The sequence below is a fragment of the Benincasa hispida genome, chromosome 12, assembly GCF_027475165.1.
Source record: "Benincasa hispida cultivar pf3 chromosome 12, pf3_genome.v1.1, whole genome shotgun sequence".
Taxonomy (NCBI): Eukaryota; Viridiplantae; Streptophyta; class Magnoliopsida; order Cucurbitales; family Cucurbitaceae; genus Benincasa; species Benincasa hispida.
The window spans coordinates 59,136,201-59,208,289 of NC_143489.1; the positions used below are offsets into that span (position 1 = coordinate 59,136,201).

General features: G+C 31.9%; 3 protein-coding genes and 2 pseudogenes across 3 annotated transcripts; 3 read left to right on the plus strand and 2 right to left on the minus strand.

Moving 5' to 3' along the window:
• Positions 1-3,896: 3,896 nt before the first annotated feature.
• On the plus strand, positions 3,897-4,890 carry LOC150032099 (uncharacterized; annotated as a pseudogene).
• Positions 4,891-5,936: 1,046 nt separating this feature from the next.
• On the minus strand, positions 5,937-6,566 carry LOC150032100 (uncharacterized; annotated as a pseudogene).
• A 2,237-nt stretch (positions 6,567-8,803) lies between these two features.
• On the plus strand, positions 8,804-12,177 carry LOC120092960 (protein LIKE EARLY STARVATION, chloroplastic). Its single transcript, XM_039051228.2, has 4 exons — positions 8,804-9,575; positions 10,029-10,693; positions 11,234-11,424; positions 11,604-12,177. Exons 1-4 carry the CDS (start codon positions 9,059-9,061, stop codon positions 11,980-11,982), a joined length of 1,752 nt encoding a protein of 583 aa, XP_038907156.2. The 5' UTR covers positions 8,804-9,058; the 3' UTR covers positions 11,983-12,177.
• A 4,404-nt stretch (positions 12,178-16,581) lies between these two features.
• LOC120092962 (calmodulin-1-like) lies at positions 16,582-18,215 on the plus strand. Its single transcript, XM_039051230.2, has 4 exons — positions 16,582-16,759; positions 16,843-17,000; positions 17,100-17,177; positions 17,709-18,215. Exons 1-4 carry the CDS (start codon positions 16,678-16,680, stop codon positions 17,883-17,885), a joined length of 495 nt encoding a protein of 164 aa, XP_038907158.2. The 5' UTR covers positions 16,582-16,677; the 3' UTR covers positions 17,886-18,215.
• A 475-nt stretch (positions 18,216-18,690) lies between these two features.
• Positions 18,691-25,773, minus strand: LOC120092961 (ATP sulfurylase 1, chloroplastic-like). The gene is made up of 5 exons (XM_039051229.2): positions 25,092-25,773; positions 19,846-20,251; positions 19,488-19,748; positions 19,308-19,394; positions 18,691-19,100 (listed from the first exon to the last, which is right to left on the minus strand). Exons 1-5 carry the CDS (start codon positions 25,589-25,591, stop codon positions 18,957-18,959), a joined length of 1,398 nt encoding a protein of 465 aa, XP_038907157.1. The 5' UTR covers positions 25,592-25,773; the 3' UTR covers positions 18,691-18,956.
• Between the last annotated feature and the right edge of the window lie 46,316 nt (positions 25,774-72,089).

The following is a 72,089-nucleotide window of genomic DNA, read 5'->3' on the forward strand; positions in this document are numbered from 1 at the left end:
GCTTCCAAATTATGCTCTTCATTATACTGATTTTTTTTGCTTTGAATTACTACTGTCTCTGTCAAATATATGTTATGTTGAATTATGCTCTTCATTATACTGAATTATTTTCTTTGAATTACTACTATCTGTGCCAAATATATATTATGTTGAATTATGCTCTTCCTTATACTTAATTATTTTGTTTTCAATTACTATTGTCTTTGTCAAATATATGTTATGTTGAATTATGCTCTTCATTATATCGAAGAATAATGGATTTTGATTAGAATGAAGAAGACTAGATTTAAATTTTGATAAAGAAGAATGGATTTCGATTAGGTTATATGATTAGGTTCTATCAAAGATATGTTATGTTCTTCATTGCTATTACTGTCTCTGTAAAAAATTTGTTTATTTCAATTTCTGTTTGTCCATTGCTTGTCCAATTTGTAACTTTTGACCTCCGTTTGACCACTGTTTATTGTATATTGATTGACAACAGTTGTTAGGTATTGTTTACTGCATTCATCATTAGCATATCCCCTATTTTTAGGATGATTTATTGTATATTGACGGATAGTAGTTGTTAGGTACTGTTTATGGTATTCATCATTGCCATATCCCTTTTTTTGGATGGTCTATTCTATATTTACTGACAGTGTTTGTTAGTTACTGTTTATTGTATTCATACAACTATATATGTGTCTCACTTCACTTCAACTTAGGCCAAACTTATTCCATCTACTTGCTTAATGCAATTGGTATGTTATTTCTCTTGTCTCCAACATTTTCTTATTCAGTGTTATTTCTCTTCTTTGCATCTTTTTAGTTTCTATTGTTGGTTTACTGCATTCATCTTGTTGGTTTCTCATTTTGTTGGTACTATTTACTGCATTCATCTTGTTGGTTATCTGAAATTCAAGTTTCAGTGAATGAATTTCATAACTCTGAGGCTGGACCCTATTCCATTTTTTGTTTTTTTGTACTTTATAATTATGCTCTCACTTGCCTTCAAGTATAAGGACAAACAAATTCCATCTACCTCATAACGCAAATGATATATCTTCTCCCACTTTATCCAATATATTTTTTTTTATTGCAGTTGTTGCTTAGTGTACTAATGTTGTTTATTGTAATTTGTTTTAGGGTTGGTCTTATAGGGATCATCTGGATTAAACACTATTTACCAACTTTCTCTTACTAAGGTGTTTACATGCATTTAAATACTTTTATTAATTGTTTCTTATTTGTTTACATGCACTTAAACACTGTTTAGCTAATGTTGTTTATTGTAATTTGTTTTTTTGCTATATTTAGATGATTGACTGTAATAATATCACGACCTAATATTTGTTGCTAGATTTGGATGATTGAATATATGTTGTTAGATTTGGATGATTGAATATATGTTACTTTTGTTAATTGTTTCTTATCTATTTTTTATTTTTATTTATTTATTTATTTTTTTGTGTCCGTTCTTTTGCAACTTTAAATTAAAAGCAAATTTTCATGACAATTAGTTAAAAAATAAAAAATTTGGGAAATTTTTGCAATATTTATTTCTAAAGCTTCTTATAATTATATTAGTAAAAAAAAAATGAATTAATATTTTGATTCATGTTATTAATAAATTGGAAACTGGAACAAGAATTAAAATGCTTGATTTTGTCGTTTCTCAAATTTCTACATGGTATTTAAAACAATCTATTATTTTCTGAATTGGTATGTATTATTATTATGAAACAAGAAAAAGTAGCAAAAACAACCATTAGAATAAGGGAGCAAAGCAGAGAAGATGAGAAAGGTGAGAATAGATTATTTTCTCAATTGGTATGTATTTCAAGAGTTTCAAATAACTACAGTGTTTTTCAACAATTTTTATCAAAGTTATTTTCTTAATTTATAAAAATGAGTTTTATCAATGTGTTGCGAAGGAGTGAGACAAATACAAACAAACAATTTCGATGGAAATTTTTGTTATTTATTTTAACATCCACAAACAACAGCTAACATTCACTCCCTTTTTTCTTTTCATAGAAAAAAAGTTATAAATGGTAAAAAATCAAAGTATCTTTATATATAGCATGATGCTCATCCATCATTTACCTTTTATGGAATGTTGTTTTTTATGTCATTGGTTGTGTAAAGACATCTATGGTATTAGGAAATAAAAACTTTTTGGAATTTGACTAAGTTTATTTTTGGAATTTGACTAAGTTTACTTAACAAAATAATATATTTTTAAAAAAAGTAATAAAAAAGTGTTGTTTTTTAAGTAATATAAAAAAAAAATAATGTTAACATGATTAAGAAATATTTTTGGAATTTGACTCAGTTTATTTTTAGTTTTGTAATTATTTTATGATCTAATTTTTTTTTTCAGGACCAGTTCCAAATTTATTAGTACATAATTGACCCAACAGAATTAGTACGATACTAACAGCATTTACAGCTTCACAACGTCAGTTATTTTCAACACTAGAGTTATTACTGAATGGCCATAGGAGGATAGAAAACACATCACACGAGAGTAGACATCGTATTAGCCAATTAGCATACTTTCGACTCATTCATGAGCCCGATTTATGTTGTCTTCAAATTACAAGAATGAATAGAAGATGTTTTTCCATTTTATGTCATTTACTTAAGACCACTGGCGAATTAGTTGGAACTGAAGTTATAGATGTGGAGAAGATGGTTGCCATGTTCTTACATATTTTAGCCCATAACATTAAGAACCAGATGGTTCAAAGAGAGTTTGTATGGGGTGAGACTGTTTCTAGGCATTTCAACACTGTTTTATTAGCAGTGTTACGATTATACGACGTGTTGTTAAGAAAACCTTTGTCGATCACAAACTCATGTACAAATCTGCGATAGAAATGGTTTGAGGTACAGTTCAAATACACCAACATTAGTTCGACGTGATTTATTTCTTAGGAGAACGTATGTGCATGAATATTTCTTATTTTGTTCGAATGCAGAATTGTCTGTGTGCATTAAATGACACGTACATCAAGGTAAATGTCAGTGCAACTAATCGCCCAAGGTATAGGACGAGGAATGGTGAAATTGCAACAAATGTACTCGGTGTGTGTGATACAAATTGCGACTTTATGTTCGTCTTATTAGGGTGTGAAGGATCCACAACTAATTCTCGAGTTCTCAAAGATGCAATATCACGACCTAATGGACTGAAGGTTCCAAAGGGTAACTAGCTACACATACCATATCTCCCTACTCATTGTATTTGTAATATAAGAATTGAAATGATTGGATGTTCAACAAGGTATTATTATCTATGTGATGCCATATACCCAAATGCGGAGGGTTTTTTGGCTCCATATAGAGACGAAAGATATCATCTTTCGGAGTGGCGTGGAAGAGGTAATGCACCAATAACTCCACAAGAATTTTTTAACATAAAGCATTCTTATGCACGGAATGTCATCAAAAGAACGTTCGGGTTATTGAAGGGTAGATGGACAATCTTGCAAGGAAAATCATACTACCCAGTGCAAATCCAATGTCGAACCATCATGGCGTGTTGCCTTCCGCACAATCTTATCAATAGGGAGATGACTAATAATGAACTGACTGAGGATTTGGATGAGGTGGATTCAAGCTTTGCTACAACTGAGGGGGATGAGATAAATTATATTGAGAGTTTAAATGAATGGACCCAATAGAGGGATGAACTGGCGCAACATATGTTTACTGAATGGGAGTTGCGTAACGTGTAGTGTCTTTATACTTTTTGTTTATTGTTGTGAAATGATTTTATTTGGAACTCTCTCATTATGTTTACTATATTTTGTGCTTAACTTTACTCATGAACTCTCTCATTAGCTTTGCTACAACTACTTGTCATTTATTGTTTAATTATATTAAAATATGTACGTGTATATACTAGAATGTCAAGTTCCTCAAGAGCTCCGAAGCACATTTGGACTAAAAAGGAAGAAGCGAAGCTGGTTGAGGGCTTGGTGGCGTTGGTCGCATCTAGTGGATGGAGATCAGACAATGGGACATTTTGACCTGGCTACTTGGCACAACTACAACGTTTGATGGCTAAGAAGTTGCCCGACTATAATATCCAAGGATCACCAACTATAGATTGTCGAGTCAAATCCCTGGAAAAAAACTTACTAAGCGATCGCAGAAATGAGAGGACCAGCTTGTAGTGGATTTGGCCGGAATGAGGAATTCCAATGCATCACTGTAGAGCACGAGTTATTTGATGGATGGGTGAAGGTACATTTTTTTCTAAATTGATTTACAAATATTGGTAACAAAATCATAACATCCACTTCACCCTTCATGCAGAGTCATCCTGCATTAAAGGAGCTTCTACACAAGTTGTTCCCATACTATGATGATCTGGCCTATATCTTTGGCAAGGATCGGGCTATGGGAGGACGGTCAGAGACCTTTATGGATGTCGGGTCTAACGTGCCAAACCATATGAATGATGAAGTTTCTATTCATAAATCACAGGATCCAAACATCCCCACGATGTCTAGTCAGGGAATGGACATGTCATAGGATGACATGCATGGAACACATACCGGTCGAAGCACTGAAGGAGGAAATGCTTCGAGAGGAAGTAAGAGGAAGTGAAGTGGGAATCAATATGAAATGGCAAAGATTGTTAGGAATGTGATGGAGTTCGCAAAGGACCAATTGAAGGCGATTGCAGAATATCCAAAAGAGAAGCGTGCAACTAAAGTCAAACTACGTGCAGAAGTCATAAACCAACTTCAAGATATTCCCGAATTACATAACCGACAGAGGATGAAACTTATGCAAATCATATTCCGCAGTGTGCAAGATACTGAGAGCTTCTTATCCATTCCCACAACCCTGAAGTTGGACCATTGCAACCTCCTCCTTGAAGAGAATGTTTGATCAACCCGTGTTTTGGACTGTTTTTCAATAATGAACAATGATTAGTTTGTTTCAATTATGCATTTAAGTTTGTAGTAGATTTGGTACCTTAAAAAAAAGGTAATATTTTAACCATGCAATCATGAGTTAGTTATTTTGTCTTAGAGATGCTTGTACCTAAAAAAAAAAGTTTTATATATGAAATACATGAATTGCATCCGAAAGTAATGCATTTTTTTCTTTTTTAGCCATGTTAACCAAGGCATCTCTCAAAATGACAAAAAAGTCATGGTTAGCTTTTAATATAAATTACAATCAAATTAATTTTGTATAAATTAGTGGAACATATAGTCTTAATTATATTTTCAAAATATGATATTTCATATGCATAATTATTAGTATTATAAAATATGGTAGTAGAAAAAGTTACACATGGTGTAAAATAATCTACATTCAAATTATAGACTGTTATAATTCAGACTATAATAACCTGCACTCCAAACATAGATTCTTATAAGACAAAATATAATACTCTGCACCCCAAATACAGACTATTATAAACCAGACTATAATAGTCTGCATCCCAAACGTAGACTATAAAAACAAGCAGTGTTATAACCCAGAGACTATAATAATCTACTCTACGCTCCAAATGCCCCCTTAAAGTCAAAATAAACACTTGATGTACCACAAACTGTGCCAATCTTCTCTTCAGGAGATTCAAAGAAGTCTGTCACATCCAAATTTGTCATATGGGATAGGTCAAATATGTCATTATCTTGGTATACAAAATTTGCTTCCACGTTTTTCTCTTTTTCTTTCAGGGAGGCTTGATAGAAGTTAACTAAGTGTTTTGACGTACGACATGTACGTGATCAATGGCCGATCATTCCACATCGGAAGCATTTATTTTCAACATTATTTGAACTTTTATCTCGTGGAACTTTTCCTTTTTTATCATCATTTTGTGTGGTTCTTTTGAAATTTAAGTGATTAGAATGACCACTACGAAAATAATAATTATTTATTTCTCTACCACGGTCTCGACCTCGACTGCGACCACGACCTCAACCACGATCATTATTAAAATTCACAGCATTCACTTCAGGGAATTGTGTTGTTCTGGTTGGTCGAGATTCATGATTTTTCATCAATAACTCGTTATTTTGTTTAGCCACGAGAAGAAACCAAATTAATTCAGAATACTGTTTAAAACCCTTCTCTCGATATTGCTGCTGCAGGAGCATATTTGAGACATGAAATTTAGAAAATATTTTCTCTAACATATAAACATCAGTAATTTTCTATCCGCATAACAACAATTTTGAATTGATTTTAAATAATGCAGAGTTGTAATCACTTACTGATTTGAAATCTTGTAGCCTCAAGTGCATCCACTAATAACAAGCTTTAGAAAGAATAACTATTTTTTTATGATCATACATTTCTTTCAAAATTTTCCATAAGATACGGAGATTTTTTATTGTAAGATACTCAATTTTCAATCCCTCGTGGGTATGATGTCAAAAGAAAATCATAGTTTTTGCTTTGTCCAAACCGGATGTTCTACTTCATTCTTTAATAGTCTCCCCAAGATTCATGGCATCTAGGTGGATTTCGACATCAAGTACCCATGATAAATAATTATTGCCGTTAATATCAAGGGCGACAAATTCTAATTTTGTGCGATTTGTCATGGCAACACTATCATAAAATATTGTACTTACGTTAGAAATTTAATAAATATTGAATATTCAAAATAACATTAAATTTATTAATTATAACGAAGAGGGAAAGAATGACATAACTTTAGGACCTACCTTTAGCAGGAAAAATGACAGGAGCTCGTGCTGATAACATGTTGTGAAATGGAGGAGCACAATGGGAACACAGATATGAAGAAAATATAATATAATAATATATTTATATAATAATAATAAACAAACAAAATAACTAAAAACATAAAATAACTAAAATTATAAAATTGGATAATATGTAAATCGAAGTGGAATTCTCACAAATGTATATGTCTCTACAAAATCTACAAATGACCACTTATTTATAGGGGATTTTGGAAGTAGGAAGTGACACACTTGGACACTATGCATAGGTGGTTGAATGATATACCAACACATGTGATAATGAGAACATTACACTTGGCATTGGACACTAAGCATTAATGGACATCTATTATTTTTATATAATATTTATAATATATTAAAATTTGTTGCTATATTTGCAATTAAAAAAATTGTTAAATTTAAAAATATTCTTTATGTTTTTTCCATCCATAACAATTTTCCTTTTAAAAACAGTGGATAATCTTTTAAAAACTTTTTTACAAAAGAAAATTCATTTAGCTATTTTTCAAAACCATCCTTCAAATTTAGCTCTTGTTGTCCCTATAAAATATGTTTGGAAGGTTTAATACTCAAAGGTGGAAGAACAAATTATTCTATCATACATTTAATTCAAACGTCTATGCCCAACCTAAATATGTTTATTATTAATTCAAAAAATAATAAAAAATTATTCTATTGTACATTCTTATCTTTAAAAAATTATGTTTTCTAACTTTATATTGGTAGCCAAAAAGAAATTCTCACTTATTACGTTAATAATAGTTAGATATAGCTCCAAACATCTCCACACCTTTTTACTACCTCAAAATTTAGTTTTATCAACAAGTTTATGGCCTGAAGGTGGACCTATGCCCAACCTTGACTTGATCTTGATTGGGTCGATACGACCCAACTCATCTATTTGTTAGATTGAATATGAATCACTTTTTTTTAGGATAAGTCTGACTTGTTTGACCCATATTTAGATTGATATATTGAATAAACTCAATACACTTGTCATTGGGTCAACCTAAATATGCATGTATATATTTAATTTGTTATACACTATATTTTTATTTGTTTAAAAGTGATTTTTTAAAGAAAATATTATTTTCTTAAAACTTATTTTTATAAGTTAAATATCATATGTTTCAGTTAATTCAAATTTTAAAAAATGAGAATGTTAGGTTTAGAATTTGATTAAAAATTGAAATATTTAGTTAAACATTACGAAAATCATGGTGAAAGAATAAGAAGAAAATGAACACAATTTTTAAAAACTAAAATATAAAACAAAAGTGTACCATGAAAGCACCAAATTTGCATTTAATTAAAAGAAGTTACCGATAGTTTAATTGTAAAAACTAGAAAGGACGTTTAATTGTCATATTTTTAGTGATAACAAATTCACAAATATTATAGACTTTTTTTCCCTAACATGTGGAGTAGGTAAATCGAACCAACTTCAAGATTTGATGACACATATCCTATATTAATTCAACTTTCCTTATTTTGACTATAGATATTATAGATTATCTAAATAATATATGAAGAAACCAAACATAGGATAAAAAATGGCTAAGATAAAAAAACATCTACTAACCAAAATAAATACTATCATAAATTAAACAAAAAAATTCTCTCATTCATTAAGAAAAAGGTTGTAAGCTCATGAGACAATACCAAAATACCGACTCTTAAAACATTAACTTTCATTTGGTAATCATTTTATTTTTTGTTTTTATTTTTATTTTTGAAAATTAAGTCTATGGACACTATTCCTACCTTTAAATTTCTTCATGTATTATTTACTTTTCACCACTGATTTAAAAAATCAAGCCAAATTTTGAGAATTAAAAAAGTAGCTTTTAAAAAGTTGTTTTGATTTTTAAAATTTGACTAAAAATTTAATAATTATAATTAAGAAAAATGTAAATTATGATAAAAAATGTAAAAATAAAATAATTATTCAACCTGACGTAAATGATCCAGAGAGCAAAAAAAGCGAAAAATAACTTAGTAGTATTTTCTAATACAAGAATAATAATAAAACTCAAATAAGTAGGCAAAAACACAAAATAAGAAGAACCCTCAAGAATGACAGTACGCAACGTGTCACCGTCCAAAAAATGACCACTAAAGAAACATTTATTTGAAAGAAAGGTGACCGACGGGTAACGGCATCACATCCTTTCTTCCAATTCAAGAAACTCTCTTCCATTTCCCGAGGGACGAGGAGTGTACACTGGAGAAAAAAAATGGCGTCCACAAGATTAAATCATCACCTGAAATTGAATCATTGAGCTTATCCCATTTCCAATTTCATCACTGCAGTTCCGGTTTCAACGATGGCGTTCCGATTAGGAGCTTGTTCACGCGCCACCGTCGCCTCTCGTTTTCCCCAACTCAATCACAACAACTTTCTCATTCTCCCTCTCGAACGAGAAATTGAGATTCGGCGGGTGAGAGGCACGAGGAGACTGAGAATTAGGGTTTCGGATGGAGGCGAATCGTATCTCGGGATGTGGAAGAACGCGGTGGAGCGTCAGCGGAAAGCCATTGAGTTTCAGAAAGTTGTGGAAAATACTGTTGGAAATGACGATCGCAATGGCGGTGATCGAAGTGCTGGTCAGTTGGAGAAGAAGAGCGAGGAGTTCAGTAAGATTCTTCAGGTCCCGAACGAGGAGAGGGATCGGATTCAGCGGATGCAGGTCATTCATCGAGCTGCTGCCGCCATTGCCGCTGCTCGTGCACTTGTTGGTGAGACTGGAATGGTAGCTGTGGGAGACTCGAGTTCGCGTGATTCGAATATTTCTCCGAATTTGAATAGTAGTAATGACGGTGGACTGCTCGATCGTGAAGAAGGTATGATCAGCATTATTGAATCTTGAAGAATCGATTTTCTTTGTTGACTGGAAAAGCCTTAAAGTTTTATTAGTATGAGAAGTTATAAATTATTGGCTCTTTCTTTACTGTATTTGACTCTCTTTCAAGGTTGATCTTTGAATATTACTAGTAGTTAACATATTTCCGTTTGGCTTGCTACCTAATGAATGTAATTTCATTTTTGACTAGGCATATCTTCTCTGAGTTTCAAGTTCAAAAAATTGATTAATAAATATAGATATGTATCAATATCCTAATAATTTAAATCGCAGTGTTGACTAACATGATTAGAAAAGAATAAGAAAAGAATAAAGACCTAGTGTTAGTGTGGTTCAGTTTGACAGCCGATTTTTATGTAGTTTTTCTGGTTCTCTTACTAACTCTTTCTTTTTCTATATTTGTTAATTTCTTTATTGTTTATGATTCATCTAGAATTATCTGAATTTCAAACTGAGAACACCTTGCTACCTGAGTCTGAAACTTCACAAACTGGGACCCCTGGTCCAGATTTCTGGTCTTGGACACCCCCTCCAGATAATGATGGGAATGGTAATGCTTCCAATGAGCTGCGACAAATTGGGAAATCACAGGCATATCCAATGTTATCCAATTTTGTTGAGGAGAAAGAGCCACCGATTGGCTTTCTCTCAATTCCGTTTCAGAGTGAAATATCTGAAAACGTCAAATCTCTTCTACCACCCTTTCAGTCATTGGTGGGTATTGAAAAATTAGAATCATCAGAAACCAGAACAGAGACACATTCCTTGGAAGAAGATGAAAATGTTGGGATAGAGTTTTCGGTATTTGCAGCAGAAGCATCACAGGCCCTTAATAGTACAGATAAGGAATCAACAAAAGGAATAGATCCAGATGGGTCACGATGGTGGAAGGAGACGGGAGTTGAGCGGAGACCTGATGGTGTGATTTGCAAGTGGACAATAACGAGGGGAGTTAGTGCAGACCTAGCCACTGAGTGGCAGAACAAATATTGGGAAGCTGCTGATGAGTTTGGCTATAAGGAACTTGGTTCAGAGAAATCTGGTCGTGATGCCTACGGAAATGTTTGGCGTGAATATTGGAGAGAATCTATGCGGCAGGTCAGTTTGGATTGTGCTGATATGCTTGCTTCTATCACATTATCCTTGTAAAATATTTGCTTTATGCAAGCAGTTAAAGTCTCAATAGTTTGTTTTGCCATCTGCAAAAAGATCGATTTTGATTGCAATATCCTGTTAAAATTATTTGTTTTATGCACTCACTTAATGTTCTTAATGGACAGCTCACATCCATCTACTAAGTTGATACCTTTGAAATTCAAGTTATACTTATACCACCTATTGGAGATTGCGAGAAGATGGAAATGCCTCTGAGTGTGTAATGTACAATGTGTCAGTTGATATCTAACAGATTCTATTGTGTCGTACTCTCTGATATTTTTAAAGGATTTACTTATGTTTACATGTCTGGAAATGATGTGAGATCCATCTATATAGTGAATTCTGGAAATTACTTTATTTCTTCCTCTAATTCATTCTCTCAACTCCCCGCAGCTAACCCTTGGTTCCTAATATCAATCATTACAGCAAAAAATCTTTTTTATGACCTTAACTGAAGTTACTGAACTAACTGTCTTTCAGGAACAAGGTCTTGTTCATCTGGAAAAAACTGCAGACAAGTGGGGGATAAATGGAAGTGGCACGGAGTGGCAAGAGAAATGGTGGGAATACTATAATACCTCTGGCCAAGCTGAAAAGAATGCTCATAAATGGTGTAAAATTGATCCGAACACATACGTTGATCCCGGTCATGCTCATATCTGGCATGAAAGGTATCAATTTCTTTCAAATGTCAGAGATGTTAATCAACTATTATTCTTGTTGTTCTCTTGACTTGGTCTTATATGATGCATTCTCAATCCGCTGATTCCCTTTTTCAAGATTTTGTACATTTAATTTGATGACAAGTTTCTCAAGAAATTGTCCATTTCGATCTACTTTCCTCTTGCAGATGGGGTGAAAAGTATGATGGACAAGGTGGCAGCATTAAGTACACAGATAAATGGGCTGAACGATGTGAAGGTGATGGATGGACGAAGTGGGGCGACAAATGGGATGAAAACTTTGATCCGAATGGTCATGGTGTCAAACAGGGGGAAACTTGGTGGGAAGGTAAACATGGAGAACGGTGGAACCGTACATGGGGCGAGGGCCACAATGGTTCGGGCTGGGTTCACAAGTATGGAAAGAGCAGCAGTGGGGAGCATTGGGACACACATGCTCAGCAGGAAACCTGGTATGAGAGATTCCCACACTTTGGCTTTTATCACTGCTTCAACAATTCAGTCCAGCTCCGGGAAGTTCAGCCACCATCTGAGACGGCTTTGTAAGTCTTCTCTTTCTTACTGCCAAGTGATTATAAAAGCTTGTAGTGTAGGCCATTTTGAAGAAAATAGAATGCTTGATCAGGATTGATACCGTTTTCCTGGCATTGTACATGTAATAAAGAAAACTGCACAACATATTCCTAGTCCACGGTGATATTAGGAAACCTTTTAAGTCAATAAATTAGCTTGCTTTCTTTATTTTCTGAGATGATTTTAGATAGCTGCTAATATTGAAAAGATAAATATCCCAAACCCTGCATTACTTCCCTCCACCACCGCCAAAAGAAGCAAGAAAGAGACAACTGCACTTTCTTCTTCTGTCTTGGAACAATGCTATTAATGGCCGTGGGAGTCATCACAACTGCAGTTGGAACCTATAGTTATATTAAAATAAAAGTTTATTTAGACTAGACGCTCTGTATGACTTAGACTGTTCAGGTTGTGGTTGTGATTACTTGTGCTGGAGCATTGACTACTTGTTCAAATGTGAGCTCACATCAAAGCTCAACCTTGAAACTTTCTTCCCAAGTTTCCTGACCCTTATTTTCTGAATATTAGACTTTGGACCTGGTTAGTTTACCATTTTATGTCTAAATGGACCATTTCCCCCCTTCTGTTCCGAGTACTATGAAAGTACATTTTGGAAATATAAATTTGGTTAATCAAGAATGTGAAAGGTACAAACCCATGTGTGGATTTAGTGCTCTGTAAGGATCATAGGTATATAAAGGACTTAGAGAGAATGAGTTCAAGTCATGTTGGTCATCGACCCAAAATTCAAAATTTCATATACAACCAGTTTTCGTCAAACGGTTGTCTCTTTGTCTCTTGAAGATAGTCGAGACGTGCGAAGTTGGCCAAACAAAAACCGGCTTTAATTGAACTTCATTGATATGAATTACCGGCTTTAAGAAACAAACAGCAAATTGATTGGGGATCTTATAAGCAAGGGCAACAACGGGAGATGGATTTAAAGTCAAATATTACCATCTTAGGTACTTTACATTCCAAAAGGAAAGATCCATAGTGAAGCACCTACCAACCATTTTCTCTTTTGGGTTGTAGAATAGTGATTGCACGATAAGAATATACAAATCTCTTGTATAATTTTTATATCATTTTTGAACTCTAGTATATATGTTTTCTAGTAATAATTGATTTCAAAGTTCGATCGATTTTCATTGTCTCGATGTGTTCCAAACACATGGCATCTCCATGTTCTAATTCATTGAAATGCACATCCCCAACTTGAAAAATGGTATTATTTAACCCTTATGTTCCACCACAACATGAAAGACACTTGAAATTTTAATGTAAAAGGTCGAGACACCAACTCTCTAGCCCTTCATGCTCCACCAACAAAGCACACACAATTTTGGAAGGAATAATTTCTGGATTTGGGCTATCTAACTCAATCATCTCGATTATTGGACATCGGGTGGTTTTATAAGCTGTACCTAATTAAAAATTGTCAATTTAAAGAATATTTTTTCAAGTGTGAAGGAAGGGAGAGTATGAAACTTAGGCTACACCTAAGTATTGATTCATATTTGTCTTCTCTATTTTTTTTTCTTTGCTTGATAAAGAAAACAAAATAAAAACCAACCATCCACCCAAAATTTTGAATTCGACGTTAAAGTATGAATTAAATGAACTTTTATGAATTGAGGTTTTTTTTTTTCTTTAGTTGTTTGAACAAAAAAAAAAAGCAAAAAAATACAATCGGCCAAGATTGTCAAATCAAACATGTACGATGAGAAATTAGAACGTAGGAACCGCGTAGCAGTTAAGTACATTTTGTCTTGTCTACTATTTTCAAAAGTGTTGGCCCCATCAATTTTTATGTTATGATTTGTGTTTTCTTTTTGAAATAAAATTTCTATGTCATGATTATGACCTATGATTATCAAACTTTGATTGCCTTTGCGAACAAGTGTCTTATTTATTATTATTTTTTTAAAAATTCTCCAAACAAGGACGGTAATTCGAATAACAAACTTTTTTTTATCATCAACTCATATTACTTATTTGGACGTTCATTAGATTTTTATTCATGAATTTTGCATGACATTTTATCTCGAGTACTATTTTGGTCCATATACTTTAGATTTAATTCGATTTTAGTATATACACTTTCAAATATATTTTTAATAAATCTTAAATTTAATCATAAGAAGCTAATTTTATCAAAATTAATCACTATTAATAGTAATTTTCACGCAATAAAAGATTATATACGAATGAGATAACTAAAACAAAATGAATTTTAAAATACAACCCCTCAACTTTGTAACGTTTTACATATATGTATGTTGATTTTTCTAAAATATAAAAAAATTGTATGTGTATTTAATGTTATATTATTTTGTTTCATAAAAAAACCAATGGCTAGATTCGGGAAAATTGCACTTTTCCATTTTAATTTTGAACTTAATCTAATATACTAATAGTTATAATATGTATACCTACGTATAAATCAATTACATACCAAATAAAATTACATTTTACTTAAGTTTCTAATTTCTAATTTTTTTTAAAAAAATCTATAATATTTTAGTTTTCGTACGTTAGAAATAGGTAAGAAAATTTAATTCTTTTTTAATCTTCTCTCATATAAATAAAATGTAGATTTTTTTTTAATCTGTATAAAACTTTTTTTTATGAAAACTGACTAAATGATTTTTAAGCGAATAATTCTATAAAAAATTATAATAATTTTGCAATTAGTGTTACTTAATCTAGATATCATGTATCAATGCATATCATATATCGATGCATTTAAAATTACATTTATGTGAAGGTCTCTTGTTAAAAATTTAGCCTCTCAATTTTGAAAATTGTTACTAATAAATTCTTAAACTTTCAATTTTGATTCTAATTCCTAAGAATGTCTAATAAATCTATATATTATGATTTTATATCTAATAGATCTTATAAATAATTCTTTTTGAGCTCTTACAATTTTAATCAAGAAACTCACAAATTCTTTTTGAATTCTGTTGAAAATGATTGAGAAGAAAGACGCTAGAATCTCAAAGATGAAGATTTTTCATGGAACTCCACAAAAGTTAGAAGCTAATTAAAAATGATTTCTTTAAGTATATTCTTAATATCATGAAAGTATCAGCGTGGAATTTGGGGCATGAATCTTTCTTTTATTCTAAACTTTAACTTCTATGAAATTGCTCAAGCGTTGACCTAACTTAAATTCAATGGAATTGGGTATTACAATTTTTTTTTTTTTATAACTTCATTCTTAATATTCAAAATAAAATTTGTTTCAAAAGAGAAATTGCCACCATAATCCCCACAAATATGGGTACGAGTCTCATTTTCATTGAATATATGCTCAATAAAATATATTTTTTAATAAAAAAAGTCTATTCTATTAAGAACAACATATGCCTACATGAAACTCCTACTTACTTTCCAATGTAATACATTATTTCATTGGTTAAACAAATTTAATATGAAGTGTTTTTTTTTTTTTAATAATTTAATCCGATGTGAGTTTGAGATTTGAATATTTGATTTTTTTTTATGTGATGTAACGTCTTTAGTTAGTTGGACTAATATTAAATGGGTACAATCTACTTCTTTATTAAATTAGATAGAAATAACAGAAGAAAAAAGTAAGTAGGAATTTACATGTAATAATGTAAAGAATGAGTAATTATAAAAAATAACACAAAAAAGCTTTCATTCTTTTACAAATAATATCATTTTGACCTATTGTTTTAATGACTCGTCTCGGTGTGTCTCGACCAAGAGCAACCAAAATAAAAACTTCTTCTTTAATAGTATATTTGAATAGTCAAGCTTTTTGGAACCTCGACCTAGACGCTGATGGGATTGAATAAAATGGGGAGAAAAAAGAGGTAAAAGTTTTGGTCAATTGTTCTTGTATTCTCTATGTTCAAGTTATCTTGGAGAAGGGATGACTTACTCTCTTCTATTTTCTTTTTTCTCTAATTTGGTTTCTATTCATTTATGCTAGATTTTCTTATTTTAAATTTTGAAAAAAAGTTTACACATTTACCTTTTGGCCAAAAGGAAAAAAAAAGTCTCAATGACTTTCGAATTCACCGAGAAAATCAAAACAATAAACTCTTAAAAACTTCAACTCCACAAATTTGATCTTGGTCTTCATCCTGGTTGGTCATTGTCCTAATTAGAATTTTCACGAAGCATAAAATTGATGGTTCGATTGTGTCATATTTAAAAATTTTGTTTTAGTCTTGGTATCGATCCAGGGCCATATAATATCAAAATATACTATAAAAATAATTGACTAATCAGAATGCTATACGTGAAAGATGAAAACTTTTTGGTACTATTTCTGACTATCAACCCAAAAGAAGAATCCATCCTATTAAATTCCTCTCAAGTGAAAAGATTCTAATGACACTCACTTTGGTCGGTCACAAACCTTTACTTGACTCTTGGACATTATAACATTTTTATATTTAAGTCTTTGGAAAAATAGTTTTAATAACTTGGGGTCGAAGTTTCCCAAAAAAAAAAAAAAATAAAATAAAAAAAAATAAATAAAGGAGAGAGGCCTGTGGTTGTTGTGGCTTGGCTTCTATATATATGCTCACGGAGTCCCACAAAGACCTCTCCCCGCTCTCTCTCTCTCTCTCCTTCTCTCTCTCTCTAGCTCTCTGTTTTTTCTTTGAAGGTGTTGTGTTAGTTTCCATGGAGATGGGGGAAGGTCTGACTAAAGAACAAATGGATCAGCTTATAGAAGCTTTTCTTTTCTTTGACAAAAACAGAGATGGTGGGTCATTTTCTTTCCTTTTCTGGTTGAATTCTATTTGAAAAGTTCGATTTATGTCTTTATTTTTGGATTTGAATAAGCAGGTTGCATCACCCTTGATGAACTAAGAACCGAGATCAGAAACTTGGGTCAAAATCCAACAGAGGAAGAACTCAAGCAAATGATCAGTGAAGTAGATGCAGATGGGAATGGAAAAATTGATTTTTGGGAATTCCAAAAATTGATGTCCAAAATCATGGAGGTTTCTCATTTCATTTCATTTCTTTTCATCCCCCATGATTTTGAGTCTTTTTATTCTTCTAACATTTGAGATGCCATTTTCTGTCTGTCCTGATTTTAGGAAGAAACAGAGGAGAAACTCAAAGAGGCCTTCAAGGTGTTTGATAAAAACCAAGATGGATATATATCAGCAAATGAGGTATAAAAGTACAAAGATCTGATTCTTTAATAAACAAAGGCAAAAATCTTTTCAAATTTTTGAGCAAACCCATTAAAGAATGTCATCCTAACGAGCACAGATACAACACCACGTTAACATGGTGACATGTCATTTTTTTTAAAAGAAAATTTAGGACACAGACATACCAAAGACACGTTTATTAAAACATACATTTTTAAATGGAAGGAAATTCAAAGTTAATGAATTTATTTATTTCTACGCTTAAAAAATTAATTCGATATATTTCGCTCTCAAATTTTATTATTTTTGTCATATATATGTTGACTTAGTATAGGTAAGAAGTGTATGATGCATGTCTACCGAATGTTGTTCTTCTTTGGACTTAATACAACTAGTGTCTAACATATTTATTATACTAACAAGTGTCTGATACGTGTTCATTAAATGTCAGAGTGTCCAAGCGTCAGACATGGAAACATTAGCCAAACTAAAATGTTTGTGCTTCTTAGATGTCATCTATATCATGATTTATTTCTTGTTATTTTGCAGTTGAGCCATGTCTGTTTGATGCTTAATTTGGGGGAGAAGTTAACAGATGAGGAAGTTCTGCAGATGATCAGAGACGCTGATTTGGATGGAGATGGCCAGGTCGACTACCATGAGTTTGTGAATATGATGATGACTCAGGATGTGTCACAAATCCTACCAAAAAGAGGCTTTTTTTAATGATATGATTATACAACCAAAAAGAAACAAAACTAGATTGAGTGAATGACAAGAAAGATAACCCTTGTTTGATTTGTTCATATCTCCATTATTTTATTGTATTATCAGTGTTTGACTTCATGTCAAGTTGGAAGTCTAGAGGAAATTATGGTTTAAATACAAAGAAATGATATTGATGTATCCTATATTTTAATATGGTCTGGAAGCAAAGGAAAACAAAATAGCTTTAGTATGATGTGCAACAAGGACGATGTGAAATTTGAGATATTTTAAGAAATTTCTCTGATGTCAATGCAAATGTCGATGACGATGCCGATTTCAATGTGTATACCTTTTCAACTTGAGCTCAAAAGCCGCAGTCTGTGGTTGGTGTCTGATCATTCTTCCAAACAAAACAAGAAAGGTTGTCCGAATCTGTCAACTTCATTTCATTTTCTTGGTAGTTGGTAGTTACCAGTTTTCTTTGTAAAGACAAATACAAGTTTCATTTACAGACAAAGTTGCTTTCTTTCACATAAACTATCTTCATCCTGTTCAGAATATGATGCTAATTTCTGAACAATAGCAGTATTCCGCTTGAGTCTTGTTATGACGAGGCAATGTCGAAGTTCGATTTGATTCTTCGGTTTTTCCTTCTATATGAACATGAAAGCCAACGCCTAAAGATTTCTGCATTTCTGAGTTATATATACATACAACACTGAGTTCAATTACAGAATTTTTGGAGAGACCCGTTTTCCCTTATGAACCTGTTAATCCTGTTCACAAAAGAGAGTTCTACTCCACCAGAAAGAAAATTTCTGACTTTACCAAGCTAATGATTCACTTCATTAAGTAAAAATTATAGTCCCACAGTTATATTACATAAAAATGAAAATCCACTAACCAACTTCAAGAAAAGCATCACACATTTATATGTTACAACTTTTCCATATGCACACATGTTACAGGGGTAAGCCACTTCCTTAAATGACTTTATTCAGCTCAAGACACTTGACAGAATGTCAATTTTATATTACAAACAAGAGATAAAGTGTTTTGGTTGAAATCCATTTCTATGATGTATAAGATTTAAGCTGCTACAGCTTCAGGTTTGGGGATCCTCCCATTGTCTGCTGGAACCAAACTTTCGTAGTATTCGACCAATACGTTCCAGCCACCGGGACACATAAATCCATCTGGAGGGTTCTCCTTATTCCTTGCAAGATTTCGCATCTAACAAATAACAAGAAAAGACACCATCTCAGAATGTTTCAGTTTTTTCTTCAATGAAGGCTAGATTTCTAGTGAGGAGGAAAAAAATCTTTATTCTCCCTTTCTTTGTTTTATAGTTTTAGAGACAAAAGACAGTTATTTCCTGCTGGAAAAGATATGAAATGGCATCGATTCTCTCGAATTGCGGAGGTTGGTATGAGAAAGTACCTTGGTGCCTGATATGAAAAGAAAATCCTGAGGTCTTGAGGGATCAAAAAAGGCCATTTTACCTTGAGTTTTGTCATATGCAGCAACCTGCATTATAGTTGGAAGTTGGAACCAATAAGAAAGGAAAAGTAGAAATATGAAGTAATTGTGACAGAAAAGTTGGAAGTTCATATCAGTAACCTTGAAAGGAAGGATGTTTAAGCGCTCTAAACCAGGTGCCAGGCTCAATACTTTCTTCCCATGGTCAGCATCATATAGATCCCTTTTCTCAGTTGGATGGCCCATGCCTGCAGGATCTCGACCAACAATGTAAAAGTTAGCCCCTGCATTAATCCTTGCCTTTGCGTGCCACTGCACCTCGGTTGGACCGGCATAGTGCATCGGCGAAGGGAAAATGGAGATGACGGTTGTCTTGGGATCAAGAACGCCACCCTCAAGAACCTAATGAAGTGAATTTCAAGAGTTGAGTTAGTTGCATTGTGGTTAATATTTGAGGAAAATGGAAATATGATATAAAGTGGGTGGCTTAGCTAGGAACCTTTTGATGTTGTTTGATCCTCCAGTGAAGAGGAACATCATCAGCCTTGGTGTAGCCACCCAGTGGATTAAGCAAGAGGATGGGGTTGTTGTAGCCCATATTAAGAAGGCGACGACGAGTATCGGTCATGAGCAGAGCATGACCGTTATGCACTGGATTGCGTAGCTGGAAAGCAAACACTGCGTCGGCATTGCGGCTGGTGAACTCGTTGCGAAGTTGTGCAGGTGATAATCGAAAACGATCAAGGCCATCGTGGTACTTGATTGGTTCTATGACCTCTAGATCACCTCCTATCAGCCAGTTTCCAGCATTCTTAATAGCCTCATCAACATAAGGCAGCCCTGAAGCTGTTGTTCCCCATGTTCTTGCAATCCTTTCTTCCTTGGGGTGCTTGTAAATCTCAATACTGATTCAATCCAACAAAAACCATCAGACAAACTACTTCTCCTATGGATTTCTATTACAACATCTATGTAATTTAATTATAAGAACAAGGGTCGAAAGTTGGTTCGATTTTGTTTGTTTTGGGATCAATCAAGAATCAAATCAAACCAACCGATTTTATAAAGAAAAGATTCAAACCGATGTCTAATAAAGAACTTTTGAACATATTTCAATTGATTATGACGTTACTATAATCTAAACTAGGTGTTTTGAACTTACACCAATATATTGTATCCTTTTCAAAAAAAGGAAAAAAGGAATTCCACCAATATATGAGGTTGAAGTCAAGGGAAGAAAAAAGGCTGTAGTATACATATTATTACAATTCTACATACTTTTATGTTCGTACTTAATTTCTAATATACTTACATGATAATTATTAGATTTTTATACATTTTAAATTATAAATTTTATTCTGTTAATCATTAAAAAATAGGAGAAAAGATTAATGATACCTGTTTGAGAAACATTAATTAAAAAAACAACTTGAAATTAATTTTGAAATGGTGGGAGAAAAAGATGATAAATATGAGGGAAAGTAATATTCTATTCTCAAAGTTTTAACTATGGTTCTATTCTATTTCAAGATTTTACGATTTTACTCCTAAAGTTAGAGTTTAGTTTTCATTTGATCTCTGTATTTCAAAATGTTGCATTTCTATCATTGAGTATAGAATTTAATTCTCAATTGATCCCTAACTTTCTAGATTTTACACTTTAACTTTTGAATTTTTACTTATACTCTCTTTTGGTCATTGGTGTAACTTTTAATTAATTAGTCCAAAATAATTAGGGTTGTTTTTAAATATAGAAAAATTAACGGAAATATTTACAAAATATGACAAAATTTTAGAACTATTAATGATAGACACTGATCTATAAGTGATATTGATAGACACGGATAGAAGTCTATCAATGTCTATCAGCGTCTATCATTGATAATTAAACATTTTTACTATATCTTGTAAATATTTTCAATAGTTTTATCATTTGAAATAATTTTCCAAATAATTATGATGTGAATTTTTTAATAATTTTATTAGGGATGAAAAATTAATGAAAATTATTTATGTTATTTAAAAATAGTTAATAAAAAATTAACTCAAATGCTAATATTAGGTATTAATAAAAATTCAAGAGTAAAAGTGTAAAGTCTTGAAATTTATAGACCAAATAAAAACTAAATTCAAAATTCAAGGATAAAATGTTATATTTTGAAACTAAAAGTTTAAATAAAAATTAAACTCAAAATGATTTAAAACCTAACAACTAAATAAAAATCATACTCAAAATTTAGGGAACATAAATTTATTTTACTTTTTTCCTTTTTTGAGCATACCTAAATTCTTTCTTAAAGCTCATTTGTTTCATTGATATTGTCATGAGATTTTAGACTGACATTTAATATATGTGTTTGTATTATAGGATTTCATTTTTTAATATCCACGATATTATTATCCTGAGAATTTTAAAACCTATATTACAATGGGTTTTTAGTACCCTCCATACTTGTGGAATTTTTATACCTGAGAGATGAATAAAGTATGATTAATTAATAAATTAATATCAATTAATTATAAATATTAATTTTAATTAATTATTAAATATAAATATATTATTTAAACTTAATAAGTTTCAAATAGTACATTTATCATTTATCATTAATATTTTATGTATCTTAACTATTCAATATAAATTTTATCATTAATTATTTATATTCTACTTAATTAATATTTATTAATTAAATAAAATAATTTAAATAATATTTAATTAAAAAGATTAAGATGTTTTAAGTGATTAAATAATTAATCATATAACAATATATTAAATAATTAAATTTAATTATGACTATTTACATTTGATTAGATAATTATTTAGTTTTAGTTTCTATCTACAAAATTTACCATTCATTTAACTTACATACATTAATCATTGGAAAATTCTTATAAATGGAAAAGATATGAAACTATTTACACATAGCAATAGTTTATTATATATGTAAATAGTTTAGCTCATTTTCTAAATTCAAACACAGATATTAATTATCTTAGATATATAAATTTCAGATATTTATTCATGTCATGACACAATATCTGCAATCCGAACCGCCTCTATTTTTTTAATTTTTTTTTTATTAAAAGCTTTATATTGCCTTAGCTATGAAAGATGAACAAACAATACACGTGTCAGCTGCACTTCTATTCCTATGGCTATGGATCCATTTTATGAGAGTCACATCAGTTCATTCGAAATTTACCACCGATCAAGGTTTGAAATATCGATGTCGATAAAAATATTAAGATCATGCCTTTATGAAAATATCGATAAAAATTTTGAGAAACTTTATGGAAATTGATGAGAAAACTTTATAATTAGATAAGAAAACTTTAATTGTGATTGAATTAGATTATAACGGATCATTTTTAATCATCATTTCTATAAAGTATGCCAATACTTGGGTGTATATAGTAAAATAGTTGTGCAAATATCTCGCGTATATTGTAAAATACTCGTGCAAATGTCGATGCGAGAGTAGAAATTTTAAAAAGACATTGAAAAATAATTACAAAATAATATCAGATATTGAAAATTAATTACAAAATTAAACAACATATATAAAATAATTATAAATTGTTTGTTATAAAATGGGATACAAACAAAAAAAATCATAACAATAAACTAACATAACATAACATAGTAAGGATAGAAAAATCATAACATTAAACATAAGAGAGATGTAAAAAGCATAACAATAAACAAAACACAACGTAATGGAAAGAAATAAGAAAAAGAAAAGTGTAGATAGAGATTGAGAGAAAATGAGAAAAATATTAGAGAACTCACTTCAATTCAAGATTGAGGTGAAATGTATGAAAGTTAAATGAAAAAGATTTGAATGAAAATATGTAATTTCTTGAAAATAAAAAAAATTTATGATAAAAGAGAAAAAACTTTCACTGAACTAGCATAGTCAATTGTTAAAAAAAAATTTCGAAAAATTTCGATGAAAATATTGAAATATCGATAAAAATTTAGAAATTTCAAGAAACTAGGAGAAAATTGAAATTTCCTCGTACTGAAATTTCGAGTCTGTTAAAATTTCAATTTTCAGATTTCGATCGCAATTTTAAACTATACTCTAGACGAACATATATACAAATATAAGAAAATATACCACAGCCCTAAATTTATATATAATATAAAAAGATTTAAATATAATATAAAATAGGGTACAATACCTTTTTTTTGTCCATTGTTTTAGAGGAAGTTTTCATTTAGTTTTTAAGTTTTAAAATGTTACACTCTTATCCATGAGTTTTGAGTTTAATTTCTATTTTATCCCTAAATTTCAAAATGTTATATTTTTATTTATGGATTTTAAGTTTTGTTTCAATTTGGTTTTTGTGGCTTCAAGATTTATACTTCTAACCTTTTTTTTCCAATTAAATACTCATTTTAGTCCTTTGTGTTAATGTCTCATAGTTAATTTAGAAGAATTAAATTAAATTTCACCAATTTTTCACCACAAATAAAATTAATTTAAAAGTCCACATCATAATTATTTAAAATTAATTAACTAAAAGTTAACGTCAAATACCAAAGTGACCATTAATAACAACTTGAAGATAAAAGTGTGAAATACCGAAATCTAAAGACCAAATGAAAACTAAACTCAAAATTCAATGGTAAAAGTATAACATTTTGAAGCATATGAGCTAAATAAAAATTAAACTCAACACCCATGAAAAATTAAACACAACACATGAGTAAAAGTATGATATTTTGAAACTTATCCTTTGTTTGAATTCAAGAAAGTTTAAGAAATAATTTTAAATTATGAGATTTGAAATCCGAGAAATGAATTTAAATTGATTACTTTGTTTGGAACGAGAAAAGTTTAAAATGAATTATTAAAATTAAGGGTTTGGAGGGTAACTGAATGAGACAAGAAAGTTAAGAATTTACTAATTCAAGTTTTTAACTATGATATTTTAATTGAAAGTTAGAATCTGACATAGTTAATTAATACCTCGTTTAATAATCATTTGAATTTTTATTTTTGTTTTTGAAAATTAAGCTTATATACACTTCTTCTAACTTCAAATTTGTTCATCTACTTTTTACTAATGATTTAAAAAAAGTAGCTTTTAACTATATATATATATATTTTAGAAATTGGCTATGAACTCAACTATTGTATTTAACAAAAATACAAATTATTGTAAGAAATGAGGAAAAAATTTGCTTAATTTTCAAAAAGAGAAAAAAAATGAAATGATTACCAAATGAGGTATAAGTAATTTACTTTCCGTTCTTATAAAATCTTGTAAAATCATAGCATTCTAATAATGAATTTTTTTTAAAAAAAAGTAAAAACGAGATTTGAAATCATTTTGGATTTTAAAACCGTTATGTTTCCTACCCTAACAAACAACATAATTCATTTGCAATCCCTAAAATTCATGAGGAGATCCCAAACAAGTAAACCATCAAATGTGAAAATTAGATTTAAAATTTAAGGACTAAAACATCTAACTTTTTTTTCCAATAAAAATTGGAATTTCTTCCCTTAATGATTCTAGTTCTAACAACGGCCGACTAAAACATATATGATTAAAACTAAAAGTAGAGATTCGAATCCCTACCTACTCTGAAAATGACATAATAATTTGAAAGTTCTTTTTTCAAAACTTAAATTCAAAGTTAATATTCATTAAAAATAAAAAACCCAAAAAATTTAAAAATAAATATCAAAGGAAAAGAAAAGGAAAAACAGAGTTGAACAAAAAGCATAATCTTACTTTTTGAGAATTGCAACTGGGCGATCATCAGAGCCAAAGAGCGCAACCTTAGAGGAGGCGGCGATTCGATTCTTGAGGTCATCATCAATGGCCAAAACGATCGGCACCGACATGTTAACAACCAATCCATTCACACGGAGCGAATTGAAATGAAGCGTTTGGAGGAACTCGGATTCTCTCATGAATCCGGTGAGAGGGCTAGCCCAGCCCTCACTCAGAACGTGAACCCATTGCAGATCGATTCGCGAGAGCTTGATTCGAGGCAGACTCAGAGCCTCCCGATTCTTCGAAGCCCTCATGGATTCCTCCACAATAAGCTCCACAAGTTTTCCCCCGTCCGGGTCGATCAACCCGCCGGAGACCCGGATCCGATGGTGGCGGCTGGTTTTTATGAGAGGAATTGGGAGTTTAATCGGTGGGGTGAAGGTTTTGGTGAAGGTTATTGGAGATTGGGAGATGGGATTTGAAGGTTTGATGAAGGCGGCAGCCATAGACGCCATTGGAGGTGATGACCCGAGGTCAGGGCCGGGCTCTGTTTCGGTTCCGGTCTTCTGTGTTTCTTCTTCAGCAAAGGGGGTTTTAATAATTAATGGTACGGATAAATTGGTTTATTATGTGCCAAAACCAAAATGGGTATTTTTTTTTAATTATTATTTGGAATTATTAATTAAAAAAATATATGAAATTGGTTCTTAACTTGTTTGGTGATTGACATGTATTAAATCTTTCTATTATATATTTATTGTAATAATATATTTTTTTTAATTTTCCTTTATTATGCTTTACCTCCCTCCCACAAACTAATATTTGGAATTTATATATATATATATATATATATGTGAAGATCATATGTCTGTGTTTGGTTGTAGAGTTATTTGGTCTGAATTCATATGTTTGTGTTTTGGGTGTAGAGTTGAGTTTTTAATTCAGAAATTCTACCCATCTTTATTTGAATAAAATATAGATTGCAATTTTTTCTTTTAATTGTTGATTTTTTTTTCTTTCTTTTTTGGACAATGAACAACAATGAACTCATTACATATCTTGTAGAAATATGGTTAAATGAAATGAGAAACCAAAGAGAAATCAAAACTTTTGATTCCTAATTTTTCTAATTTCATTATCATCTTCTTATTTTTTTTCTTCTTCTTGATGTTGCACTATATCTTCTTTCTATTGTTGCTCTATATTTTTATATATGTAATGATTTTTTAATTAAATCTCTCCCCCAGCATCTTAGCAGCCAATAAAATGCCACCACATTTCTTCATGAATTTCACTTTCAATTCCTCTAAATTTGGAGGATCATCAGAGAATAAATCTCTATTTTTCACTAATTCTTGCTATAAGTTTTTTTTTTTATATGTTACATACTTTTCAACTATGTATTTACTTTTTCTCTAAATGTTCTTTAACACTCATTTGAAATGAAAATATATTTTTACAATTTTTACGTATAAATATTACACTTAATATAGACAGAATAATGTTTTTGTAGTCGGAGGTGGTTGTCGGAGCCTACGAAGGTGCTTGTTGGAGTTGGTCATCGGAGTTTGTTGTCGGAGCCTGAAATTGGTCATTGGAATTGGTTGTCAGAGGAATTGGTTGTCAGAGTTGGTTGCACGAAGGTTATCGAAGCTCGGAGTTGGTCGCACGAAGGTTATCGAAGCTCGGAGTTGGTCACTGGAGTTATCATCGGAGGTGGTTGTTGGAGCCCGAATTTCATCGTCGGAGTTGTCGTCAGAGGTGGTTGTTGGAGCCTGGAGTTGGTTATCGAAGTTATCATCAGAGGTGGTTGTTGGAGCCTAAAGTTAGTTTGCGGAGTGTGTCAGTGGCCGATGGGTGAAACCATTAAAAATATTGGAAGAAAGGAGAGTTGGGGTGAGTTGATAAAATATACCAACTCAACTTCACCAATAATGAGTTGATATATTATACCAACTCAACTCAACTAATGTCGGTGAGCCAAACATTCCCTTAAATTGTTAAATTTACTAAATGATGATTCAATATTTTGATTTTTTTTTTTGGGTCTTTAATTTGAAAGTCGTGTTTATTTGGTTTTTGAAGTTTCAAAAGTAATATGTTTATATTTTCTCATAACGGTTTTTATTTACAAATTTGTTTAGTTGTTATATATTAAAAATCTTTATATTAATGCAAATTATGATAAAGGATGACTATTAAATACTTTGAACTAATAATTTAAAAATATTTTCATTGATCAAAGGTGGCTATCGATGTTAGTTGTAAGAGTTGGCTAGTGGAAGGTAGTGATAATCGACGATAACTATGGTGGAGTTGAGGTAGAGGAGTAGTAAGGCTATTTTGATAATTTTATGTACTATATAAATTAGGAGAGATTAACCCTTAAACAATCAAAACCATTTTTCTAAAAATTAAAAGAAGTATAAATACTAAAAGATATGAATTGCAAAAATTCAAGCTCTTTTAGCTAAACTCGAAAGAAGTACAAATACTAAAATTTAATCATTATAATATTTATCGTGCAACTATTAACCAAGTTTTATATAGTCTCTCAAAACTCTAAATGCATGACACATCATCAATGGAAAGACAACTTAACATGGGCAAAAAGACTAAAATTGAAAACAATAAAATTATTTTCAAAATATTAAGACCACATTTGGTAACCATTTTGCTCTTTATTTTTGTTTTTGAAAATTAAGCATATGAACATTACTTCCATCTCTAAATTTATTTCTTTGTTATTTACTTTTTATCAATGGTTTAAAAAACAAACTAAATTTTGAGAACCAAAAAAAGTAAATTTCAAAAAGTTATTTTTATTTTTAGAATTTGGCTAAGAGTTCAACCATTGTACTTAAAAAAATGCAAATCATTGTAAAAAAATGTGGATGAAATAAGCTTAATTTTTAAAAAATAAAAATAAAAAACAAAATGATTACCAAATGAAGCCTAAATAAACCAGTTCATATCATTTAATCTCCTAGTTTTAAAATTGATTTCTAATTTTTTTTTTCTCTTGAAGTTTGAAATCATTGACTTATAATTAGTTCGAGGTAAAAAAAAAAAAGAAAAAAAGAAAAGAAAACGTAGTTTCAACTCAAGGACCGATGAAAAATCAAAATCTAACCTCAATATGTCACTTTTGAAATGATCAGGACAAAATATAAACTAAATTTAAATAGCAAGTATGAGATTGTTAGTTTTAGAAACCTAATAACCAAATAAGAAATAAGTTTAGATCTTAAGAACTAAAAATTGTAATTTACTAGTTAGAAGTTTAGGAATCAAAATAATATATACAAATAATGACTAAACGACTAAAATAGACCTTTCTAAAGGTCAAAGAACACAACATCCAAAATGGGACTTCTCATATTACTTTGTTTGATTTAAAAAATATAAGATATATATTTTTTAAAATTTAAAAATTACTTAACAAATATTGACATATATTTATTTTAGTAGGATAAATATGAATATGAGAGTTTGAATCTCTAATCTCAAGAGAAAGAATATACTCAAATTAAGAGTTATGCTTATTTTAGGGAAAAAAAAATCTAAGATGTATGTGTACTTTTTCTTTTCATATTTTGATGATCAAATATAGGTCGGATTTTCTAATTACTATAGTTTTCTTAAAGTAAATTTCCTCAAGTAATTCATAAATACTATCATAACATAATATTATTTTTTTAAAAACACAATAATACTTCGATTTCTATTATTTTCACCCTCGAATTTTTAATTTCTTCAAACCTATTTGATGATTTGAAGTTTATTTCATTTGTTAATAAAAACTTGTGATTTTTCTTTTTTGTGCGATTAAAAGCAAGATTTAGGTTTTAAACATACTATAACATAATTTCCACTAATAACATAGTTTTCAATATTTCAAAAAAAAAAAAAAAAAAAAAAACTTCTAAATGTAATGATGGAAATTTAATTATTTTTAATTAATGTGTGTTGGGTAAATGTGGCTATCCTACAAATCTTTAAAATCAATTTATAATCTTTTTTTAAAAGATTGTAAATTTGAAGTGGATTCTCAAAGTATGGAAAAATATTGTCAAAAAAGAAAATCAATAGGGAACTCAAGTTGAAAATATTAATTAATTGAATTTAGTGGAGTTTATTTATTTATTTTTTAAGAATAGTTTAGTGGGGTGTTTGATTAAGGCTAATGGATGTGGACTTTGTTACCATTTATTTTACATAGCTTTTTATCAATGCTAATCTTAACTTTTGGGCAGAGATAATAAGAGCAAAAATGTTCATAAAAGAATGCATTATTGCCTTTTGAAAGGACATTGCATTACACATCTCTTTAGCTTTTCAAAATTATATGTAATTTCTTTTTATTGATAAAATAATGAAGAAAACTTTATCTATCTAACCCTGATCTGATTAACTATAAACCTTTTTTTTATTTAATATATTTCTATTATTTTTTAAAAAAGTAATTTAAAAATAGTCCTATTTTGAAAATTAACGAAAATATAGCTCAACTAACGTATAGTATTATCAACTACGATATTGGTGATTTGAAACCTCCCGCCCCTTATTGTATTAAAAAAACAAAAGAACAATTACAATGAATTTTCTACTTTTTCAACTTTTATCTTTAGCTTTTGAGTTTTATCGATGAACATTAAACAATTTGAAAAAATATATAAATCTCATTCTATATTTTATAAATTTAATTAAAAATCGAACATATCAAAGTCATCAAATATTAATCCACTTCTCAACGCTCTCCTAATAGAATAATATTTATTAAATTTTAAGTTTTTTTTTTTTTTCTAATAAAGAATAATTGAAATTATTAGATTCAATTAAAAAATTCTAATTAATTAAAATATTTGTACTATACAATTCACAAAATAATATGAGTAATTGGGTAATTGTTTTAAATGGTAAAGCTGTTAAAAATATTTTTAAATATAACAAAATGTCACCATCTATCAGTGATAGACTGTGATAGATCACGATAGACATCTATCACTGACATTGATAAATGTTTATCGCGATCCCTGATAGATAATTACATTTTGTTATATTTATAAATAAGTTAGCTCAACATCGTCTATTTGAAAGCAGTTTGAAAATAGATTAAAAGCATTTTAAGTGTTAATAAAAAAAAGGTAATTAATGAGTAATTTCTCCATCATTTCTTTGGTTCATTTTCAAAGAAAAAGAAATTAAAAACCCTTAGGGAAAAAAGTCTAATCTCCAAGAAGATAATAAAATCTCATATTTCATGAGATATTTTCATCCAAAGATAATAGTTGTCTAAATTTTAAGAAGTAGACATTTGAAACAAACGTGAGTACTTTTTTTACATCTTAAAACCCTTGGAACAAACATGACCAACAAAAAGAATCGAAAACTTCACAGACTTATATTATGTTTTTTACTTTTGGCAATATTTCTGAAATAATGACAAAAAGATCAATATAAATGTAATAGATTTTTTAAAATGTTAATTATTTGTAGGAAAGTTGTCCGAAATAGCCCGAAATTATTTCATCATTTTACATTCAAGCACACTTTTTTAAAACTTGTTCAAATAGTTTTTTCGGTCCTTGTCAACCGAGATCAGCCTCGAGATTTAAGCGAAACGTTATATCATTTGAACACATAGGAAAGAACTAAAGATATTTTGCGACTTCCTTAGTTTTTGGTTTAGTTACAGATTGCATCTTTAAGTTTTTAACTTTCCTAGGGTTTAGAGTTTATATGAAAATTTGAAACCATCTGCTTGGGGTATTCTGGTTGTTTTCATTTTTTTGGATGTGTGGTTTGAACATGTGGGGGGTTTTCTGGTTTTGTTGGGAGGAAAGGTGTGGATTCAACCCGGAACAAGTCGAATCACACTCAAGACTTTCTGGATTTTGAGGGTTTTGGAATTTTGTATGTGATCTCGGTGACTATCTCGCCTGAGATAAGAACCGAGACCAAACACTTAATGCCTTAAACCCTCAAGCTCGAGGCATGCCTTGGTCCTAGAGGCACGAGATGGAAGCTTATTTCAAACATTGTTTTCAATCTTGGTCCCCGATCTCTCTCGGGATCTTCGTTAAGATCGAAAACAGTTTACTTGCTAATGGTCAAATTTTTGTGGTTTTGTTTGTTGGTTTGGTCTTAAATTTAGTTCTATTTTTGCTTTGTTTTATAGATGACACTAGTACCCAAAATCTTTACAACCCAATATTTTCCTACTAACTTAACTTCTTGTTCCCATCTTTGAAAAACAATTTCTATAATTAAGGATAAGTTAATACATGTTATTTTGAAGAGATTTTGAATACTTCGAAGTGAAAGCAATCAAATGCATTCGTATCTCTATTATCGTTTTACAGAACTTCAAGAATATAAAGTGATGGAAATTAAGGATAAACAAATTAAATCTAAGCATGCTATTCTACTTTTAATAGGAAGGTGAAGGGATCGAGAGAAACTCACCCTTGAAGAACATGTCTTCTCGCTTCCTCTCCATAGCACGAATATGAACACTGCTTCTCTCGATCTCCTGAACTTGGCACTATCACGAACACAGTAGCAATGAAGAAGATACCACCACAATGTCTTCCTCATTATTCTCAAGGATGAAAATAACACAGTGGACTTGCTTTAACTTTGGTGAAAAGGGAGAGGTATTTTCTTTGAGAACCCATTGAGAGAAAAAACAGCACGGAGAGAAGGAGAGGGATGAAGAAGATGATTCACTGTGAAGCTTTTCATGTTTTTTTTTTCTTTTTCTCTCTCTGTCCTACAAGTATATGTGTTACATGTATATGACAGATTGAGGGGTTGAGGGAGTTATCACAATAACTCCATCATCTTTTTTTAAAAATACAATATTCAAATAATTTGAACTATATATTAACTAACTTAATATAAAGAAATATTAAACTCTATGTTATATCATATATAACATATAACCTATAGTTTATGATATCACATATAATATAACCTATAGGTTTTAATAAATCACATTCATATAAATTAATATCTGAATCACTTTCAAATAACAACTTTTCTTATCAAACTATATAGTTTTAATATGGATCATATTCACATTATTTTAACATATAGTTTCCATATGAATCATATTCATATAATTAATATTTGAATCATATTCAAATTTTTATTTCTCTCATAAAACTATATATATAGATTTAATATGAATCATATTCACATTAATTTTTACATATAATTTCTATATGAATCTTAGTCATATAATAAATACTTGAATCATATTCCTGTCGAGAGTTAGGAACGAAGGCCAAGCTGGATGGGCCTAACTCCTGATGAATGAAATAATTTGTCAAGAGTTGTGTAGGAACTTTCGAAGATTACGATAGCATGTCAGGAGTTCTGATTTAAAAACCCCAAATCAAACCCCCAATTTCAGATATGTTTACTTCCTTTCTTCTAACCCTAGCACACAGAACAAAAACCCCAAAATCGAACTAGCTGGTTTCGACTGTCGTCCGTTTGTTCTTCCATCGTCTGTCGCCGTTCGTCCTTTAATCGTTCGTCGCCTAAATCGAACCAGTCGTTCATCCATCGTCCGTCGTCATTTGTCCATCGTTTTCCATTCGTCGTTCGTCATCAATCGTCTGTTCGTCCTTCAATCTTCAAGGCAGCTGGTCGTCGTTGGTTGAAAACTACTTTTGGTGAGTTAAAATTTGACTCTTAGAGTTGTTCGTTGCATATATTATATTTTATATCCTTGGTGTTATGTTCCATATCTATCATAATGGATGTTTAGTACCATAAATTTCACATAGTTAGAAAATTATTTTCAATTAACTTTTGATAATTCATTATGATTGTATGGACATAAGTGTTAAAACTTTGGTAATAAATGAATTGTTTCCTTTGTAAGAATAAAACGTAAGTAAACAAATAAATAAATTGATTTCTACATGAAGAGTTTTGTAAATTAATTTAGCATTAATCTCCTTTTGGCATTGATTTTGGTGAATAGGTTTGTAGGATGACAGGGTAATGAAAGGAAAGCATAAATGAGATTGGTCATACTTGTTGAGTTGGAGTTTTTTTCTTATAAAGTTGTAATATTACCTCAACCTTATAGTTGTGAATGATTACGGACCCTTGATCCATAGCAAAAAAAAAAAAAAAAAAAAAGGTATTTTGAGGGTAATATGATTCATTGAAAGATTTTGATTTACTAAAGAGATATATATACAAAGGCTTTTAAATGATCTTTATCTTTTGTGTAACGTGTTCTCTCTATCTCTATCTCTTGAAATTATGAATTTGGAAGTGTTATGATGTTCCTAGAAGATAGTTGTGCTTTTAACCCTCCTTCCAATTTCTTTTGCTATGTTATTGTCCTATAGCTTTGTTGATAAGGTGTTTGTGACTTCTATTGAGATTTGTTTTAATGTTAATTAATGAATTTTTTTTAGTTTGCTTGTTGAAATTTATTAGCCATGAATGAAAATGACATTTTCAGTTTAGATTGATATATATGTAGGTAGGAAGAATTATTAAAATCTAAGGAATGTAACTATTTATTTATTATTATTTTTTTATAAGACATAGCTTTGCTAAAAAAAAGTAAGACTTGACTAAATTTTACCTTAAATGAAAAGATGACGTGATGAGATTTTATTCCCCATGCTCATTATTCATGAACCACCATCTATTAAACTGTTTCATTTTGATCTTTGTACTATTCATTATCTAAATAATACAAGTTATAATTTGATTTGGATTAAGAGTTGGTCAGAAAAGGTTTATTTTTAAGGATGAATAAAAAATGGATCAAACTTAAGAATAAGTTATCATGGGAGTATAAAGAAGTTATCAGAGGAGTATAGAGAAGGAGTATCACAGTTTTTAGATGTGGCTAAGTTTCATGTTAATGATTCTAGACGAATAAGATGACCATGCAAGTTTTTAGATGTGGCAAAGTTTCCTTGTTTTGTAGGATTTGTAGGATTCACCTTATGGTTTTTATTTTTTGGTAGGATGCTATTTGGAGATGATGTTGGAAATGTTGTTGGAGATCATGTGTTGGAGATGCAGTACTGGAGACGTTGTTGAGAGTTCTTTCTTCTATGTATTTGTAAAGACTACTTTTTATGTAAAACATTTTGCCAACTTTTCTCTATTTTGTGTAATAAAGAATACTATTGACTTTGTATTTTTTTTTTTTTTTTTTTATTCTTATGTGAATATGAAATATTTTTGAGTTGTTTAATAATGTTATATATTTTAGGTTATTCAGATCAAATTTAAAAAAAAAGACTCTCCTAACGAAAAACGTCGCCAGCCGTCGGGAGTTCAAGTTTAGATTTTGAATTTATGAAATTAAACTCCCAATGACTTACCAGCCGTCAGGAGCTTGAAGATATCCCAACGATGTCTATACATGCGTCGGGAGTTCCAAACTCCCGACGGCTTGTGTTTCCGCATCGAGAGTTGTACTCCCGACGGACATATCCCGACCAAACTCTCGATGATAAGTTTGTCATCGGGAATGGAACTCCTGACGTATTTTTTTAACATTTTCCAATGATTTGAAGTGTCAGGAAAGAGGTGTTTTCTTGTACTGATTATATTAATTGTAACTTATACAATTAGTTCACTTTAATTAATTTGAACAATTCAAATTAAACCAAAATTAATTCAATTCTCATTAGTCCTTATTGAGCTAACTAAGGAGACCTTATGAACCTATAGATTGAAGCTTCAATAATACTTTATTACTTAATTAAACTTTTTAATTAAATTAATCAACCTTCATCAATTGCCGTCACTCCACTAAAGATCGACAGCTACACTCTTCGCACTATAGATATATTTTTGTATCTATTGAATATAACCAATCAATAGTGCGTTGACCCTTCACAAATTGCTCGTAAGTATAACAGAGGTCAAAATTACCTTTTTACCCTTGTAGTTACATCTAACTTCTAAATTACTATTGAATACTCTAATGAACAATTAGTTATAGTCCATCTATAATTGAATCCCTTTCGTTTCAGGAGAGGGTGAGGTGCCTCATTGTTCAAGCCCCAGAATTGCCCATAAGGGAGCAATTTATCTACTTACCTTAACAAAACACTATTGACACTAAATAACAATATTGATAAAAAAAAATGATAATCTAGTCAATCAATATCAACCAACAAGAGTAAACAATTAAAATTAAATGCAAAAATAATTAGGAAAAAGTTAGAGAAGAAGACACTGTGATTTTTATAGTGGTTCGGTCAAACACGGCTTACATCCACTTTTCCAAGTTCCTCTTGGGACTTCGATGTTTGATGCTGACAAACCGTAGAAAAAAAATAACTTGAAATGCATATAACCATAGCAACACATGTGATTAATAAGTAATTTCAAGATCAAGTATACATATCACCACAAATATCATGCTTGAAATTCATTTAAAAGAATTAAATTCTTCACTTTAATTAATTCTCCCCCTAAATAATACATTCAATAGAAATAATCATGACACATTTTTCTTATACTTCTCCCCCTTTGGAATCATAAAAAAAAAATGTAAACATACAAGTGTTCCCCCTAAAAATATGATATATACAAAGATTCCAATTCTCCCCCTTTCAGTATGCATTGTATAATAATATCAAGTAAGATAGGAAATCAATATGCATCACAACAAATAGTACCAAGTTCAAGCCTATTTTTACAAAAACTTTCTTCATTCAAAGGCTTTGTAAAAATATTTGCTAATTGATTATTAGAGCTTACAAATTCAAGAGTGAGATTACCATTTTGCACATGCTCTCTAATAAAATGATGCCTAATATCAATATGCTTAGTCCTAGAATGATGAATAGGATTCTTAGTCAAATTAATAGCACTAGTATTATCACAAAACATGGGCACACTATCAAATCTTAATCTAAAATCACAAAGAGTTTGTTTCATCCAAAGAATTTGTGCACAACAACTAGCAATTGCAATATATTCCGCTTCGGTAGTGGATAAAGCAACCATTTTTTTTTTTACTAAACCAAGATATTAAGGAACTACCAAGAAATTAGCAAGTCCCACTAGTACTCTTACGATCAAGTAAACTACTGGTAAAATCTGGATTGGAATATCCTACCAAATTAAATTCAACATTTCTAGGATACCACAAGCATATATCAATAGTTCCAAGCAAATATTTAGATATTCTTTTTGAAGAAAATTGGAAGCGAGATTTCCATGAGCAGCGGAAGAACGATAATTCCAAATTACAATCATGAATACACAATGCATTTACAGTCGACTTTAAAACAAACGGTTATGCAATTAACAGAGATTTAGCATGAACAATACAAATGCATAAAGCGATCAAACTCTACGCATAATAGCAGACGTGTCTCCACGCTCCGTTGCGCACGAACGTTCGAATAACAGCAGCCTCGAACACTCGATCTACACCACTGCAACGCCGCAACGAACATAGAATGAACACTTCACACTCGTCCTCAACGATCTCCTCGACACGAACTCTTCGCACTCGTCCTTAACGATCGCCTTGGCCACGAACTCTTCAGCGACACGAACGGCCTCCACAGCACCACGAACGACCTTCAGAAAACCTCGACGGTGTCGAGTTGAGTTTGACACCACCAAAAAGACAACCTTGGTATTCTCGGTGTGAGAATCCAGAGGGTGGGCTCTGTTCGGACTTGGTGTGAGGCAGACGAAGGAGGAAACACTGATCACGTATACGACTGGGCAAGTGGGAGATGGCGAAGACCTATCGTATAGGTTGATGCCTAATCGTTTAGATAAAGCTATGCGATCGTCTAGCAAAATCTATGCGATCGTTTAGTCTATTGTTTAGCTCGATCTGTCGCCTACAGACACTACACGATCGCTTATCTTGAGCCAATGATCGTCTAGCAAAACTATGTCGTTTAGTAAATATTGCACGATCATTTAGCTCTACTCTGCACGATCGCTTAGCTTGCCAAGCCGTCGTTTAGTAAATTCGAATTTACTTGACGACCTCGTGAGTTTTTTTTTGCACGGAGAGAAAACTCAAAACTTTTTCAATCTTTTGTAAAACCTTATTTTCAAAATACGAAAGCCAATTTTCCTTTTAAACTCACGGTTACCATGATTCAATAACCACCCATTACTTTGGTTATTTAAAAGAAAAAAATAATTATCCAATAATTAATATTATCATAAATATAAATGATAATCAACTTATCATACTATATTTATAACCTATAGTTTTAATATTTCATCTCATGAAACATATAAGCCATAGTTCTTTTTCTATTCCATGGTACTTAATGTAAATCTCATTTACATCAATCCTCCACTAGATGTATCTCATACATCATACCGATTATATCATATATAATCAAAATACCTATTGTCAATTTGAACATTTCAAATCAACACCAAGAACTGATCCTCAATTGAATCCATTGAGCTACCAAGGGGACCTTATGAACTTGTAGCTTGAAGCTCCAACGGTACGTGAATAACTGACTAAACTCTTTAGTCACGGGATCCACCATCCATTAAATGCCAGGCACTCCACTAAAGACCGATAGCTGAACTCTTCTTACCACAGATATATTATGTGTCCATCTTAACCAATCAGCAGTGAGACAACCCTTCACAAATCGCTTGTAAGTATAGTTGGGCCAATAACTGTTATGCCCTTGTAGTTACGTCTGTCTCCTTAAGTACCACTGATCCCTCTAATGAATATAAGTCATAGTACTACTGTGACTGAGTCTTCTCTTCAAAAGAAAAGGTGTGGCCACTATGTTCAAGCCCCAAAATTAGCCCTTAAGGGAGCAATCTCTCTACTTATACCTACTTCGAGAAAGGAATGAATTCCATCTTGTGGATTGAGTTCCCAGCTCCCAGATCAGACAAGTCCCCAAAAAGGTAGGCATGTTGATTTGGCAATCTGGCCACTCTCACCCATACTAATCAAAGGACCGCCATCAAAGGCAAGAGTTCCCAAAATACTCAAGATTGAGGTCGTGTCACCTATGGTCATTTAGGTGAGATGCAAGTCTCTAGTATCAACGACGTTATATACAGAGTCTAATCATCTCGTGATCCAGGTCTTATACAAACTCTTTATATAGGACACCTCCACTCCACGTCTCCACATGAATGGTTAGGATCAACCATCTGTAGTAGTTTACAACACTTGCAAACCTCTACAAAGCGAGCCATATCCGTAGTGTCACCAGAATCAGGTATCCCACCTTAATCCTTATACTACAGACCTATTTAGGTTATCACTTAAGGCATGATCCACTTATATATCACATATACATGCTTAAGTTCACATAAGATAACCAAGGAGTTTTGTTTATTGGATATGAGTAAATGCTAGAATCAAATAACACTTATTTTATTCATTGAACAATGTGTATCTTTACAAAACACTGAGACTCCAGGAGAATTAGGACACTAATCCCAACACTTTTAACAACATGCAAATGTGATTCATTAGGATAAGATTGAAATCTAGCACAGACATAAAATAAACATGATACCGGGTCTACTAGGGATCAAATAAAGTAAAGATCCGATCATACCTCGATAAGTCTTTATGTTCATACATTTATCCTTTTCATCTCTGTCAAGCTTAGTCTAATGCTCACAGAAGTTTTTGCAATTTTACCTTCATTGAATTTGAACCTCTTGAGCAAATCCTTTGTGTATTTTTCTTGACTTATGAAGATACCATCCTTGAGTTGTTTGATTTGGAGGCCAAGTAAGAAACTAAGTTCTCTCATCATACTCATCTCAAACTCACTATGTATACACTTAGAAAATTCTTCACACAAAGATGGAATAGTAGAACTAAATATAACATCATCCACATATATTTACACTGTAAGCATATCATCATCCTTAATCTTAATAAAGAGACTAGTATCAAATTTTCCCATTTTAAAGTCATTCTCAAGTAAAAAATTGCTAAATCTATCATAGCAAGCTCTTGAGGCTTGTTTTAAGTCATAAAGAGCTTTTTTCAACTTATAAACATAATTAGGCAAATCAAAACTTTCAAAACCCGGAGGTTGTTCTACATAAACTTCTTCCACAATATAACCATTTAAAAAGACACTCTTCACATCCATTTGGTACAAAATGAAATTCTTATAAGAGGCAAAATCAAGCAACATTCGAATAGCTTCTAATCTAGAAATCGGTGCAAAAGTTTCTTCATAATCTATACCTTCTTCTTAAGAATAATCTTGAGCTACAAGTCTAGCTTTATTTCTAATGATATTTCCATTTTCATCCATTTTATTTCTAAATACCCATTTACTTCCAATTATAGATGCATTAGAAGACCTAAGGACTAATTTCCAAACTTTGTTCCTTTTAAATTGATTTAATTCTTCTTGTGAAGCTAAAATCCAAAACTCATCACATTCGGTATCTTTAAAACTTTTAGGTTCAATTTGAGAAACAAGAAAAGAAAGAGTTTTCACACCTTGTTCGGGATCACCAAGAATCAAATCCTTGGGATGGGATGGAGCATATCTCTATTCTTTAGGCATGGATGAAAAATCATCTTTCTTCTTTTCATTGACACTCACTTCTTGCATACTTGAGATAATTTCTTTGCCTTTTTCACTAACAAGTGAATCTCCAAAACCTTTTTCTAAATCATCACTACAAATAGACTCATTAGAAACATTATTACATGATTCATCAAACACAACATGCATAGATTCCTCAATAACTAAAATTCTCTTATTGAAAACTCTATAAGCTTTGCTAGTAGAAGAATATCCTAGGAAAATACCAACATCCATCTTAGAATAAAAAAATTCAAGTTTTTCTTTGTTATTAAAAAAAACATTTGCAATAAAAAACTTTGAAATATCCAATATTTGGAAAATTTCCATGCTGAAGCTCATAAGGAGTTTTATCTAAAGATGGTCTAATTAAGACTATATTTTAAAACATAGCAAACGGTATTAATGACTTCCGCCAAAAAATATTTAGGTAGACCATACTCATTCAACATTGACCTAACAAATTCTTGCAAAGTACAATTTTTCCTTTCAACTACACCATTTTGTTGAAGAGTTTTTGGAGATGAAAAATAATGAGGAAAACCATTTTCTTCACAAAAACAAACTTTAAAAGCATCATTATCAAATTCTCCTCTATGACCACTCCTAATTTTAGAAATAAAAAATCATTTTTCATTTTAAACTCTTTTAATAAAACTAATAAAATTTTTCAAAGCATCATCCTTATGTTTTATCATCAAAACCCAAGTAAATCTAGAGAAATCATCAACTATCACAAATGCATAATAATTTCCTCCATAGTTAGCAATTTTAGAAAGGCCAAATAAGTCAATGTGTAATAGTTGTAAGGGTCTAGTAGTAGAGATCACATTTTTAGATTTGAAAGAAGACCTAGTTTGTTTACCCATTTGACAAACATCACAAACTTTATATTTTTCAAATTTAAATTTAGGAAGACCTCTAATCAAAGAATGTTTGGGAATATTTGAAATTAAGTACATGCTAACATGTTTTAGTCTTCTATGCCATAATCAAGAATCATCTTGTAACATGGAAGGGTATTTATCAATAATAGGACAATAATTTAAATCAAGGGTATACACATTTTCAACCCTATTTCCAACAAACATGACTTTTCTATCACAAGCATTTTCAATGATGCAATTCTTTTTATCAAACAAAATTCTAAATCTTTTATCACACAATTGATGAATACTAAGTAAATCATGCTTTAAACCATCAACTAAAAACACATTTTCAATCAAAATAAAAGATTCATTACCAACATTACCTTTGCCAATAATTTTATCTTTCTTGTTATCATAAAAAATTACTATGCCTCCATCCTTTTCGGAGAAAGAAATAAACTTGGATTGATCTTCGATCATGTGCCTTGATCAACCATTATCCAAGTACCACTTATTTTTCTTGGAGGCTTTCAAAAAAATCTACAAACAAAATATTCAAGTTTGATTATTTGGTACATACACTTATTTGGGTCCAATAGTGTTAGCATTTACAAACTTAGGAATCCATTTCAATTTTGCATTAACATTAAAAGTATTGGACCTAGACAAGTAACAAGAATAAGTTTTATGTCTATATTTTCCACAAAAAAAATAGACAACATTATGTAAGGATTTATCTCTAACAACAAATTTATGCACTTTACTCTTCTTGTTGAAATTCTTTCTTGGAGCATAGTAAAACTTTGCTCTTTGAGAAAAGTTTCTTCTTGAAGAAGTAGTGTAACCATACTTCAATTTAAAGCACTTAAGTCTAATATGACCTTCAACACCATAATTATGACATATAGGCACGAAACTAGATTTAGCATTATTAGACACAACATTAGGTATATTAGGCACAAGAAGATTCTTTAACAAATATAGTTTTAGAACATGAAGGATTAGAACATTCATCAATATAACCTAAACCTCTCTTACACCAAAAGGCTTGCCTACTTCAATTATTTTGTCCAATTTTTGAGCACCTATTGTCAACTTTTTAATAGATTCTTTACCTTTATCAAATTTTTGCAAGACACTTAATTCTTTTTCTTTAAGTGATTTAATCAAATGATCCTTTTCACAAGCATCATGCTCAAGAAACCTAATTTTATCAAACAATGCATTTTTCTCTTCACAATCCCAAACATGCTTATCATAAGAGGCATTTATTCCACCAATTTGCACAACATGCTCATTCTCTTTAAATCAAGCAATTTCATCAAGTAAAGACTTATTTTCACTAGTCAATTCTTGTTAAGCACAACATATTTTGAACTAAGTTTTTCTAAGTCATTTTGCATACTTGAAAGCTTTAAACAATTCATCAATAAGAAGGAGGTTCTAGAGTTACCTCATCATCAAGTTCATCATTTTTGCCACTATGAGCCATGAGACCAATGTGTGCCACTTCATCATCATCACTTTCATTTTCACTTTCACTACTATTATCCTAAGTAGTCTTCATTGCCTACTTCTTGGATTTTTTAGATGGTTTGAGGAGTGGACAATCCGTTCTTATATGATCTAGCCTTTTGCATTCATAACAAATAACCTCATCCTTTTCGCTCTTCTCACCTTTGATTCTCTTTGGGTTGATAGGTGTTTCTTGAATTGCTTCTTCCTCTTGATGAAATTTTTGTACTTACATGAGATATAGGCAACGTCATCTTCATCAAGGACATCCTCATCTTCAGAATCAACTTCCAAGGAAACGGTCTTTAATGCAATGCTCTTTTTCTTCTTAGACTCATCCTCCAAGTGTTCCTTCATAGTAATCTCATGGGTCATGAGTAAGCCAATGAGTTCCTCTAATGGAAGTTTAATGAGATTCTTTGCTTCTTGGATTTCCATCACCTTTACTTCCCGAGTTTTAGGTAGAGACCTAAGAAATTTCCTAATATTTTTTGATGTTGTATAGACTTTACCAAGTCCCTTCAAAGTATTGATAATGTTAGTAAATCTAGTAAACATATCCGTTATAGACTCATTAGCATCCATTTTAAATAATTCATATTTATGAACAAGCATGCTAATTTTAGACTCTTTAACCTGATTTGTTCTTTCATGAGTAATTTCAAAAGTATTCCAAATTTCTTGAGCGGAAGAACACATGGATATTCTATTAAATTCATCTTTGCTCAAAGTACAATACAAACAATTAATAGTCTTAACATTAAAAGAACATTTTTTTCTTTTCATTTTCATCATACTCTTCTTCTAATTTAGGCTTATTAACATTATCAACCTTTCTCATGAGTACGGACCTTTAGCAACAATTAACTACAAATTATAGTCAATAGATAGCAAATAAATTTTCATTCTAGTATTCCAATATGCATAATTTGAACCATCAAAATAAGGAGGTCTAGAAGTAGATTGCTCTTCAACAATTTCATTTGCTACTATGTTTGCCATAATGCTTTGACAATAAAGTTTATCAAGAAAATTAAATTTCAAGAGAGCAACCTTTCTTTAATACCAATTGTTGGACCGGTATGACAATCCTAGAGGGAAGAGGGGGTGAATAGGATTTAATTAAACTTCTTCTTAAACTATGCTCAATTTATAGATAATTTTGAAATTAAATTAACAAAATCCTGTTGATACTAAATAAAAATATCAACAAAAAAGTATGTGATAGTCTATTCAATCAATATCAACCAATAAGAGCAAACAATTGAAATTAAATGCAAAAATAATTAGGAAAGAGTTAGAGAAAAAGACATCGTGATTTTTATAGTGGTTCGATCAAACACGACCTACATCCACTTTTCCAAGTGCCTCTTGAGAATTTGATTAAAAAATCTTATTTGACTCTTTCTACAGATGAGAGTCGAACAACACCTTGCTCTTTTTATGGGTTCAAGAGCAAACCTGATCCTTACCATGGGTTAAGATCCAACAGTTACAATATTTTTTTGAAGCTTTAAATCACACAAGAAAACTCTCTAAAAAGAGTGGGTATACAAGTTTGAGCTCACACACTTTAATCCTCACAATATAGTACAAATTTCTCTCAAGAATAAGATGAAAAGAAAGAAAATTGGAAGCTTGTAGAGAGAGTAACAATGATGACTTTTTTTTTTTTTTTTTTGTTGCTAACTTTGAGGATTGTAAAATATGAAAAATTGAAATAATTTCGGAGAAAATGAAGTATAAAAAGAGAAGGAAGTATGGCAAAAAGTGTATTCTAATTTGGGTCAATTTAAACTCAATTAGCTGTTACAAAAAAAAAAAAAAAACTATATCTTTTAAAACCCAACAAAAAAAAATAAGAGCTCATTATTTGTCAAAAACTAGTAGTTAGATATAAACATAAAATAATATTACATTCATTTTTTTATTTAACAAAATCATTTTTTTTACAAAATCAATTTCTTTTAATTCTCTTTTCTTTCAATATAAACTAAAATCCACTAATTGAAAATTTAAAGCCCGATGTGTCACTCACCCTATAGTTCTAAGTGACACTCTCTAATTGGTTCAATTTGATGATTAATTCGCCATGTCTCCGTCTTGGGTATTTTTTCGTTACTTTTTTTTTGTTATATCTTTTTCATTCGAACTCCGATTTGGGTGATTCAAAAGGTGTCGGAATTGTTGTTTCGACCTCTACGCTATGGACTATTCAAAATAATAAAATTATTAGTAAATAAAATTAGGTTTGTTATCATAAAAAAATTAATTAATTAAAATTAATTAATTTGAGATTAAAGGCTACAAAGCCAACATATTGTTGTGTTCCCAGCTCTCCAATCAAACGAACCCCCAAAATGGTAGGCATATTGAGTCGACAAATCTAGTCACTTTCACCATCAAAGGATTGCCCTCATAGGCAGGAGTTCGCAACTCATTTAAGAATCAGGTTAAGTCATCTATGGTCATCCTGGTGAAATGCAAATTTCTTCTAGCAACATCGTTATAAAGAGAGATTCATCATTTCATGGTCCGATCTTATACAAACTCTTTGTGTAGGATACCCTCACTCACATGTCTCCACGTGAATGATTGGGATCAGATCATTTATAACATTTTACAACAATTGTAAGAATTACAAAGCGGGCCATATCAGTAGTGTTACCAAGGTAAAACACCCAACCTTATCCATATCTTTAATGGATCATATTTAAATGATAATCTAAACGGTCTGTAGTAGATGGATAAGGTTAAGTATCTTATCCTGGTGACAACTCATTCAGGATTAAGGTCAAGTAATTTATGGTCATCCTGGTGAAATGTAAATTTCTTCTAGCAACATCTTTATAAAGAGAGATTCATCATTTCATGGTTCAGTCTTATACAAACTCTTTGTATAGGATACCTCCACTCACATGTCTCCACTTGAATAATCGGGATCAGATCATTTGTAACACTTTACAACAATTGTAAGAATTACAAAGCAGGCCATATCAGTATTGTTACCAAGGTAAAACACCCAACCTTGTCCATATCTTTAATGGATCATGTTTAAATGATAACATAAACGGTCTGTAATAGATGGATAAGGTTGAATACCTTATTCTTGTGACACTATGGATACAACTCGCTTTGTAGATGTTACAAATGTTGTAAAGTGCTACAAATAATCTGATCCTGATCATTCATGTGGATATGTGTGAGTGGGGGTATCCTATACAAAGAGTTTGTATAATACCGAACCACGAAATGACTAGTCTCATTATATAACGCCATTAATAATAGAGAATTACATTTCACCAGGATGACCATAGGTGACATGGCCTGAATCCTGAGTAAGTTGTGAACTCTTACCTATGAAGGCGATCCTTTAAGAGTGGCCAAATCGCCTACTCAATATGCCTACCATTTTAAGGATTCGTCTAATTGGGGAGCAAGGAATACAGTTACACAAGACGGAATTCACTCCTTCCCTGATGTCGGGGTAAGTAGATAAATTGCTCCCTTAAGGGATGATTTCGGGGCTTGAAAAATGTAGCCACACCCTCTCTTGGCATGAGAGGGATTTGGTCATAGTTGAACTATGACTTATGGTTCATTAGAGGGATCAGTGGTACTTAAGAAGTTGGATGTAACTACAAGGACAAAACGATAATTTTGGCCCAACTGTACTTACGAGCAATTTGTAAAGAGTCATGGCACTGTTGACTGGTTATATCCAATGGACACAGAAATATATCTGTAGTGCGAAGAGTTCAGTTGTCGGTCTTTAGTGAAGTGCCCAACAATTAATGGATGTTGAATAATTTAATTAAAGAAGTTTAGTTAATTATTCAAGTACCATTGGAGCTTCAAGCTATAGGTTCATGAGGTCTTGTCTATAGCTCAATAGGGATTTAATGTGAATCAATTTTGGATTAATTTGAATTGTATAAATTAATTATATGTGATATAATTAATTTAATTTAATTATATATGATTAATTAATATAATGCATTTAATACATTATAACATAAAGTTTATTTGAGAGGAAATAAATATTTGAATGTGATTAAAATAATAATTATGTGAATTGGATTCATATAATTGAATTTAATATAAATGAAATATATATTAAATACCATTCATGAGAGAAATGAAATTATAGGTTATATTGTATCTGATACAATATTAAATCTATAGATTATATATTATATTTGATATAACATATAGTTTAATATATAGTATATGATAAGATGGTTATTATATATATATTAATTAATTAATTAAAATAATTTGTTTATTTATTTTATTAAATTAATTTTGAATTTTAAATTAATTTTTTAAAAATTAATTTATGTGAGGGAGTTGTAACTCCTTCCCCATTTTTCTCTTTGATGCTTTTTTTTAAGTTGTTGAAGACACATAAATTTTTTATGTAAAATTTCTCCCTCTCTCAATTCCTTTCAATCTCTCTCTTTCATCCAAAACATCTAAGAGCTCACAACTCCTTAGTATTTCTCATCCCATAAGAGAATACACAAGGTTCCAAATTGGTGGTGTCTACTTTGGAATTTCAATGACTGTTCATAATAGTTCGAGAGGAGGAATTTTTCGTGAAGAAGATTATTCTTCAAATGTAAGAGTTTCTTGAAACCCTAATTTCCTTTTCTATTTTTATGTTGTGGCGTGCTATAAATTTTCTTTTTCTGCATAATTTTGTGATAGTAATTTGCATTTTGTGTAAAACTAAAATTGGGACCGATCTCCACGTTTTCGGTCAGGGCCTTCATAGATTCCTTCAGGTTTTTGGTGGGCCTTTATGTCATCTTTTAAGGGAGGTGAACGAGAGTAAAGAAGACTCAATTGTCTTTAAATTATTAGGGAAGAAGATGTCTTTTGGCTAGGAACAATTTGTTTTAGAGACCGATTTAAGATATAGGTTTAGTCCTGTGGTTCTGGCTGATAAGTTGCGACCATATAGGCTTAAGTAGTTGTACTTAGTCGATAGAATTTACATGAATTGGTAGGAGTTGGATAAGTTGTTTCTAACCTATGAGTTGGCGAGTGACGAGGATGTGGTGAAGATGACCATATTTTACTTCATGGAGCTTGCCATGATGGGGAGGGAAAGGAAGTGACATATAAACTGGATGATATTGGGTTTCGTTTACTATCCAGAGGATTTCTGCCGATATGATTAGGGCAAAATGATTTTTGATAAGACATATAGTAATATGAAGAGTGCACTGAAAGGATATAAGGAGAAGCTTACAAATAATAAGACACCTGAATCGTGAGGCTCCACGTAATAAAAATATCATTTTAATACTCAAATGAATTTCTCGTAAGATTTGGAGCATTTTCTCTTTAATCTAAAATAAGAATGATAGTTAAAGAAAAATTAAAACTTACCCGTAAGATTTGGAACCAAATCTTTCCAGATCTTATTGTTTTCCTAAGTTGTAAGTTTTTTTCTTTTTAATAATAAAAAAAACCTTAAAACTTCTGTAAAAATACGTAAGATTTTAAATCAAATTCATAAGATTTTAAAAAAACTTACCAGGAAATTAGATTTCCTTTCAAGATCTTACCGGTAAATGAAAAAGTGAAGAGTTAAAGTTTTAACATTGAATTTTTGTATGAAAAATTGTGTTAGATAAAAATAAAATTGGAGTAGTTGAACGAGGGACAAAATTATATTTTCATCGTGTGAGATTTTTTTACTTAAAATTTGTGAAAAAAGAAGGAAGATGTTAGAATTTTTTTAAAAAGATGTTAGTTTTATCCCCTAAAAATTTTTTTAAATTAGAAATAACAAATTTCCAATATTCACTCATACGAAGTCTCTTCTTCTATTAAATTTTCATCTGCTTATTTTCGAACACAATATTTTTCTTTTACTTCTTTGTTTTAAAAAATAAATTAACTTGCAATTTATTGGTTACGTTTTTATATTTATTTAATATTCTTATAATTTTCTCTAAGATTTTATAATTTTTTTTTCTAATAGAAGTGAAGATTTAAACCTCGAAATTCTAGACTAGCTTGATATGTAAGTTACCATTTATTTTTTAAAATTTAAATTTTAAAGAATTGTCTTTTCATGGTAGAGTCCACATGTGATTAGCATCTGCAATGTAATCAAATAATAATAATGATTATATAAAGTATGAGAGAGGATTTTAATTTAATATGTCTAAAGTTAACATATGTTGAACTTGAATTGGAATAGGGTAAGGGGGGACTTGGAAAAAAACTTATTATTTTCTTTATTTATTTTTAAAGAATAAACCAGAGCTAAAAACTAATGTCTTGATCAATTTTTAATTTTATGCGTAGTCTCATGCACCCACCAATAATTCTTTTAAATATATAAATAATAAAGAAATCTAGAGCTAATTTTATTAGTGACAGGTATTTGAGATTTGGACTACTCAACTATGATTTCTTCTTCTTCTGTTTACTCTAGCAATTAATCATCAAATTTACTCTTATTTTTGTGTTCTATATAACTAAAATACAAAATTTAGTGCTTCTTAGATCTAATTTATTCTTAATTTTCAATTTTCTTCTTCTTCTATTAAACAATTATGAGATCTTCATGTGATGATAATTAGTGCTTCATAATTCATCCACTCACTACTACAAAATCGAATTTTAAAGTCGGTTTAAAACTGACATTATAGAGATATAATGTCACTTGAAAATCGACATAGAAGATCATGTTATAAAAGGTCTTTAATGTCGATTTTAAACCGACAGTATAGATGACCATGATTTGAAAGTCAGTTATCTTCAATGTCAGTTTTTAACCGACATTGAATACTGTTTTCAATATTGATTTTCAATTGACATTGAACATTATCTTCAATGTCGATTTTCACTTACTTTTTTCAGTAATTATCCGATGTTAAATGTTTGTCATCGTTTTGTCATTAAAAAGATAATATATATATATATATATATATTGCTTACACATGTAAATCAATAATATTTCTCTTTTACCTGTACATGCACAAAATAAAATCTTAATTTCTTTTGCAAATCTATAATAATAAGTCACAAAAGAGGAATTTGATGATAATTTAACTCTAAAACCAAGGTAATCAACAAATTACCAAAACTCATAAGGGTTATATAGCAAAATTAAAACTTTGTTAGATACAAACAACTTTTATTGGTGTATAATATAAAAAAAGAGTAAGAACTTATTTATAAATATACATTCCCCCCCAAATAATAATAATAATAATAAAAGTGCACGCACACACTTGTTGCCATTATATAGTGTTTTCCAAACATAGTCTTTCAGGTGTTCCTTCATTATGTTCTTTCCACCATCCACCACAGATTTCAAATCCAAAGCAAGAATTCCTACAAGCAGAGAGAAATGGGCAAACAACACATATAAGAATTCAACTACCCCACACAAGAGAATTTATGAAATTCGAGCTATGAGCGAAATTAATCAAGCGAGAAAAAAAGGCACCATATTATATTGATGTTTATCGAATGATCAAACATTTAAATCGGATATTAGAATGATGCTTATGAATCCTAATACGAAAATGTTACTAATGCAATAGAAATACTGATTCTGTTACAGAGCTACATACTAACAATTTAAATAAGATGTTAAAGAATGCTGGTAGAGAAAATTAATCATATATTCATACTTGTAATGATTTTTAGCTATATGTTATCATAGCGTTTTCACTTCTATTCTAGAATTTCTGGGACATTTTAAAAATTTATCTGAAATTTAAATATTCAACAAGAATTTGAGGAATATACACCAAGATAATATATAACAAATTGTATTGGTTGCCATGACAAAATTTTGCATTCTAACTTTATATAAATAATCTGTCAATATTATAATGAACACCGTTGTCTCCATTACTTCCTTTCTTGTTCTGCCAGTGACAACAAAAGGCATTAGTCATGTATGTTTAACTCTCCTAAAAGCTAATATTATAAATATAATCATCTCAGTACGTTAATTAGGTAGGTCCATACAACAATTTAAAAGCTTCCAACTCCTTACTTCACCCATTTCTGATTTTTTAAAGATAGATTATTGAGATTAGACAAGATCATACTACAAAATTGTAAATAAAGGTTATATTAAAGCATAAAAAAAAAGCTCTTAATACTATAAAACAAAAATTCCATAAGCGTACCTTGAATCCTTCCAGACATTATGGCATTCAAAATGGAGAATTACTAGAACAACATTTAAAAGCCCTGCCATAGCCACCACATTGCAGATCTGCCAAAGGAAGACAAAAGATTAACATACAAAGTTGCCAATTAAATAACTGAAATTGAAAACTTTGGTGTAAGAAATGAGAGGAAAAATAATAAGTTAGCAATATACGAACTGAAGTTATGGCCTATAAAATCAAATAGGATTTAGTAACTACCTTCGAATTCAAAGATGAGGGCTACTTACCTTCTTCATTGGATTGAAGTTATAACCTCGAATCAAAGGCACGTCACATATAAACAAAAGTAGGAAACAAATCAAAGGCACGTCACATATAAGTTGAATGCGAGGGATCAAAGAGGAGGGCTACTTACCTTATTCATTAGATTTTATGATTAAGCTTTCACATTTGTAAGAGAATTAAAAATAAGAGATCCAATGAAACTCTTCAAAATATATCACGCCCTAAATCCATACAAGTTGGAAAGTACATTTCATTAAGGGGCTCTAGATTTCTATGAAGTGGACATCTGGATTACCGTATTTACGGTCATCTGAAGATTCCGGGCATCCTAGGGTGCCCGACAAAAGACATCTTGGATACACTCCTGGAACATGGGTTTTCCAGATTTCTAAGTTGAGGGTATCCCCATTTTACTTTTTTGTCCTTCCTTTTTATTTTATTTTACATATATATATTATTCTTCACGTGCATTATATAATTAAAATAAATACGGTCAACAATGTATATCATATATTTTTATTTATATCATAATTCTTATTATTTTCTAATAATATATTCAAATTTAAATTTAAATTAATATTTATTTTATAAAAAATCTTAAATTATGATATATTATTTTGTTGAGAAAAATCAAATATAAAAATAATATAAATTGTATTAATTTTAAAAGAAATTCAAATTGATAAAAACAAATATGTTATATAAGTTCAAATTATATCAAATTAATTGTAAAGCAATAAATAGTCGTAAGTGCATTCTTGAAACTTTATGTAAATTTAAGACATTTCCAAGTAGAAATCCTACAAAACAAACACAGTTATCAAATTTTTTTTAGATATTTGTGAAAATATTCCTACAGAACAAATATGGTAATCTAAAGATACCGGACATCTATAATTTCTAATATATATAATTTTGGGCATTCCGATGATCTACATTTCCAAAAAACAAACGGGCCCTAAAGGAAAAAGAATGTCAGTATAAATTACATATGAGAATGTTGGTTACAAAGTTTAACCTTCAATGCTTCAAAAGCCAAGGTCACGAAGTGTGTGTGCAACCTATTAAAAAGCTTTTCTTATTAAATGCACATTCCCTAAGAAGATGAAGCTATAGCAAAAAGAATCAAGGCTAATATTGATCAATAATGAACTCCATCATTACTTCAGATCAATCCTTTCAAGGCAAAATTAAATTGATTTGAAGATTTATATATTCCCACGGAACCTCCTTTGGAAACCTACCAAATCAAGCACTTCATATAAAAATAAACCAAAAAAATACCATACTAAGTTGCAAGAAAGGATATAAACAGCAAAGAAAGTACTTCCAACAACGTTCAAACAACAATATGAATTAAAATCATAAGATCAATGATGTTAATAAAGAAAGTACCTGCTGCACATCATACTTCAAGACAAGAATAATTACGAGCTCTCTACTGGTATTGTCTTTCCTTTCGAGCTTTTTTCGAATCTTGTATTGACAATGTTAAAAATCAACATGCTTTCTATTTGACCAGCCCCCAACATAATTGCAACAACATGCTTTCTACTTGACCAATCGACATGTTTTCTATTTGAATATTCAATAGTTATGTTAAAGAAGCAAAATATGAAACATGTGCCACAACCTCAGTCTTCAACATTTATCATCAATAATTTGTAAACCTGCAGTATCCCAATGACATTAGTGCAATCTAGAGGAAAAATGTAGTATAAGCTAGAAATTTGATGCGACATTTTATTGGGATACTGCATTGGAGCAAGGTGTTTTTTCATATCACCTGCAAAAGAAGCAACACAAAATCACTAACATGGAAACTGTTGGGGTCTATGTCTTATGTAGTTTGTAATTGTATTGTACAAACATTTTATTTATTTAATAAAATCTGAGATATTTTATTTGATATTTAGTAGCATTAAACCCACAAACCAATAAATTAACATCTAAGGTTATTATCTGTAGCTTAAACATGTATGTAGAGACATACAGATGGATCATGTTTAAGTGATAACCTAAATGGTCTATAGTAAATGGATAAGGCTGGATACCTTATCCTGGTGACACTACAAAATACGACCCATTTTGTAGATGTTACAATTGTTGTAAAGTGCTACAAATGATGATCCTGATCATTCATGTGAAGACATGTGAGCGGAGTATTCAATACAAAGGTGTTTGTATAAGACTGAACCATGAAATAACTAGTCTTATTATATAACACCATTCATAATAGAGACTTACATTTCATCAGGATGACCATAGGTGATATGACCTGAATCCGGAATAAGTTGTGAAATCCTGTCTACGAAGGCGATCCTTTGATTTGTATGGGTGAGAGTGGCTAGATCGCCGACTAAACATATCTACCATTTTAGGGATTCATCTGATTGGAGAGTTGGGAACACAACTACACAAGACGAAATTCACTTATTCCTTGAGGTTGAGATAAGTAGATAAATTGCTCTCTTAAGGGTTGATTCCGGGGCTTGAATAACTACACCCTCTCTTGGCATGATAGGAGTTTGGTCATAGTTGGACTATGACTTATTGTTCATTAGAGAGATCGATGGTACTTAAGAAGATAGATGTAACTACATGGGCAAAACGATAATTATGGACTAACTGTACTTACGAGCAATTTATGAATGGTCATTGTACCGTTGATTGGTTTTATCCAATGGACATAGAAATATATTTGTAGTGCGAAGGGTACAGCTGTCGGTCTTTAGTGGAGTGTCCAGCAATTAATGGATGTTGAATAATTAATTCAAGTACTATTGAAGTTTCAAGCTACAAGTCCATGAGGTCCCCTTGTAGCTCAACATGGATTAAATGAGAATCAATTTTGGATTAATTCAAATTGTTCAAATTAATTGAGAAATTAATTATATGTGATATAATTAATTTAATTTAATTATATATGGTATAATTACTGATACATTATAATATAAAATCTATTTGATAGGAAATAAATATTTGAATGTGATTCAAATATTAATTATGTGAATTAGATTCATATAACTAAATTTAGTATAAATGTGATTTATATTAAAAATCGTGCATTAATGAGAGAATTAAACTATATATTATATTGTATTAGATACAATATAACATATAGTTTAATATATATTATCTAATATGTGAAAGTGGGGAGTTGGTGAAAGGGGTTGATACGATCATCTTCTTCCCTTAAACTTAGAAAGAAAAATTGGAACACTAAAATCTCTCTGAAAAACTTACTGTCCTTCCTCTCAAAATAATTGTTCTTTCCTCTCCAAAAAAACAGCCCACAAACTCCTTGATCCTCATCTCAGAGAATACAGAGGAAATCAAGTGGTACTAGCCATTTGAGTTTTGAGTTCATTGCAATTCTAGATAAAAGGAATTATAGAAGAAAAGTTCTTCAAAGGTAAAGTTTTTTTTTTTTTTAAAACCCTTTTTCTTGTCTTTTATTCAATTTATTATAAGCATGCTTTTGTTTTTTTATTTTAAATGCATAATGCTCTGTTTGATTCTGTAAAATTGTAAGTTCTGTAAAAATTGGGATTTGAGACCGATCTTGGTTGTGCTCAAGGACCTCTACTGATTTCTTCAGAAACTAGTCCAAACTCCATTACAAGTACACAAGTAAGCTTAAGCCATATACCGTAAATAGGAAGAGTTCATTTACCATTAATCAACATAATTAGAAGTACAAAACAACAATGTCAAACAAAACAAGTTAGCTCTCAAGTTTCCAATAACAATTCCAGAAAAATGAAAGAAGACGTTGAAGAAGTCAGCATTCATATACAAACATATAAGTTGAAGCCATAGCCCCCCAACTGAAGGAAGAAAGGCTAAATATCCATGTCAAATCAAACAAACCCACATCTAATCTTCCCTCTACAACAGGAAAAAAACGATAAATTTGGAAGAGTTTTCAAAAGTAGGAATTTGAAAGAGGGAGTTTCTCATCCACATTGTAACCTTCGATTTTTCCCAAAAGTTGAAGAGAAAGTAGAAAACAAATGCAATCACTTTATAAACCCAAGAAAGTGTAAACTTATCCATTTAAGAGAAGACTAATAGCAACCAAATTTATCTGGACAAATGCATAAATATAATTAAAAAAAACTTATAAACAACTAAACTTATAAAAAAAATATAAGCTTGGTTAGTTAAGGTACCATCATCTCAGTTTCGGTCAAATTCCCATAAATATTTGAAGACTCCAACTTTTAACCCCATTTTCACTTTTACCATGTGTATTTTTTCTTTGAAACTTGGTTTAGTTTTAATTAGTAAACAACAAACAAGCCGTAATCAATCACTATGTAAAATAATAAAAAAATCTTAATCGCTCACTTGTACTTTGATTTTCCTTCACCCACCATAGTCTTGAGAGTTAAGACAAATAATAGATCGTTTTTTAATACATAAAACCCATATGGCTCATCAATATCTCTTGACCTTAATGTTGGGATTGGTGTCCTAATTAATTCTCCTTAAGTCTCGTTGTTTGTAATGATACACATTATTTGATGAATAAAATAAATGTTATTTCATTCTGGCATTTACTTATATCCAATAAACAAAGCTCCATAGTTATCTTATGTGAACTTAAGCATGTATATGTGATATACAAGTGGATCATGCCTTAAGTGATAACCTAAATAGGTCTGTAGTATAAGGATTAAGGTTGGATACTTGATCCTTGTGACACTATGGATACGACCCACTTTGTAGAGGTTTGCAAGTATTGTAAACTACTATAAATGATAGATCCTGACCATTCATGTAAAGACGTGCGAGGGGGGTGTCCTATACAAAAAGTTTGTATAAGACCGGACCACGAGATGACTAGACTTTGTATATAACGTCATTGATACTAGAGACTTACATCTCATCTAAACGACCATAGGTGACACGACCTCAATCCTGAGTGTTTTGGGAACTCCTGCCTTTGAAGGCGGTCCTTTGATTAGTATGGGTGAGAGTGGCCACATTTCTAACTCAACATGCCTACCTTTTTTGGGGACTTATTTGATTTAGGAGCTGGAAACTCAATCCACAAAATGAAATTCACTCATTTCCCGAAGCAGGGATAAGTAGAGAGATTACTCCCTCAAGGGCTGATTTCGGGGCTTGAACATAGTGGCCACAACTTCTCTTTAGAAGAGAGGACTTAGTCATAGTAGGACTATGACTTATGTTCATTAGAGAGATCAGTGATACTTAAGGAGTTAGATGTAACTATTGGGGCATAACGGTTATTGGCCAGGCTGTATTTATGAGCGATCTGTGAAGGGTTGTCGCACTACTGATTGGTTAAGCACATAATATATCTGCGGTAAGGAGAGTTCAGCTGTCGATCTTTAGTGGAGTGTCTGGCAGTTAACAGATGGTGGATCCCGTGACTAAAAAGTTTAGTCAGTTATTCACGTACCATTGGAGCTTCGAGCTATAGGTCCATAAGGTCCCCTTGGTAGCTCAATGGATTCAGTTGAGGATCAGTTCTTGGTGTTGATTTGAAATTTTCAAATTGACAAGAGGTAATTCGATTATATATGATATGATCGGTATGATGTATGAGATACATCTAGTGGAGGATTAATGTAAATGAGATTTACATTAAGTATCATGGAATAGAAAAAGAGCTATGGTTTATATGTTTCATGAGATGAAATAATAAAACTATAGTTATAAATATAGTATGATAAGTTGGTTATCATTTATATTTATAATAATATTAATTATTGGATAATTAAATATTTTTCTCTAATAACCAATTGAGTGAGAGGTTATTGATGGTTTCATGGTAACTATGAGATAAAAGAAAAATTGTTTTCCTAATTTTAGTAAGGTTATGTTTTGTAAGCTTAAGATTTTTTCTCTCTCGGAATCTCAAGGAAGTTGTCAAGTAAATAGGATTTACTAAACGAAAACTTGGAGCGAGCTAAACGATCGTGTAGCGTTTGTAGGCGACAGACACGCAACTAAGCGATGAGATAAACGATCGCTTAGCTTTTGCTAGACTATCTCTTAGCTTTTGCTAAACGATTGGGCATCAACCTATACGATAAGTTCAGCCTTTTCCCACTTGCTCAATCGTTTACACGATTGTTGTTTCCTCCGTCTTCTGCCTCAAACCAAGTCCACACAGAGCCCACCCTTTGGATTCTCACACCGAGAATACCAAGGTAGCCTTCTTGGTAGTGTCATACTCAACTCGACACCGTCGAGGTTCTGTGGAGGCTGTTCGTGTTGTTGAGGTGTTCGTGATCGAGGTGATCTCTGAGTTTGAGGGCGTGGTGTTCGAGTAGTGTAGCGGTTGTGTTGGACGAGCGTTCGAGGTTGCTATGTTCGAGCATTCGTGATCAATGACCTTGGCGATGAGTCTACAAATGTATGTAGCATTTCTCCTTGATTATTTGTATTATCATGCTATAATTTTTGTAACGAATGCATAACCTTATGTTTTTGTTTATGACTGTAATTTGTAAAGTTCATATATGATTGTAATTTGGAATGATCTTTTTGCTGCTCATGGAAATCCTCGTGTTCGATTACCTTCAATTGGTATTAGAGCCAGGTTGTTCTGATATTCCAAATTACAAGTCTTTTTTTAACTTCATTTTACAGTATCGGTGGGTTTCTGCATTTGTATTTAATTGTTAAGTGCATTTGTGGATGGAGCTGATGTATGTTTCGGGTTTAATTGCCTTTACTTAAAACTTTCTTCAATTACAAAGTGTTAATTTGTAAGGGTCCCTGTGTTTTCTGGGCATAATTAACTTGCAATCAGTCTGTAATTCAAAGATTTTGAGTTTGTCGAGTCATTCATGATGAAATTTCGAAGCGTGGAGATGAGGTTCTCAACGAAGAAGAAGACCAAGCGTTGGTCATATCGTGTAGCCTAAAGTAAACAATCATTGAGATTTATCTAAATGATCGTGTAGATTTTTCTATATGATCGTGTAGTATTTACTAAACGATCGTTTAGCTAATGCTAAGCGATGGGGTAAATCGTTCCCTTTATCGCGTAGCGTTGGTTGCTCGATCGCGTAGGCGCTGGAGGTAGACGTTCATAGTTAGAGCATGTGATGCTCATCGTTTAGTAAAAGGGGCACGCTAGATGATCGTGTAGTTAGCAAGTCTCATCGCTTAGTTACTACATACACGATCGCGTGATATACGATACTAAGGCATTCGCTAAGAAATCGTTTAGGTGATGGTACTTTGCCACATCGTAGTCATTTAGACAATTGCAGAAGGCGTGCATTGTGTAGAGCGCACTAAGTAATCACGTACCTCAGGCTTCATCGCTTAGTAAAAGGTACACGATCGTGTAGTATTCGCTATACGATCGTTTAGCTCTGGGAGCGTTGGTAAGCGATAGAGTAAAGTGTTTGTTTTATCGTGTAGATGATCGCGGGGAGTTTAGTACATGATGGTTGGAGACGTGATGCTTCGTCCGAGCAGTTCAAGACCCGGTTCGCTTGTTTGAACTGGAAACTCCTTGTTTTTGTAATAGTTAGCTTTAATTTTGTGGTTTTAAGGCAATTTTACCCGGTTCATCAACATTTATTTTTTTATACATGTGATGTATGGTGCTTATATGCCAAATTGTTTAACATATAGTTTAAAGCCCACCTTAGGTTGTGCAATTATTCATGCATCATGTATTATAAATGTTATAATCGAGCATGAAGAAATTACTTAAAAGCATGCACATGCATCATGAAATATAAGAGTTATATTTTGCATGCAGTGAACATTATCGTGTATCATCCTTTTATTATCAGTGTTATAGTCTAAGAGTGAATGGAAGCATATTGTACTTGTTTCATTGCTGTTTTTTTTAAGTGTTATATCAAAGAAGTAGCAATGAATGGACAATGTATTGAGCATGACACTTAGGATGTTTATAATCGTTATGAATTTCTTGCATGTGTTAGCTTAGCATTGTGGTTATGGTTTTCGTTTATAAGTGTTATAAAGGAAATTAGACCTTAAATCAATAAGAAAGAGTTGCATGCGGACTTAGAGTGAACTCAAGGTTTTAAAATTGGATTGAGATAGACCTAAGTTCAAGTAATTCTAAAGAGCTTAGTAACCTAGATTAATCTTTTAAAATCAGTTTAATCGGATTAAATTGGTTGGCATAAAAGATTAAATTTATTTCAAATCTATCTATAAGGGACCTTTTGTCCAAGGCGGGTACTGGCAAGACTGGGGTTCTTAAGTTGACGGAAACGTAACACCCTTACCTAGGAACCTACCTGGAAAGGTGAATTAGATAGATTTTCAACAAGTATGCGACTATTTGGTCAAAGACTCCGTTAAAGAGTTTAATAGATGATGATCACAAAGTTATTTCACTATCCAAGGTACAAGTTACTCTTGGGCAAACCTAAAAGTCACTTAGTTAAAATCCTTAGCCGTGTTTTTCTAAGTAAGCTAAACCCTAGGTTATAAAATACTTAGTGGGAGGAAGAGATGTATCTGATATGTCTATGATTCCAATCATGTTTCTCCCTGAATGTTCACACCGTGAGATCCATGCTTGGCTTCGTGGTTCCCTGGGAGCATCACCCTTCGGATGGTGTTTGCATGAGTCAATATCAAGGTGAACGAAGAAAGTGTTTATAGTAAGTGGGTGAAGGGTGTGTGTCAACACGTTCTATGGTTTCTGTCATTGGTTCACACCGTGAGATCATTCTGTACTCCCTCATGGTGCCTTTGAGCGTCCCCCTTCGGATGAGATTTGTGCAGTTGGTCAAAATCAAGGTGAACTTCAGAAATGGATAGGGTCGCTTTAGGTTTTGCCCCAATTAGATTTTTTCCCTTCGGATTGGTTTTTTAGGGCAGATCTCTAGGGCCTAAAATGGTTGGTCACACTTACGGGAGATTGTTAAGTAAGTTAATGATCTCTTGGCCAAATCAATGATGACTAGTCGTTATAGGAGCAAGAGTTGTTCTGGTATTAATGACTAGTTGAGAACTTCTAATTCAGAGGAGGGATAATTGACCTCCCTTCGGTGACTTTTGTCCTAAACCTTTGAAGTGTCATTGCGAAACTAAATGTCACACGAGGTTCATATTAATTTTGCTAAAACCTTATTGGATGTTGTTTTGTTTTATAACGGGTATTTGCATAAAACCTAACGTAGGTCAATGTGTTTTCCATTTCAGCAACTCATTAGTATTTCCATTTAGTGCTTTTAATATGACCGATTACTTACAGTGGAAAGAATCATGTGAAACGTATTTTGAGGCATGATGACCAAACGACCTTTTACTGGAAAAAGTTACAGAGCCAAGGAAGCTTTGGAACTTGTACATTCAGACCTCTGTGGTCCCATGAATGTTAGAGCTCGGGGTGGGTATGAATATTTCATCTCTTTCATAGATGATTATTCAAGATTCGAGCATCTCTACTTAATGCAACGTAAGTCTAAAGCCCTTGACAAGTTCAAGGAGTATAAGGTGGAAGTTGAAAACTTGTTAGATAGGACGATAAAAACACTACGATCTAATCGTGGTGGAGAGTATATTCATCTTCAATTCTAGAACTATATGATAGAACATGGGATTGCATCTCAACTCTCGGTCCCTGATACACCTCAGCAGAATGGTGTATCAGAAAGAAGAAACAGAACCTTGTTGGACATGGTTCGGTCTATGATGAGTTATGCTCATCTTTCAGATTCATTTTGGGGTTTTGCAGTGGAGATTGCCTGTTATATCCTGAACAACGTTCCCTCAAAAAGTATTTCTGAAACACTTTTTGAGTTATGAAGAGGCCGTAAAAGTAGTTTACGCCACTTTAAGATTTGGAGCTGTTTGACACATGTGCTAGTAACTAACCCAAAGAAGTTTGAATCGGGTTTGAAGGTTTGCCTCTTTGTAGGCTACCTCAAGGAAACGAGAGGTAGATACTTCTATGATCCATGTGAGAACAAAGTGTTTGTTTCTACAAATGCTGTCTTCTTGGAAGAAGACATCATGTGGGATCATAAACCACGAAGTAAGCTTTTTTGCCTGAGATCTCTGGTGAGACTGAGACTACTGAGGGTCCATTAAGAGTTGTTGAACAGGCTGACAGATTAACAAGAGTTGTTGAGGTCGGAACATCTAGTCAACCAGCTCAAGAGTTGAGACTGCCTCGACGTAGTGGGAGGGTTATGAACCCACCGGATCGCTACATGGTTTTGACTGAAGCCCAAAATGTCATTTCGAATGATGGGGTCAAGGATCCATTGTCTTTTAAGAAAGCAATGAAGGATGTTGATAAAGATGAATGGGTTAAAGCCATGAACCAGAAAATGGAGTCTAAATTTAATAACGTCTGGGAGCTTGTTGATCCACCTGATGGGGTAAGACCTATTGGGTGTAAGTGTATCTATAAGCGAAAGAGAGATGTAGATAGAAAGGTGCAAACCTTTAAGCCTAGACTCGTGACAAAGGGTTATACTCAGGTTAAGGGAGTTGCTATGAGGAAACTTTCTCTGTTGTCATGCTTAATTCTATCAAGATTCTCTTATCTATAACCACATTTTATGATTATGAAATATGACAAATGGACGTCAAGACTGCCTTTCTTAATGGTATTCTTGAGGAGACCATATATATGACTCAACCGTTGATAGTTCCAGATCAAGAGCAAAAAGTTTGCAAGCTTAATAGGTCCATTTATGGGTTGAAACAAGCATTTAGATCTTGGAACATCAGATTTGACTTTGCTGTCAAGTCGTTTGGTTTTGACCAAAATGTTAATGAGCCTTGTGTTTATAAGAAGATCATCAACAGCTCAGTAACTTTTTTGGTACTGTATGTGGATGATATCCTACTCATTGGAAATGATGTTGGGTATTTGACTGATATTAAGAAATGTCTAGCTGCCCAGTTCCAAATGAAAGATTTGGGTGAGACACAGTTTGTTCTAGAGATCTAGATCATTTGGAATCGTAAGAACAAACGGTTACCCCTGTCTTAGGCATCGTACATTGATCAAATGTTGATCAGGTATCGGATGCAGGATTCCAAAAGGGGTTTGTTACCCTTCAGATATGGAATCGTTTTGTCTAAGTATCAATGTCCTAAGACACCTCAAGAAGTTGAGGAGATGAGACGGATTCCCTATGCTTCTACTGTAAGAAGCTTGATGTATGCAATGTTGTGTACCAAACCTGAAATTTGCTATGTAGTAGGGATTGTTAGTCGGTATCAGTCCAATCTAGTATTTGATCACTGGACAACGGTGAAGACGATCCTCAAGTATCTTCGAAGAACGAGGGACTACATGCACGTGTATGAAGATAATGATCTGATCCTTACAGGATACACGAACTCTAATTTTCAGATCGATCGAGATTCTTGAAATCGACATTGAGGTCAGTGTTCACTCTGAATGTTGGGGCTGTAGTGTGGTGAAGCATCAAACAAGGATGCATCGCAGACTCCATTATAGAAGCTGAATACGTAGCCGCTTGTGAATCAGCTAAGAAGACTGTTTGGCTGAGGAAATTCCTTTCATATTTGGAAGTTGTTCCAAATATGAACTTGCCCATCACACTTTATTGTGAGCTTTGGAGTCATCGTCGGGGTAAGGACATCGAACGGAAATACCACCTGATCAGGGACATTGTGCATCACGGTGATGTGATAGTCACGAAGATCGCATCGGAGCACAACGTTACTGATCTCTTTACAAAGGCCCTCATGGCTAAAGTGTTAGAGGGTCACCTGGAGAGTCTAGGTCTGCGGGACATGCGGCATCTTGTCTAAGGCAAATGGTAGATGATACTAGGGTATGCGCTAGTTTATTATATATTGTACATATTTTTATTGTATTGTACATTAATGTCTCGGGTCATTAGGATAAATGGGAGATTGTTGGGATTGATGTCCAAATTAATTCTCCCGGAGTCTCGTTGTTTGTAATGATACACATTGTTTGATGAATAAAATAAATGTTATTTCATTTTGGCATTTACCTATATCCAATAAATAAAGCTTTATGGTTATCTTATGTGAACTTGAGCATATATATGTGATATACAAGTTAATCATGCCTTAAGTGATAATTTAAATAGGTTTACAAGTAGCGGTCGTGTTGGACGAGTGTTCGAGGTTGCTGTGTCCGAGCGTTCGTGATCAAGGACCTTGGCGATAAGTCTACAAATGTGTGTAGCATTTCTCCTTGATTATTTATAGTATCATGCTGTAATTTTTGTAATGAATGCATAACCGTATGTTTCTGTTTATGACTGTAATTTGTAAAGTTCATATATGATTATAATTTGTAAATTTCATATATGATTGTAATTTGGAATGATCTTTCCGCTGCTCATGGAAGTTCTCGTGTTCGATTTCCTTCACTTAAACCATTGTGGAAATAAAAAAAATAATTATAGAGAATAAAGAATGAAATGTATATGATATATAGACTCCATGAACTTTCAAAACTTGTAATGTTTCAGGACAGAAAAGTTCCAACTACAACTATCAAGTCTACATCATCAGATTTAACCTGAGCCATTTGAAGATCTCCTCTTACTGCCTCTACTTCCAAAGCTGTCAGGCTACTGTCGTTGCCTGTGAATGGAAGAAGAAAGCTTTAAATCTTAAAACTACAATCCCATGAGCATACCAATTGCTACAAGCTGCCATGTCATTTTGCATTATTGTTTAATCAACCATATGCATCAAAAAATGAACTTTGAGAGTGAGAGGAAGATAGAGAAATATAGAAACAGACCTTCACAACTTGAAATATGAGGAAAGAAATCCAAACAACTAATGAAGGTCCTTTTCTACTTAAGATTAAAGCATATTAATTCTTGAAACAAAAAATTTGGTCAAAATAACAAAACATTATAACAATAAGCTCTTCCATTTGCATAAACAGTGAATCAATGAAATCAAAGAAATTATTAGTGTTTTGAGCTCCACTAATGTTGTTTACCGTTCTTTTGGAATCAATGGGTCATCCTCTACATCAATCAATACTGCAAGATGGTAGCCCCAAAATGGCATCAAAATGGAAGCCCAAATCTCATTTCATTGAAAATCATCATAAATTCCAAAACAACAGTAAACTACCATTTTCGCTACATACAAAGAAACAAACAGAGAAGTTCCATTTCATGAATGTATATGAACACAAACAATTTGAACAATAGTAAGGAGCCCAAGAAAAAAATGATTTCAAACAGTCATTAGTAATGTTCAGTACTGACCTTGAAAACGAAACCGAGGAGGAATCGGAGCTTGACAATGAATGGAACTAAGCAAACAACTCAAATAAATCGAAGCTTGACAATGAACGAAACTGAGCAAACAACTCAAATAAATCGGAGCTTGAATAGATCTGACTCGAAGTTTGATGATTGAAACAAATCTAAGCTAAGATCGAGGTTGAAGTACAGCGGATCAGACAAACAGACAACAGACCTAGCAAACAGAGCTGAATCACGACGTCAATGAGTGGATCCGACATATGATCGATGAATCTGACTGTGTGACTGGCTGTTCTGCATGGATATGAAGATCTCCATGACGTCGACGCTGATACGCTGAATATGTAAGATGCCAACGAGCAGATATGACTCACGACTGACGAATCTACACGTTGCCAACATTGATGCTGGCATTGGCGAATAGTACTACAAAACGCCGATGCGGATCTGAAGGATTGATAATAACGGTGAAAGATGGTGAAGGATGAAAGGTTTTTTGTTATAACAGTTTCCTATTTTTAGCTTTTATTTTCCACTTTGCTGAATTGTAGTAAGAGTGGGTTGCTATTTTTTCTCCTTTATTTTCGTGGATGTAGTTTAGCTACTATTTAAACTTAGCAGCATTATCAATAAAAGATAGTTTGTTTGTGCAATTCTTTTTGTTCTCAACATTCTGGTATCAGAGCCAAGGTGGTTTTGATTTTTCAAAGCAGCAGTCTTTGAAACTTTGCAGCAAAATAACTACGGAAGGAATAAGAATGAAGGAAGTTTTGTACAGGCGGAAATTCCACGTTTCGATGGTCATTATGATCATTGGAGCATGTTGAAGGAAAACTTCCTTCAATCCAAAGAATACTGGGAGTTGGTCGAACCTGGATATGTTGAACCAGCTAGTGAATTGTTGCAAACAGAAGCCCAGCGAAAGAAAAATGATGAGATGAAGCTGAAAGACTTGAAAGTAAAGAATTATCTCTTTCAAGCCATTGATCGTACAGTTTTAGAAACCATTCTCAAGAATAACACTTCTAAAGAAATATGGAATGCAATGAAGAAAAAGTTTGAAGGCAATACAAGGGTCAAGAGGTCTCATCTATAAGCTCTTCGTAGAGACTTTGAAATTCTTGAGATGAAGTCTGGTGAAGGAGTGACAGAATACTTCTCCAGAGTCATGACGGTGGCAAATAAGATGCGGATTTATGGAGAAGATATGCAAGATGTGAAAGTGGTCGAAAAAAATTCTACGCTCTTTAACAGAAAAGTTTAACTATATCGTTTGTTCTATTGAAGAGTCAAAGGATATCGATACTTTCACTATTGATGAGTTGCAAAGTTCTTTGATAGTACATGAACAAAAGTTTCAGCGACGAAGCGGAGAGGAGCAAGCCTTGAAGGTGACGAATGATGAAGGAAGAGGTTGAGGTCGAGGCAGCTACAGAGGAAGAGGAAGAGGAAGGGGTCGAGCAAATTTCAACAAAACAAATGTGCAGTGTTACCGATGCTAAAAACTTGGGCATTACCAATATGGGTGTCCTGAAAATAAAGAAGCAAACTATGCTGAAATCGATGAAGAAGAAGAAATGCTTCTAATGTCCTATGAGGAATTGCATGGAGTCAAAAGAGAAGATACATGGTTTCTTGATTCCGGGTGTTCTAATCGTATGTGTGGTGATCGATCCATGTTTAGTGAGCTCAATGAAGATTTCCGACATTCAGTGAAGTTGGGAAACAACACTAAAATGGATGTGATGGGCAAAGGAAATGTGAAGTTGTCTCTGAATAGAGTTAATCATGTTGTTACTGAGGTATACTACATTCCAGAATTGAGTAACAATCTCTTGAGCATAGGACAATTGCAAGAAAAAAGTTTGACTATTTTGATCAAGTGAGGGGAATGCAAAATATTTCATCCAAAGAAAGGCTTAATTATTCAAACAACAATGAGCAACAACAAGATGTTTATTTTGCTAACCCAAACTTCTTCTCAAACACAAATTGATCAGTGCCTTTAAACAAAAGCTGAAGCTGAAAATTTATCTCATCTTTGGCATCGACGATATGGACATTTGAGTTACAAAGGTTTGAGAACTCTACAGTGCAAAAACATGGTATATGTGCTTCCTCAATTTAGTGCCTCAAATGCTACATGCACTGATTGTATCAAAGGGAAACAACATCGAGATCCCTTTCCAAAGAGGAGCACTTGGAGAGCAACACAAAAGCTAGAACTTATTCATGCAGATATTTGTGGCCCAATCACCCCTACATCTAATAGCAACAAAAGGTACATTCTGTTGTTTATTGATGATTATAGCAGGAAAGCATGGGTATATTTTTTGGTAGAAAAGTCAGAATCTTTTAACTCTTTCAAATACTTTAAGTCCTTGGTTGAGAAAGAAGCTGAGTTGCCTATTAAGTGTTTACGCATCGATGGAGGAGGAGAATTTAATTCAGTTGAGTTCAATGATTTTTGCAAACAAAATGGGATCAAAAGGCAATTAACGACCATCTATACTCCGCAACAGAATGGTGTAACGGAAAGGAAAAACAAAACGATAATGAACATGGTTCATTCAATGCTATCGGATAAAAATATACCTAAAACCTTTTGGCCGAAAGCAGTAAATTAGACCATCTATGTCTTAAATAGATGTTCTACCTTGGTGGTCAAAGATATCACACCAGAGGAGGCTTGGAGTGGGATAAAACCCTCAGTAGATCATTTTCGGGTTTTTGGATGTGTAGCACATGCACATGTTTCAGATGCAAAAAGAACCAAATTAGACAATTAAAGCATTTCTTGTGTGTTATTAGGAGTTAGTGAGGAGTCAAAAGGTTACAGACTATATGATCCGGTCGGTGGAAAGGTTTTTGTGAGTAGAGATGTAATTTTTGAGGAAGAAAAACAATGGGATTGGGATACAAAACAAATAGTAGCAGTACACTTAGATTTGGGTGATGGTGATGATGCAGATGAGGAAGAAAATGTGAGTGAAAATGAACTTGATAGTGATAGAGAAGATGGAGTTAGGGAGAAGGATCACATTTTTGGTGATGGTGGGCAAAATGTGAGGAATTTAAGGGAATCTCGTGAGAGGCGTCTTCCTACATGGATGGATGATTATATTAGTGGAGAAGGTCTTTCAGAGGATGAAGCTCATATGGCACTATGGATATCAACTGATCCATTGTATTTTGAAGATGCTATACAAGATGGAAATTGAAGGCTGGCCATAGACAATGAAATCAGATCCATTGAGAAGAACAAAATGTGGACACTTGTTGAACTACCAATTGGAGCTAAAAGGATTGGAGTAAAGTGGGTTTACAAAACCAAATACAATGAGCACGAAAAAATTGATAAGTACAAGGCCCGATTGGTTGCTAAAGGCTACTCTCAACAACATGGAGTAGACTACACAGAAGTTTTTGCACCAGTGGCAAGGATGGGTATAGTAAGAATGATTATTGCTCTAGCTGCACAAAAGGATTGGAATATTTTTTAGCTTAATGTTAAGTCAGCTTTTCTCCATGGTGAGTTAACTGAAGATGTTTATGTAGAGCAACCAAAATGGTATCAAAAGAAGGGTAATGAGCACTTAGTTTACAAATTGCACAAAGCTTTATATGGATTAAAACAAGCTCCACGTGCGTGGTTTAGTCGAATTGAAACACATTTCATCAATGAAGGATTTCAAGGGTGCGATAGCGAACAAACATTATTCACCAAGAGAAGTTTGGAAGGAAAAATTATCATTGTAATTGTGTATGTTGATGATTTAATTTTTACTGGTGATGATGAAACTATGATGATTGATTTTAAAAATTCCATGTTGCGTGAATTTGATATGACCAATTTGGGAAAAATGCGATTCTTTCTTGGGATTGAGGTGTTACAATAGTCTTCTGGATTTTTTATATGTCAAAGAAAATATGCATTGGAGGTTTTGAAAAGGTTTGGCATGCTAGAAAGTAACTCTGTGAACAACCCAATTGTTCCTGGTTCCAAATTGAGTAAAGTTGGAAATGGGGTCCTTGTTGATGATACATATTACAAACAATTGGTGGGAAGTTTAATGTATCTTACTGCCACAAGACCCGATATAATGTTTTCTACTTGCCTTATAAGTAGGTACATGGCAAAACCAATGGAAGATCATCTTTAAGTAGCTAAAAGAATACTTCGGTACTTAAAAGGGACTGTGAACTATGGAATTCATTACATAAAAGGAGGAAATGCTAGATTGTTGGCATATACAGATAGTGACTATGCTGGAAATTTGGAAGATCGAAAAAGTACATCTGGGTATGTATTTTTAATGAGTTCAGGTGTTGTTTCGTGGTGTTAAAAAAAACAACCTATTGTGACCTTATCGACTACAGAAGCTGAGTTTGTAGCTGCTGCAATTTGTACTTGTCAAGGAGTTTGGGTGAGGAAAATTTTGAAGAAGTTGGGCCATCCAGATGAAAGTTGCATTACCATATTGTGTGACAATAGTTCAACCATCAAGCTGTCAAAAAATCCAGTTTTGCACGGTCGAAGCAAGCATATTGATGTGAGGTTTCATTTTCTAAGAAATCTTACAAAAGATGGTGTAGTTGAATTGATTCATTGTGGAAGCCAAGATCAAGTGGCAGACATTATGACCAAACCCTTAAAGTTAGAAGTTTTTCAGAAGCTTCGAAGGTTGCTGGGAGTATGTGAATTTTCAGAGGAAAACTAATTGCTTCTGAGCATTTAGTTTAAGGGAGGGAATGAAAGGTTTTTTGTTATAATAGTTTCCTATTTTTAGCTTTCTGTTTCCACTTTGCTGAATTGTAGTAAGAGTGGGTCGCTATTTTTTCTTCTTTATTTTCGTGGATGTAGTTTAGCTACTATTTAAGCTTAGCAGCATTATCAATAAAAGACAGTTTGTTGTGCAATTCTTTTTGTTCTCAACAAAGGAAAGGGGCCGCAAGCTCGAGAGGGTTTTGGGGGAGAGAGGAGATTTTGGTAGAAAGAGAGAGAAGAAAGGTAGAAAAATGACGAGAGAAATTTTTATTAAAGTGAGAAAACAATAAATCGGTAGCTACAATGTTGGTTCTAAACCGACATTGTAGCTTCGTTTTTAATGTCGATTTAAAACCGACATTAAAGAACCACATTTTTTAAAAAAAAAAATTGATATTATACCTCTGTTTTTTTATTTTTTCAACCAACATCAAAGTCCAGATTTCTTGTAGTGACTAAACTTATGCTTGGATTAGTGCTTATAAATCAAAATTGGGCAGTTGAATTATTTTGCAAATTATAGCAAAAAAAAAAATATATATATTTTTGATAATTCATAATTTAATGAAAAAATTAATTAATTTTAAATAAATTAAATTAACTTTACAATGATTTTTCTTTCAAAAGGTGTGATTCTCCATCTACCTATCATAAATAATATATAATTAAAGACTATTGCAAATGCTCAGCGTTGGGTCATGTTTATATAAATTAGTTATTCATATAAAGAAATTTAAAAAGTTTTTTAAAAAAATACGAAAAAGGACGATGACAAGTGACACCGACAGCTACGTATCTATATTAAAACTACAAAAAGTTGTCACCTTTTTATAATTTAAACTTATATTGTCTAATTAATAATGTTCCAGTATCATAGTAGAGGATAGGCACGGTAATCTTTTGGTATTTGATTAAAGACTAAAGTACCTTTTGTATATTACTAAAAAAAAACCACTTTTTTTAATTAAAAATTATAATTAAAGAGAAAATATCTCGTAAATGCACTTCATTTCGTGACGTTTAGTACTTGGATTTGTTATTGTTCATGTATCTTTCATTAAATTTAATCATATTTTGATTTATGAGGAGTTGTTTAATAATCACACTTTTAATTCTATGGGCTGATTTTTATGTGGCCAATCCTTATATTAGGTATATTTTTTTAGTATGTATTAATTACATCATTCATTTGGCGTGAATTGACAATAATGTTCCATAGCGAGCACCGCTCATTAACATATAAATGTGTTTAATGACCAAAAGGTTTCTGATTCGAATCTCTCTAATCTTATTATACTGAAAAAACATCATTAGATAATGTACTATTTGATTCATAATCATATTTTAACTGAACTTGATTGAAGTAATTAAGGTATTTATCCAAAATGTTAAAGCTTTGAATGAAATCATGATTGTATTTCAAATTTTAAGTTGTCTTGATTTGTAAATTTATCTAATAATTGACATGAAAATGTCCTATATTAAAAAAAATTACATCGTATACAGTTTTTAAAGTCAACCAAGCATATTAAAGTCCAAGTTAATTTAGAATCAAATATCAAATAAAGCATAACTCAACCATAAGTAGCATGATTTTTTTAAAAATAAAAAAATAGATCAAGTGGCATGTAATTCTCATACTCAGCTAAAGATAAAATTAAATTTGTAAACAAACTTCTGTTTATATCTTAACTAAATTTTGACAAATTAAGCCACAATTTAATAATCAATAGTTTTTTTTTAGAAAAAAATAAATTAAAAACAAAGTTATAAATACAACTCTCACCTTTTAGGTTTCTTTATATTCCTAATTATTCCTGATCACTTGTTTTTTAAAAACAAAGTCAAGTTTTAAACATTGGAAAAAGTTTTTAACAACTTGTTTTTCTTTTTTTTAAATTGGACTAAAAATTCAAATGTTAAATCATCACAATAAATTTGAAAGAAAACCAACATAAATATCAAAAACATAAAACCAAAAATAAAATTATTGTCGTAGGACATAAATAGAATAGTTATTTAGGGATGATTTTAAGTATTGAAATGAGATATGATGTCTAAAGTTGTTGAATCTTTTGGGGGTGTTAAGTTGAATTCATATGTCAGGAGTATCTAGTGCATTTTTTTCTAACACAAATAATTTGTTTTTATGAAAACTTTTTTATTCAATAATTCTATATATTTTTTTCTAATATACTATGGGTTACACTTTGTTTTATTTTTTAAGTACATATATTGTTGAGAGTTTTAGGAAATGGAGTTTACTGCATCATGTATTTCATTTTTTTAAATTTAAACAATAATTTTACAAATTTGTGCATGTAACATTTCTAGTTAAGTTGGACAAAATGATATTAAATTCATTGGAACAAAACAAATTTAGATTTATATTGTAAGTGAAATATCCTCAAGATGTAATTGTACTATAATGGTCCTATTAATGTCATGTTACATGGTTGGCACAAAAAATATGTATCAAAAGCCATATTCTCCGGTCCAATTATATGAAACCAAAAAAAATATTATATATGATATGTGCCAATAAATGACCCAATTCTCGGACACAAAGAAAATTACATAAACATTCATTTAAGTCACGTTGGAAATAGCAGGGCCCTCAGAACGACGAACTGTAAGTCGTCAAGGCACGACGATCAAGCGAAGAGCAAAAACTGCAAAACAAAAATTCGTTATAGGCTGAGTCACGGAGCTCGCTCTCTTTAAGACATTTTGCGGCTCTGCCCAAGTGTGCAAGCAGGTCTGAAAATTGCCACGTCATCCCCAAGATAAAACAGCCAAATGAAAACCGATCGAAAATACACCGTTACCAATTGGAACGTACACTCTTTCTAAACTCACTGCTCGGAAAGCTAAAATGAAGGAGGAGAGGAAAATGAAGTGGGAATTTAGAAAATGAATTCTGTGTGTCATGAACTGTTGAATGTCTCACCTTTTATATACTTTCAGCATCGAAACGAATCGTTTTAAAATTAATCAATGGACCGTTTTAAAAATAATCAATGGATCGTTTTTTTTAAAATAATAATAATAAATAAAATAGTATTTTGTTTTTATTAAAAATACCCTCCAAAACATGGGTACCTCTTGGGTCCAAACCCAAAACACAAGGTTGAAGTACATAAAGGAGAGTTCCAATGTGGGATTCTCCAACCAACAAAGTGGTTCCCTCTTTGTTTTGAAAGTTAAATTTTCATCCAACAAGTCCTCTATCTGATAGATGTATTTGACAACTTCCTTTTACCTCTCAAACTCTAGTTTATAATCTTTTTACCATGATACAAGCTTATGTTTAGATTAATTTGGAAAAGAGTATTTTTCAAAAAGTTATTTTAGTTCAAAATAAGTTTTTATAAAAAATGTTTAAAATAAAAACACTTATGGGTTTGACAACTCTTTCTCAAAAATATTTTTATATATAATTTTGTTTAGTTTGTCATATGCTAAAAGTATTTTTATTAATGTCAAATTACTATAAAGAACAACTATGAACTAATAATTTAAAATAATGATCGTTGGAGTTGGTGGAGGTTGCTACCGTCAGGTTGTTGATGGTGGTCGTCGTATGTGGCCGGAGTGGTCATAGGCGAAATT

Bases quoted from the DNA above. Each gene is read 5' to 3' on its own strand.
- LOC120092961 (XM_039051229.2), bottom strand. From the start codon at position 25,591: ATGGCGTCTATGGCTGCCGCCTTCATCAAACCTTCAAATCCCATCTCC. The intron at 20,252-25,091 runs GTAAGATTATGC...GGATTGAATCAG, and splicing joins CCAGTTGCAATTCTCAAAAA to TATTGAGATTTACAAGCACC. The intron at 19,101-19,307 runs GTACTTTCTCAT...GTTATTTGTTAG, and splicing joins TTTTCATATCAGGCACCAAG to ATGCGAAATCTTGCAAGGAA.
- LOC120092962 (XM_039051230.2), top strand. From the start codon at position 16,678: ATGGAGATGGGGGAAGGTCTGACTAAAGAACAAATGGATCAGCTTATA. The intron at 16,760-16,842 runs GTGGGTCATTTT...TTGAATAAGCAG, and splicing joins CTTTGACAAAAACAGAGATG to GTTGCATCACCCTTGATGAA. The intron at 17,178-17,708 runs GTATAAAAGTAC...GTTATTTTGCAG, and splicing joins GATATATATCAGCAAATGAG to TTGAGCCATGTCTGTTTGAT.
- LOC120092960 (XM_039051228.2), top strand. From the start codon at position 9,059: ATGGCGTTCCGATTAGGAGCTTGTTCACGCGCCACCGTCGCCTCTCGT. The intron at 9,576-10,028 runs GTATGATCAGCA...TGATTCATCTAG, and splicing joins ACTGCTCGATCGTGAAGAAG to AATTATCTGAATTTCAAACT. The intron at 10,694-11,233 runs GTCAGTTTGGAT...ACTGTCTTTCAG, and splicing joins GGAGAGAATCTATGCGGCAG to GAACAAGGTCTTGTTCATCT.